General features: G+C 46.4%; 2 long non-coding RNA genes and 1 other non-coding gene across 4 annotated transcripts; 2 read left to right on the top strand and 1 right to left on the bottom strand.

Annotated features, from left to right (window-relative positions):
- Positions 1-13,043: 13,043 nt before the first annotated feature.
- On the bottom strand, positions 13,044-51,432 carry LOC104974530 (uncharacterized). Its single transcript, XR_009490926.1, has 5 exons — positions 51,372-51,432; positions 49,577-50,419; positions 25,562-25,617; positions 16,389-16,514; positions 13,044-15,394 (listed from the first exon to the last, which is right to left on the bottom strand). It is a non-coding gene; the product is annotated as an uncharacterized lncRNA (long non-coding RNA).
- A 4,541-nt stretch (positions 51,433-55,973) lies between these two features.
- On the top strand, positions 55,974-58,614 carry LOC104974529 (uncharacterized). Of its 2 annotated transcripts, none has more exons than XR_009490925.1 (3): positions 55,974-56,247; positions 56,519-56,567; positions 57,381-58,614. It is a non-coding gene; the product is annotated as an uncharacterized lncRNA (long non-coding RNA). The 2 variants fall into 2 exon arrangements; XR_003029824.2 differs by having other exon boundaries at positions 56,491-56,567.
- Positions 58,615-59,005: 391 nt separating this feature from the next.
- MIR205 (microRNA mir-205) lies at positions 59,006-59,074 on the top strand. The gene has a single exon (NR_030909.1). It is a non-coding gene; the product is annotated as a microRNA mir-205 (primary transcript).
- The last annotated feature ends 12,845 nt before the right edge of the window (positions 59,075-71,919 follow it).

Raw genomic sequence — 71,919 nt, 5'->3', positions numbered from 1 at the left:
CTGTAAAATATGACATTTGTGTAAGAAGCCAGACCATGGCTTGTGTGAAACTACAGCTGTAAGACAATGATCTGAAATCTTGAGAGAAGTGAACTCAAATCTTTGTCCTGATCCAAAGGAAAAATACTGTTCACACAAAGAAGAGATGAAAATAGATGATTTGTTCCAGTTTCCTTGGGCCTTACAAATGCATATTTTCATACCAAATCTCATTCTATGTAGTATATACAAGATCAAGCTTGGGGGAGACGAGATCAATATTGAAACCTCTGCCTGAGATCTCATTTCTTTAATACCTTTCTCATATCCTTTAGTGGTAGAAATAGAGCTAATCTCTGTCTTTCAAAAAGTTGTTTTGCATTTTTTGATCGGGGAGAATTAAATTGAATTAGATGGCTCTGGAGTGGTTATTAGAACCATTAGATTTGGCATAATGGATATACCTTAGAGAAAACATTTACATAAGGAAATCAAAGCTGGACTCATATTTTATCCAGTACTCTGACCTCTATTGAATTCTGACAAGCACAATTTAGCTGAATATTTCTTAAGATGGTGCATGTAACAAAATGCATTCCCTAAGATATTTATATAATTCAATATTTCCTTTTGCTCAATAGAAAAACTGCCAAGAGAGAGAGAAAGAGAGTGGGGTGGGGGGTGGACAGAGAGAGAGAGAGAGATCTTTTCAAATATTTATAGACATATTTTTCATCTGGATCCTTATTTGAATTTTACTCTCATTTAGAATACAGTTCTGACAACTCCATCATTAATACCAGTTCTGGCAATATTCCATGAAAAGACACCAGTGTAACACAAAAATCTAGATGTGAAGACGATTATGATGTCATATTTTAAAAAGAAAAAGAGAATTAAAAGAAGACACCTATCTGAAACCATCAGAAACAAAATTCTCTTTGGGATAAAATGGTCTCTTCCAGAAACGCAGCCATTTAAAATAAGATTAAAGTGGTATTTTATAAGAACTAAAGCAGAATATAAATGATCTCTCCCTGAATGAACTCAAATTTGCATACAATGGAAGGTAAAAGAAAAAGAGGGCATTTTTAGGCTATCAGACTGAAAAAACTTCTCCACTATGTCCAACAATTTTCAACATACATTCCTACATCAATAACATCAGGGGGTCCGTGTTAATGAAGAAAATCCTAGGGCTCCAGGACCTCAGAGTCAGAATGTGTTTGGGGGAGAGGCAGAGATTCTGCCTCCACTGATGGTGAAAACCTCTGGTTTGAAGGGTCTCTGGGGGATACAGGTAGACCCGGACAGAACTAAGAGCAGGCTGCTTGCCCCAAGAACCACCATCTGTACTCAATAGTCCTGAGTTCAAGCTCTTCCTATTTCTACCAAAGTGACCTTAAACTTAATCACCTAATTAAGTCCCGAGTCAATCGCCCAGTTTTCTCATTTATAAGATGGGATCATTTGTTTCACAGCTCTGAGAACTTCTATAAAGGTTCTTCTTTGTTACCACTAGTGTTGTCATGTGGCCAAATGTGTGATAATCAATGGTACTGTTGTTTAACTATCAACATGGCGCTGTCAAGAGAAGCAATGTAGAGATCACAAACTAAATGCTGTAGCCAGAAAATAACTAGCTAGTAAAATTCTATATGGTCATCAAATGCGTGTCAAGAGTAAATATGAATCAGTCTGTTGGCACACACTGAGATGAAAAGAATATTGACGGGAAAGACAAGGCAGAATTAATTTGGGACAAGGCCATGATGATGCATGAATAATCAGACCAGGGTGGTTGCCAGGAAGTATGTGGTTTAGTTTCTCTGGAGGCATCTGGATGATGAGGATTGGTGAGAGGGGGACGTGGACAGGTGAGATCTGAGAACTGAAATCAAAGAGGAACAGAGACATCTCCAAAGACTTGTGTCTGAGATGAAGGCCATCAGACGGAGGAAGGTGACGCAGACATGGCAACTGGAAACCACGGCAAAGGAACAATGAAGAACACTAAGCTAAAGTTTGCTTCTAACTCTGAAGCGAATCATCAGCATGCCTTGAGAGACGAAACTTTAAAATATTTCCCTGACCACAGGTGATGCAAGCTTGTTGAAAACCACAGCCTTGCTCTCCTTTCAGGTTTCCTACAACTGTGGGAGGGGGCGGGGGACGAAAAGAGGGGAGGAGGCCGTTCTGCCTCTTCTGGAATGGGAACCAGAAACATCAGGACCAAACGTCATTTCATTCCAAAAGGGTAGAGCTCTGGTTTCCTTCGTGTCAAGCTCTTGGAATTTAAATTTAAACTGAAGATTCCTGCCCTTGAATCCCAGATACTTCGGTGTTCTTCCTGGGAAGTTCTGTTCCGAGCCTAGCTTTTAGTCACTGTGCTCTCTCTCGTCTGAGAAGGCCCTTCCTTACCCCTGTCCCTGACCTTCGAAGTCCGAATTATCGCTAAGGACCAATTCTAGGTGTCATTGCATCGACTGCCCTCCTCTTCACTACATCCATCACTCCCTGCTCTCTGACCTGTGTTCATGGTAGGCATCTGTGTGAGTCTATGTAAAGAAGGTTCCTGGAAGTCAGGGACTACATCTGATCCACTGTGTGTCTCTTTAGATGCTTTCTTCCATGTAGAAGGAATGCTCAAAACACATTTATAATGATACCCCCCTCATCCTATATCTTTACTGGACCTCGGGGTGTTCTTTGACCTGAATGATAGAACATTATTCAACAGACCCAACAAAGAAATAAACAGCCATGGGGTTCTCTGAACCTTACAGCATGATCTGAAGAAGGCTGCTTCTGTGCCAGCAAGCCAGAGGATCACAGTAAAGGGCTGACTTAACCAGAGACCTTTGTTCAGTTCAGTTCAGTTCAGTCACTCAGTCATGTCTGACTCTTTGCGACCCCATGAATTGCAGCACGCCAGGCCTCACTGTCCATCACCAACTCCCGGAGTTCACCCAAACTCTTGTCCATTGAGTCAGTGATGCCATCCAGCCACCTCATCCTCTGTCGTCCCCTTCCCCTTCTGCCTCCAATCCCTCTCAGCATCAGAGTCTTTTGCAATGAGTCAACTCTTTGCAGGTGGCCAAAGTATTGGAGTTTCAGCTTTAGCATCAGTCCCTCCAAAGAACACCCAGGATTGGTCTCCTTTAGAATGGACTGGTTGGATATCCTTGTAGTCCAAGGGACTCTCAAGAGTCTTCTCCAACAGCACAGTTCAAAAGCATCAATTCTTCAGCACTCAGCCTTCTTCACAGTCCAACTCTCACATCCATACATGACCACTGGAAAAACCATAGCCTTGACTAGACAGATCTTTGTTGGCAAAGTAATGTCTCTGCTTTTGAACATGCTATCTACGTTGGTCATAACTTTCCTTCCAAGGAGTAAACGTCTTTTAATTTCATGGCTGCAGTCACCATCTGCAATGATTTTGGAGCCCCCCAAAATAAAGTCCGATGCTGTTTCCACTGTTTCCCCATCTATTTCCCATGAAGTGATGGGACCAGATGCCATGATTTTCGTTTTCTGAATGTTGAGCTTTAAGTCAACTTTTTCACTCTCCTGTTTCACTTTCATCAAGAGGCTTCTTAGTTCCTCTTCACTTTCTGCCATAAGGGTGGTGTCATCTGCATATCTGAGGTTATTGATATTTCTCCCGGCAATCTTGACTCCAACTTGTGCTTCTTCCAGCCCAGCGTTTCTCATGATGTACTCTGCATAGAAGTTAAATAAGCAGGGTGACAGTATACAGCCTTGACGAACTCCTTTTCCTATTTGGAACCAGTCTGTTGTTCCATGTCCAGTTCTAACTGTTGCTTCCTGACCTTCATATAGGTTTCTAAAGAGGCAGATCAGGTGGTCTGGTATTCCCATCTCTTTCAGAATTTTCCAGTTTATTGTGATCCACACAGTCAAAGGCTTTGGCATAGTCAATAAAGCAGAAGTAGATGTTTTTCTGGCACTCTCTTCCTTTTTCCATGATCCAGCAGATGTTGGCAATTTGATCTCTGGTTCCTCTGCCTTTTCTAAAACCAGCTTGAACATCTGGAAGTTCACAGTTCACGTATTGCTGAAGCCTGGCATGGAGAATTTTGAGCATTACTTTACTAGCGTGTGAGATGAGTGCAATTGTGCGGTAGTTTGAGCATTCTTTGGCATTGCCTTTCTTTGGGATTGGAATGAAAACTGACCTTTTTCAGTCCTGTGGCCACTGCTGAGTTTTCCAAATTTGCTGGCATATTGAGTGCAGCACTTTCACAGCATCATCTTTCAGGATTTGGAATAGCTCAACTGGAATTCCATCACCTCCCCTAGCTTTGTTTGTAGTGATGCTTTCTAAGGCCCACTTGACTTCACATTCCAGGATGTCTGGCTCTAGATAAATGATCACACCACTGTGATTATCTAGGTCGTGAAGCTCTTTTTTGTACAGTTCTTCTGTGTATTCTTGCCACCTCTTCTTAATATCTCTGCTTCTGTTAGGTCCATACCATTTCTGTCCTTTATCAAGCCCATCTTTGCATGAAATGTTCCCTTGGTATCTCTAGTTTTCTTGAAGAGATCTCTAGTCTTTCCCATTCTGTTGTTTTCCTCTATTTCTCAGCATTGATCACTGAGGAAGTGATTCTTTGGAACTCTGCATTCAGATGTTTATATCTTTACTTTTCTCTTTTGCTTTTCAGTTCTCTTTTTTTCACAGCTATTTGTAAGGCCTCCTCAGACAGCCATTTTGCTTTTTTGCATTTCTTTTCCATGGGAATGGTCTTGATCCCTGTCTCCTGTACAATGTCACAAACCTCCATCCATAGTTCATCAGGCACTCTATCTCTCAGATCTAGGCCCTTAAATCTATTTCTCACTTCCACTGTATGATCATAAGGAATTTTATTTAGGTCATACCTGAATAGTCTAGTGGTTTTCCTTACTTTCTTCAATTTAAGTCTGAATTTGGCAATAAGGAGTTCATGATCTGAGCCACAGTCAGCTCCCTGTCTTGTTTGTGCTGACTGTATAGAGCTTCTCCATTTTTGGCTGCAAAGAATATAATCAATCTGATTTCGGTGTTGACCATCTGGTGATATCCATGTGTAGAGTCTTCTCTTGTGTTGTTGGAAGAGGGTGTTTGCTATGACCAGTGTGTTCTCTTGGCAAAATTCTATTAGCCTTTGCCCTGCTTCATACCTTTGTTAGGGCGGATCATCTATTATTGAAGGGCAAGACCCTAGGACTCCTGTCTGGCCTTTCTCTGCTGTCAGACTTGCCCTTTCTAATGCAGTTGCATGTGGTCAGGGTAGATGCCTCTGCTCAGTGTACACTGGCAGGTCTGGTCTGTACTTGGAATTCTCTCTACTGGTTGCCTATTGTAGGAGCTCCCTACAGACTAAAGTCATAACACAGATCAAATCAAGGAGAGGAAAATATGTCAAGTGTCTGAATAGGAATCCTCTAGACTCTAGAAGGAACTGGTCAGGTGCAACTCCAGTTCATATGTTTGTTTCCACCCAGGGCTTGGCTATGAACATTCTAGTGAGTGTGTCCATATTAACTGGGATTCTCAAGCAGGAAAGTTTGATCTCAGTTTCTGTTCTTAGGGGGCTCAAAGACTGCCTGCGCTGGAGGGGAATTTCAGATCACTCAGTCCCGCACCTTATTTCAGTAAGAGACAGAAATCAGAGAGGGGAAGGGACTTCCTCAAAGGATAGAATCTACCAGTGGCCAAGCGGGACCACAGAGCTCAAGTCTTTCAGCTTCTCCGTGCAGTCTTCCACTTCTAAGGAAAGCAACGCTTCGTTTTCCCATGTAAAGGACCCCGGCAGACACTTTCACATCCATTCCTAGCAGAGTCCAACTTCCCACTGGGTTTACCAACCAGTCAAGAAACCACCCCCCCCCCCCCCCATTAGAATATAATGCGTGCAAGGAGAACTCACTTGAACAAGCAAACGTGTCCTGCTGGATCTCCACCGCTTCTCCAGCAGCCAACCCTCTTCCCTGTATGCCAGCCCGCCCGCCCCCCTAGGCTGTCTTCACCCATCACCTTCTCAGAGGGTGCTTCTCCAGTACCCTTAACCAGCCTGTGCCCCACATACACACACCTGCTGATTATATCCTATCTCCATGATTTTTCCGTCTCCGCGGTGAGTTTTGTGAATTGAGATTATGGGATTTATTTCGCTTTCTGTCTTCTCATATCAGAGTGCAAGCCCCACAAGGCCAAGGACCTTCTCTGTAGCGTCTCCCACACCTGGAAGACTATCGGGTGCAGAGCTGGTACTTGGTTATTGCCTGTTGTATAAAGGAGTGAAGGAATGAACTGAAAAGGAATAGAAATCTGGGCTGTCACTTATAGATAGACACAATCTGCACACAGAGGGAGGGGAGAAATCATCTTTTCTTATGGACCCTGGACTTGCCAGCAAAGTCTAGAATGTTAACACAATGGCCACATTCTCTCTGTTCACTACAAATCTAGGGGGAAAGGCAATAATGTTGGGCCAAACCTTGCAACCACCTTGTCCAATTTATTCAAAGCTCTGGTATAGAATTCTAGTCCAATAAGGATATACTACTGTTGGCACTACACACAGGCACACAGGGAGGTGCACACACATATACACTCACTCAGACCCTCCTATTTCCTCCCACCTACTGATACTCTAACAGCTCTCAAGCTAAAACTGACATGATGTTGCTAAGGATCTCAGAGGAACCACATATCCACCGGAACTCAAGAGAGCAGAGAGGCTGGGCTATTGGGAAAAAATTGTATTTGTCATTTTTCACAGGAAAAATATTTGTTTAGTCCAAGAACTAGCAAAGAAATGTTGAAAATTTCTTTTGCAGGGACTTTTTGACATCATTCTTTTTTTTTCCCCTACAATTCTATCCCCTCTGCCTTAGAGATACATTCAGCACGAATATGTAAACATTCCACATTTTTTTTAAAAAAGATTATTTTTTTAATAAAGGAAAGTCCACAATGTCACAGCACTGTACATGTCCAAATATGGTGGAAAATTCAGAGGGAAACAAATTCAAACTCCAGTTTAATTTCTGTTTTCCTGTTTAGTTCCAAGCTCAGTGTGTGCTCTTATAAGTTGACAAGGAGTAACATTGCACCTATTAGCACTCGTCAACAGAAAGTAGATTGTTCGGGTTTCAATAAATGTTTTTTGAATTGGATTCAGGTTGGTGAGAAAATAAATTAAGTCGGAAAGTCTTTGAGGCAAATTACATATTGAAATGAACAGTTTGATGCATAACCCCTCCATCACCCCCAGAGTGGGGGGGCGGTGGAAAGAAAGAAAGGGAAAAAAGCAGAAGTCTTGCTTTTCTGAGCTGTGAGAATTTCTTCTGCTCTTGCATCTGTGAACACTTTACAAGGCGATGTCTACAGTTGGATTTTTACAGCCTATGTTTGAATGGGAGCTTGCGTGACATCTGGGGCTATATTTTTGGAGAAATTTCAAAGCTAGTGATTTCCAGTTTTTAATCACCAGAGTATTTATTTTCTCCCAAAGCATAATTATCCATGGCTCCACACTTTTTTCTATGGGAGCAGAGCAAAATGAGAATCAGGCTGAATTAGTAACTTGATCTTGCATCTGTCAAGGTTCAATGGTTCTTACCTGCTCCAGAGGTTAAAAGCCAGTGTGCTGACCTCACCTCACCGTGTTGGAAAAAATGAACACATGGCCATTGTCAAGGACAAGACACTCTCAGTCATAAGAACAAAGGGAAGGGCAAAAGCTAATGAGGGAAGAGACCGCACCACCCAGACAAGTACAGAGCATCCTGCCCCCTCCGCTCAGACCCTGGTCATGTTTGTGGCTACAGGTGCCACGGAGAGAGGTAGGCTGTGCAGACGTCATTTTCAACATTCTCTCCTGAGAAAGGAAAACCTCACAATGCAGCAGGCTGCTCCCCTGTCAGGGAATGAATAAGAGCTTGCTTTTCACTGAGGTTTAATCCAACAGCCTGGTGTGCATGAAACTAAGAACAAGAACAGAGGCTGTTCACCCACCAACTCACCAGGGCTTGCCCTGCCCAGCAGTAGGGGTCTTGGGGTTCGGTGATTTGGTTGTGATCGTTGATTTCTTTTCCTATGCTTTGGAGGAAGCTCTTGAAACTCTCAAGAGATAGCAGCCACTAGGCTTGTATCTAAGAAGGTAAGTTATCTGCCCCAGTCACACCGATAGTTCGTGAAAGAGCTTTACATGACTCCTTATGTAATAAACCAAGGCAGGTAAGGCAGGGGAAACCAAAAAAAGAGAGGAAAGTGAGGACCTTAAATTTGTAAGAGCCGCATTACATGGAGGGGCTTTGAGACAAATTGATGGATGGTGTTTTCCATGCCCCCCACCACCACCCCTTTCTCTGGCTTTACTTTTCACCAAGCCCTCCTTTATTCCGAGTTCCGTCTGGGCAAGTCCTGAGCTCCTGGAATGCGTCGCTGCCTTCCTTATCTGGGAGCTAATCACTAAATAGCAGGTGGCGAAGATTCTATTTTTCATCTCTCTTGCTCTTTCCCCTCCTCTCTTTTACTCATTTCCTCAGGGCTATGAATCTCTGAATCTTAAGCAGGAAACCTCCCTGATGTGTTCACACCTGGAATACCTCCCTTTCTTTGTTTGGTGAGGAAGGAACCAGGAGAATCCAGAGAAGAAGCCCCGTTGTCTTGAGAAAGAAGAAAGACATCAGCATTTAAATATTAATACACACCCTGCATGCAGAGGGACACATTCCCATCTTTTAAATCAATCTTTCTTTCTTTTAACTCCATAGTCACCTCCACTCCCAGCCAAGGTCTTACAGGACAAAGAGCATTTACTGCGCGTCATTTCAGTGATCAGCACTCCACACAAATAGGTTGACAGAGGAAACAGGCAAGATACCTTTGCAAGCCTGTTTGGGTCTAAAATAACAACTACACAGCCTAGAGGTTCCCAGAGATCAGCTTACTTTTTCTTCCTACAAATGTTAGAAACAGGCTCTTGAAGGCAGCTGTCATCAGCCTCCTGGTTTCCGTGGGTGTTGGGAAGTCCCAGCCTTGATTAAGCTCTGTGTTCTGTCTTCTTCATGGACTTTTCGTGTGGCCTTTGGAATGTCAACTGCTCCCACTTTTAGTTATCGTGTGTCTCTAAACCCACAGACCAATCACTGTGGCCTACTGAACACTAAGCTCCCTCAGGGGAAAATGGAGAACATACTGGACCCAAGGATGGAAATTTAAATCCATGATTTCCAATCTGTGAGCCTAGGACCCCATGGGGACACTGTTTTTGTGTGAATCAGCACCTATAGTTGTACATGAATCATGCTATTTAGTCAAACGATCCTGATATTATTATTCATTTATTCATTCTACAAATATACATAACGCGCATACTTTGTGTCAGGAACCGTGCTAGGTGCTGAGTATACAGTAGATAGTGAACAAGGGGCAATTCAAGTATGGCCTTTGGCATGTTCAGGCCAGTGGTGAAGACAGAGTTACAGAAACACAGAAAGAAAGCAATAACTCAGATTTGGGATCATATATAGATGGCGCTAGTGGTAAAGAACCTGCCTACCAATGCAGGAGACTTAAGAAAAGTGGATTCAATCCCTGGGTCAAGAAGATCCCCTGGAGGAGTGCATGGCAACCCACTCCAGTCTTCTTGCCTGAAAAATCCCATGGACAGAGGAGCCTGGCAGGTTACAATTCATAGGGTCACAAAGAGTTGGACATGAGTGAAGTGACTTAGCATGCATGCACATAGATAAGGCAGTAATTAATAGCATTCAAACTCCCTTAAAGGTAATAGGTTCTGTTATTAAGTATTTGTTCTACCAACGTGTTCTTAGAGTGTATCTTTATCTGCAGTTCTTTAGAGATTAAAATATGCTCTCCATACTAAAAAAGGTTGAACCCACTGACCTAAATCAGCCCCAAGAGATGTCTTTCCTATCCCAGATGAATGAATGAAATAGCAAGAAGTGATATTTCACCAATATTCCAGCAACTCTCGGGTGGATAATTCTACCCTAAATCTAACTTTGCAATGCTTCATTGAAAGCTAATCTCAGAGCTCTCTGTACCCCATCATCTAGGAATGCTACCTCTCTGGGGAAACCTGGAGAAATCAAGACAGAACATTACCCACTTGGTCATAGATCCCTCCTCCCCAGGGGGCAGAGAGCAGCCCCACCTCCACCCTTGACTTGGGTGAGGTCGGAGGGAAAGTCTTGCGGTTGAGATTGGTATGCTAGGGAATTGCAGGCCTGGAGCCGCGGGACGTGACTTGTTGCTCTCTTAGACATGCTAGATAATCTCCTGAAACAAAGAAATAAAGCAAAGATTTGATGGGAGGATTTTCTTGTCAAGAATTACGAATGCAAAAATAACCCAGAAAATATAGCTTGATTTGAACAGGGCCCAGGCAAGATAATGGACAGGAAGACATGTTACACATGAGGTCCTATTTAAATCAAAAGGTACCATCAAATCTCAGTTCCCAGTGGGGCCTCTGTATGTGCATTCAAGTGTAGAAATGTTCTAGGGACATTATTACTGCATAAGACCATGTGGTGGGCACTGAACCTACAAATAAAATATGGCCCTTAAAGTGGCTTTTATTTTTTAGCAAAGAAAAGGTAAACAGCAGTGCTCATTTGAAAGATAATTAAACAGTATTTCAGGCTTTGTGACGATGGGCAGAAGACCAGCATGGGGGCAGCACCAAGTTTAGAGTCAAGACTCTGGACTTTTCCTGGTTCTATGTTAGATTTGAGTCTTACCTTGGGCAAGTCACTTCCTAATCTTCAATTCAGTTTCCTGACCTGCGGAAGGACAAAGGGTATTTCCAGCTCCTCCAGCTCTGATTCCAGGCCCCATATGAGAAAGCACTTCTAGTAAAAGTCCCTGAAATTATCTGTCACAGTTACCTTCCTATAGCATTCGTCACAGCAGGACAGAAAATCCACCTATTTGCAATAGACCTGGGCTGTGGATAAGGTATTTCTGAACAGAGGCAGGAGTACCTACAGATCTTCTCAAGTGGCCCCATGAGAAACCTATGAAAGGAAAGAGAGCAGAAAGCCAAATGGTGATGGCGATTTGGGGGGCTCCCTGTGTTTAGTAAGGGGAAATATAGACATGTTTATCATACAGCTCCCCAGCCCCTGCCCCAACCCCACTCCCACCAGGCCACCAACAAAAGAAGGAGCCCAGCAAAACTGCTGGTACAGTTAGACCACACCCATCTTCAGCCCCGGCCGCTCACTGAGGTAATATCTTCACTGCTGCCAACTAGACATGTTGGTGTGTGTACTTGCTGCTTCACTCTGACTCACCACAGCCTGCTTTGTGGCAGTGAACCCCGCAGCCATTGTTCCCCAGTGATCTCTGGCCTACTTCTTCCAAAATGCCGCGGGGCAGTCATGGAGCACGGTGAGGGGTGGATCGACGTTCCCTCAGTTAGTCAACTGGCCTCTTTGGCACGGCTCCCTCTCCCTCTTGATCCCCTGTAAGCCTTCCTGAGAAGTTACAAGGTAGAAATTCTAGTAAACCCTCCTATCTTCTGTTAATTCCAAAAGGGCCTTTTCAAGAGTGAAAACTGAGCGTCCCAGGCCCCAGAAAGTGGCACACATGCCACACCCTCCAAAATCAGCTCTTTGAGGAAATCAAGCACAGTGAGAAGAGTATTTGCATTTTGAAGTCAGATAAACCCTAGTCAGACCAACTCCAGGGCAACACCAAACTGCTCGTAGTTCCACATACCTTGCTGTTTCTTAATTCCATGCCTTGATTGTGCTGCCTCCTCTTTCTGAAATGCCTCACCCTTCAGCCTTTTTTCTAACTTCTGCTTTCCATAACTCTCAGCTCAAATGTCACCTCCTCCAGGAAGTCTTCCCTGATCCTCCCAAGCTGCATTAGATGCCCCCTTGGGGCTTAGCCCAATGCCCTGTTATAGCTTTAGCATTGTACCTACCGTACTGCTGTGTAATTGCTGTTTTCCTCTTCTAGACTGTAAATTTCTTATCAACTAGAACCCACTCCACTTATTCTTTTTTTTTCTCTCCATAGCTTAATGCATAATCTGGTTTGTCTGCTGAATTAATAAATTACCTGATTTATCCACTTAGTAGTAGTATGTTCCGGACAATTTAATTTACTTCTCTAGGCCTCAAATTTTTCATTTGTATATTGCAGATAACAATCCATTGCTCATTGAGATGTTGTTCAGGTTTGGAAGTAACCTATGAAAAGGCCTACCACAATGCTGCCCATAGGCACGGAGCATTAAAGCACGTAGGCCGTGGGTCTCCTTAGGGAAGGACGAAAAGGAAAGAAAAAGCAGGAATGAAGAGTTCCATGGTCAGTCCGCAGCCCCTATCTCCACGGACATATGGTCCCACCCGTTTGCTCCCTCCCTACAAGGAAGCTTTTTTTTTTTTGCTTTTTCTTAAATGAGAAATAGTTTCATTTCTAAAAGTCTCCTGGGATTCCAGCATCTCCAGTTGGATTGACTGACTGGCCTAGATACTCTTACATCTCTTCCACTGACACAGAGCCCTGTAAGCCTAGGAAACCTCCCCATCCCCTGACAAACCCTCAACTATATCATAAATAAATAGGTCCTTCCAGTGGTGAGGTCAGGCTTACCCAGAGAGTTTCTGGTGATTTATCCACATACTTTAGGGATGAAAAGAGGAAACAGCAGTGGTCTGAGCCTCCTGGAAACTTGGCAAGTAGCCTGACACTTGGAGGGCTTGTTCAAAGTGTCTGGCAAAGTTTCCGTATAAAGGAGAGAAGCAAGTAGGGACAGTTAGTGGAAGCCAGGCGATCACCACGGCGGCGAGCGCCGGTGGCCTGGCCCGAAACACTGTGCAATGAGGACCACCCCGTGCCCTTAGTTCCCCCAAAGTGCACACGGACAGGAACACACACACACACACACTACCCCCCTTTCAGAACTTGAAGCCCTCTCTATGGGTCAAATCCCCCCAAATCCTCTGGTGAGTCAGGCAGAATCAGACCCTGTGAGTCATCTAGAGCCCATGCAAGCCAGGGTTAATCTGTTCAATAGTCATTTATTGAGCAAGTGCCAGTGCCAGGCTCTGTGCTAGGCACTGGAGACCAATACCTTCTAGAACATTCTTGAGGGCCTTTCCCCCAAAACCACCCACAGGAAAGAAACCACTTCAGTCAGAAAGTTGATGAGGCCAGGACTTAGTGTGGAGGTACTGACAATGAAGAGACTTGAACTGACCAGGATGTGAATCATTTCACCCAGCTCAACCTGCAAGGACACGCAAGAGGGTGCCAAACCCCTTCCAGGGACCCACAGAATAGACCCCCAAGCTGAGCCTGTGGGCGAGGGCAAGCTAACAGAGCAGAGGAGGGCCAAGACTGGGAAAGAGCAAAAGGAAGGAGGGTTTCCCACAGAACTGCTGCCATTTTGAAATTCAGCCATGTTCAGAGAACCAAGAAGCACTTGAGTCGCTTCCCTGTGGTAACCTCCAAAGTGTCCTAGGATCCTAGAGGTGAAAAGGAGGGAGCGTCTTCTAGGGAAAATGACAGAGGGGTCCAGTTCAGTTCAGTTCAATCGCTCAGTTGTGTCCGACTCTTTGCGATCCCATGAACCACAGCACACCAGGCCTCCCTGTCCATCACCAACTCCCGGATTCTACACAAACCCATGTCCATCGAGTCGATGATGCCATCCAACCATCCCATCCTCTGTCATCCCCTTCTCCTCCTGCCCTCAATCTTTCCCAGCATCAGGGTCTTTTCAAATGCTTCAGCTCTTCACATGAGGTGGCCAAAGTATTGGAGCTTCAGTTTCAACATCAGTCCCTCCAATGAATAACCAGGACTGATCTCTTTTAGGATGGACTGGTTGGATCTCCTTGCAGTCCAAGGGACTCTCAAGAGTCTTCTCCAACACCACAGTTCAAAAGCATCAATTATTTGGTACTCAGCTTTCTTTAGAGTCCAACTCTCACAATCCATACATGACCACTGTAAAAACCATAGCCTTGACTAGACGGACCTTTGTTGGCAAAGTAATGTCTCTGCTTTTTAACATGCTGTCTAGGCTGGTCATAACTTTCCTTCCAAAGAGCAAGCGTCTTTTAATTTCACGGCTGGAATCACCATCTGCAGCAATCTTGGAGCCCAGGAAAATAAAGTCAGCCACTGTTTCCACTGTTTTCCCAAATATTTGCCATGAAGTGATGGGGCCGGATGCCATGATGGCAGGGTCTATTGAATTTCACAACATAGGCTACTGTGGAGGTTTTAAAACCTGTCTGAAAATACAGTCTTACCTGGGAGAAATAGGTTGATAGCCTCCCCACCTGAATCTGGGTGGGTTTCTGACTTGCTGGAAGTCAATTGAATGTGGCAGAAATGATGCTCCAGGACTTCTGTAGCTAGGTGGAAAAGGCCTTATAACTTCTGCCTTGTTTGCTGGAATACTTACACTCTGAGCTCTGAACCCTGAGCCACTGTGTAAGGCTGCCCTGGGGCTGCCATGTTCTGAGGAAGCTCAAGAATGTGGAACGGCCGTGTGTGTGTGTGTGTGTGTCCAGTCTGACAGCCACTCTGAGGTCCCAGCCCACCACCAGTACCCCATGCCAGCCTCATGAATGGATGAACCTCCTAACCATCACATCCCAAAGCCCTTGAATTGCCCCCAGCCTTTGAGTCTCCCCGCTGAGGCTCCAGACATTCTGGAGCAGAGATAAGTCATCCCTGCCCTGCCCTGGGTGAACCCCTGGCCCACAGAATCCATGAGCAGAATGAAATGGTGTCTTTATGCCAGTAAGTCTGGGCAATCTGTAGTGAATAGCAAGGCTTCAGTGGCTCAATGATCCCCAGTTCAGTTCAGTTCAGTCACTCAGTCGTGTCCGACTCTTTGCAACCCCATGAATCGCAGCACGCCAGGCCTCCCTGTCCATCACCATCTCCCGGAGTTCACTCAAACTCATGTCCATCGAGTCAGGGATGCCATCCAGCCATCTCATCCTCTGTCGTCCCCTTCTCCTCTTGCCCCCAATCCCTCCCAGCATCAGAGTCTTTTCCAATGAGTCAACTCTTCGCATGAGGTGGCCAAAGTACTGGAGTTTCAGCTTTAGCATCATTCCTTCCAAAGAAATCCCAGGGCTGATCTCCTTCAGAATGGACTGGTTGGATCTCCTTGCAGTCCAAGGGACTCTCAAGAGTCTTCTCCAACACCACAGTTCAAAAGCATCAATTCTTCAGCACTCAGCTCTCTTCACAGTCCAACTCTCACATGCATACATGACCACTGGAAAAACCATAGCCTTGACTAGACGGACCTTTGTTGGCAAAGTAATGTCTCTGCTTTTGAATATGCTATCAAAGTTGGTCATGACTTTTCTTCCAATGATCCTAGAGGTGAGAATGAAGAGCATTAGAAAAAAAGACAGAGGAGGGAGCAAACACAAAAATGACACTCTGCAAAAAGGACAGGGACCTGAATAGTGCTGTTTGCATTGTTTTATTTTTTAAGGTAAAAGGAAGTGAACGTAATCACACTTCACAAGTGATCCCTGGGCTCAGCTTTGGGTGGTCCAGCCTTGCAGTGGCCCTCAGGCCCTCACAGCTGGTGGTCCCCAGCCTCCCATCACATGGACCCTCTCTTATTGCCTCTTAGGTAAGAGCGGAGCTTCTAGCATTTGAGAGGCCGCCCACGGTGGGAAGACAAATGACTTCACAGTGGGACGCCAGTGCTGCAGTGAACCCAATGCGGAAGCTTCAAGTCAGAATCAGTTCTTCACTGCCAGAGAGAGATCACTTCCTGGTGATGCAGGGCTGGGAGGGGGCTTCTGCAGCTTCTTTCCCTTCCCACCTCCCAGGGGTGCTGTAGGAGGAGGTGACAAGGACTGGGTCTGCCCAAAGGCATCCCAGAAGTTGCCCAGTTATCCCTGAGACAGTTGATAGTCATCATCCTAAAAGAGACCCTAACCAGCACTGAAAGTGTCCATTTCGTCCCAGCTTCTGGGAGTTACGTGTGGCAAAGAGCTCTTCACATTTTGAGTTTCCTCTGGTTCCACTGCTTGGCCAAAGGAGCACCTCACCAGTACCCCTCTCACCAGACTGCTAGGAATATTTATCCCTGTTTAAATAGGCCCTTAGTGGAGTTCATGTGCATTTTAAGAAACCCCTGTGACACCCATGCTCTAGGAGGAAAGAGAAGTAGCCACTGAATGGACCCAGACCAGAGTCTGGGAGCTCACCGAGCGGTCAGACCTCAGGCTGGGGAGCACCCAGTGGTCAGGCCCCAGGTTGGGGAGCACCCTAGACCTCTGGGCCCTTGAGGACAGGCTGGTCAGAACGCGCTAGAGTCAGTGCAGATGAGAGTTCCCAGATCTGAAGGACTCACCTCTGCTTTGGTTTTCTGAACAGCTCCACTTTCCAGAGGTCCATGCATGTTGTCAGAAGGCCTTTCCATCTGTCTTGGTTTGCTCTGATTTCAATCTCCTCCTTCAACTTAGTGGCTCAATTAGACCTGAAGTCATAGACTCTTTGAACTAGAAGGGACCTTAGAAACCACTTAGATCAATCCCCAGGAAGGAAAAGGAACTTTCTAGGATCACACAGCAAGGGTTGTTCAGTGTCAGAGTTAGAGCTAGAACCAGGGCCCCTGGCTCCCAAGCCAGGGCTGTCTGTTTGGTGCTCTTCTTGCGGTCAGACTACCTAGATGGCCTGCTCCCTGGAGAGCATGGATTCAGAGAATCTGCTTGAGCCCCACCAACCGCAAGAATCCTGGATTCCAAAGAGCCTGTCTGCAAGAACCAGTCCTCCCCCCTCTTCTCCCTGCCCCAATCCCAGCCTTCCAAACTTCTAGAATATTTTGGAGGCAAGCAAAAGCAATCAGCCAAGGCAGAGTTCTACTCTTTAGGCATCCTTAGAATGAAAGCTCCTAGTTACTTTCAAAATTAAGACCTTCCTAGCCACCCATCTCTCCCTTTCCATTCTCCTCCCACCTTTCCTTCTGATTTGATGTCTGCTTTTCTGTTTCCTTCGCTACATGAGGCATTTCATGCAGCCAAGCTTCCATATGGGCCATTTCCTGTAAATGCAGACACTCTCTGGACATACCAATAAAACTTAATTTTGATCAATGTGCTGATTGGGGATTTTTCAACACATCATATCCCTTGAACACATTTTTGAACAAAGTGAAATACCAAGAAAAGAACAACATGGTTATTTGCAGACAATGGAGGAACCACTTAGACATAAATGTCTTACTATAACTGTTTAGGTAAGCATCTGTTTTCCCCACTGGAACTGACTCCTGAAGAGTTTATATCATTGTCTCTTTTCAATTCTACATCTCTCATAACCTCAAACTGCTTTTCACATACAAGGACCTCTATAGATGTTTTTAATTTAGTGAGAATTTACTATGCAATAGGCAGAGGGCTAGATGTTTTCACAGCTTTTGAAAAATTGATTTTCGTGACCATCCATCAGTGATTTCTTGCCACAGTCATGATGTTTTACAAACCAGTCTAACAATTCTGACTCCTGTTTCAGTGTGCAGAGGGATTTCCCAAACCAACCAAGCAATTCTGCAACACCAGCTGGCGGTCCTACAATTCAGCTCCCTCCTGTCACTCTCTACTTGGAGACAGTATCAGATCCACAGATTGAGGGCTCATCCCCACATGACTGTCCCCACGTCAATCTCAAGCCCAGGTTGTTACCTGGGCTTCTGACTCCCTGGCTATAAATTAGAGGTTCCCACAATCCCCTACTTGGGTTCAATGAATTTGCTAGAGCTGCTCAAAGAACTCAGAGAAACATTTTACCTACTAGATCACAGGTTTATTATAAAAGGATATAACTCAAGCACAGTCGGATGGAAGAGATGTCAAGGGCAAGGTGTGAGGGAAGGGCATGGAGCTTCCGTACCTTCTCTGGGTACACCACTCTCCCCACATATCTAAGCGTTCACCAGCTGGAAGTTTGCTGAACCCAGTCCTTTTGGGGTTTTATGGAGGCTTCATTACATAGGTATGATTGATTAAACAATGGCCATTGGTCATGACTGATTCAACCTCCAGCCCTTCATTCCTCCCCAGAGATCAGGGGGTGGGACTGAAAGTTCCAACCCTCTAAACACGTGCCTGGTTTTACTGTCAACCAGCTCCCATCCTTAGGTGTTTCCCAAAGGTCACTTCATTAACATAGCAGAAGACTCCCTTGGAGCTGTCCACACTTGAGAAATTTCAAGGGTTTCAGGAGCTCTGTCCCTGGTGGCTCAACGATAAAGAATCTACCTCCTAGGCAGGAGACTCAGGTTCAATCCCTGGGTCAGGAAGATTCCCTGGTGAAAGGCATGGCAACCCACCCCAGTATTCTTGCCTGGAGAATCCTATGGACAGAGGAAACTGGTGGGCTACAATCCTATGGACAGAGGAGCCTGGTGGGCTACAGTCCACAGGGTCGCAAAGAGTCGGACAGACTGAAGCACCTTAGCCCACATGCACATCACACACCCTAAAGCTCAGGAGCTTCACACAGTCCCCTTCTGCTGTATCTTGTCGGTCTCCAGGGTGGCTCATCACCCTGGATCAGTTTTGCTGATCCAGGCTGTGTTGGGTCAGACTTGGTGAAGCATGTTGATGGAAGCATGCCAGCTGGAGGGCAGCTGGGGAGGCTGATCTAAGACGGCTTCAGTTGGGGTGGCAAGGATGATTGGGACCTCTCCCCACATGACTCTTCGTTTTCCAGCAAGCCAGCCCAATCTTATCCTCAGAGTGGAGACAGCAGAGTTCCAGAAGAGCAGGCAAAAGCATGCAAGGTCCTTTGAGGTTTCAGCTTAGAACAATTTCACCTTCACAGTGACCACACTTTATTCATCAAAGTAAGTCACAAGACCAGCCCCAGATTCAAGGGCTGGGGAAATCAATCCCACCTCTCAATGGAAGGAGCAACAAAGTCATGATGCAATGGATGGAAGGATTAGGACTGTGGTCATTTTTGTAATCAATCCACCACATGAGCTCAGTTTTATTAATAAGATGAAGGGGAAAATGGAGGGAGGTTAAAAGATTTATAAAACATGTCATTAAGCTGCATTGTGGCAGTGGTTGCACAAGTCTATGCATTTAATAAAACTCACTGAACCACACACTTACAATGGCTGACTTTCATGGTAGGTAAATTATTCCTCAGTAAAACTGTTTTAAAAAACTGAAAAAAACTAAAAATGTATTGATGATCATTCATCAATAAATAATTGTCCAAATCTGCATTTAAACTCAAGTATTATCCCACAAAACTCAGCAATCTTTTCAAAACACTATATTTATCATATCTAAAGTATTAGATTCTCAGAATCAGAGCATCTCAGAGCTAGAAAGATCTCCTCCTGATTGTTTGTCTATCCCTCTTTCTTCAAGCAGCTGAACATGTAAGCCTTCTCATGCAGGTGCAAGAATCCTCTTCTTAGGATGAAAAACAGAAACAGTGCTTCAGAAAACCTGAACCAGATGAAAAACACACCTCATTTTCTCATATGCTTTTGGGATCCAGTGTGATTAGTGCTAGAAAGAACCTGACCCACTGTTCTTTCTAGAACCAGAAGCTGCAGACAATTCTTTTGATTATGGCTCCTCTCATTTTAGGCTGACTATCCTAATTAGCCAGGATACCTAATGTCCTTAGACTCTGGAAGTAATAGATGACATTTTTCTTCTATTTTAGTACTCAGTGTCCAAACCTAAGTTCTTTTCTGGGCTGAGAGTCGTATTCAAATTAAAGGTTGCCCAAGGAATCTTCTTTGTGGGTAAAAATCTCAGATACGAGGACTATGGGAGTAACAACAGTTAAAGAAAAAATTAAAAGGTGGATTATGCAATGTGCTCCATCTCTTGCGAGCATTAAGGCTTCTGTGAGGATGATGATCACGTGGGAAGTAGCATGGGTTCCTCCGATCCTTTGGCCTTGTTTCTGGAAAGCGAAAGAGTGGCATCCCGAGGAGATGCATCCGGGCTTTCCATAAGCAGAGCTTTGAAGAGCAAATTGAGCAGCTTTCATCAATCTCACACAGACCACATCAAAAGCTGCCTGAGGAGAATCACTCACCCGATGTCAGGCAGGGTCAGGCAAGCGTTATCAAACGCTCTTTCAAGATGTTATGAATCAGAATCAGAGAGAGAGAGAAAGGTAAAGAGGAGCATCAAAAATGAGAGCATGAAAGGAAAGGAGGCAAACAAGGCAGAGGATGCAGTGAAGTGGCAAAGAGGACGAGGAGGGAAGACAAAGGGAGAGGGAGCAAAGCAGGAGACTAGAAGCATGGACGGCAGGAGACAGAGCCAAGGACGGAGCCGCGAGGAGAGCGAGACAGACGGGGCCGCAGAAACGCAACGGCTAAAGAGCGGCAGAGAAAGCGAAGTTCAGGAGCCTAGTGGGGAGAAGGAGCCTAGTGGGGAGAAGGAGCCTAGTGGAGGGAAACAGCCTTTACACCCCGTGGAGGCCAGGCTGGCGGCCATCTGTCCTGAGGGCGCGTAGTCTGCGCAGACATCTGTAGAAAATTTGCCTCTTTTCCCCCACCTAGAGGAGCAGAATCCAGTCCCACTGAAAGCGGGTGGAATGGAAAACAAAGGGAAAAAGAAACCCTCCAACCTTCTTCCTCTCCGGCTCCTCAAATTATCTTTTATCTACTATGAAGGGCTCTTTGATCATCCAGGCCGGCTTCACTCGGGCACTGAAAATCAGAGGGAACCATCATTAGAAACCCAGCCTGATGTCCACCCAAGCCCCCACTGGAGCGATTTCATCTTTCATTACAACAAAGCAAGGGCAGTCATGTATCAGCTCACGTTGTAAACCTGTCTTCTTCAGAGATCAAGTTCGATTTTCCAAGTAATTGGAGAGAAACAAATCCATTCCTGGGTCAAACCAAGCAAATTTCCCCTGCTCTGTAAAAGATCTGATTCTGTCTTAATCAAGAGGACCCTGGAGCCTGGGTGTTCCCGTTAGGAACTTTGGGGAGCCCAGGGTCAGTGAGAGGGGACTAGGTGTGCAAAAAGGCAGCCTTTGCAACAAGGGGGCAGAGATGATAAATGGGAGATGGAAGGGCTCTTTCCAAAGCAAACTCTGCTCATTGTTCATTTTCACCCCATAGAGTGAAACTGCAATAAGAAGCAGTGTCCTAGTAGGGTGGGGAGCAGGGATAGTTAGGGAGTCTGGGATTAACATGTACACACTGCTATATTTAAAATAGATAACCAACAGGGATCTACTATATAGCACAGGGAACTCTGCTCAGTACTCCGTAACAACATAATTGGGAAAAGAATTTGAAAAAAGAATAGATACATGCATATGTATAACCGAGTCACTTTGTTGTACACTTGAAATTAACACAACATTGTTAATCAAAAGTACTCCAATAAAAAATTAAAAGTTAAAAAAGAAACAGGGCCCTAGAGACAGCTTTGCTCCTGGTACTCTGTGCACATTTGTTGAAATAAGGCAGGATACCAAAAGGCGGTTTGCTAGTGGCTCCCAGTCCTTAACTGCAGCCTTTAGATAGGAGCTGAGAGAATAACGTGCCCAAATTTATGGAGCCAATCATTTTATAGGCATCATTTCATTTAATCCTCACAACAAATCTATAAGGTAGACACTCTTATTATGATCCCCACTTTACTGACGAGGAAAGAGAGGCTCAGAGAGGTTAAATGACTGATCCAAATGGTTCCAGAGTAAGAATGAAGAGGGGCAGAAATCTGAGCTGCAGCTAAAGCCAGAGCTGGTCTTACATGGCCAAGATCGCTCAAGAGCAGATGGAGACGATGAAGACTGCTATGTCCTTGCCCCCTTGGAGCAGCACACAGCATGGGGAAGCAGGGGACCCCCAACAGCCTCTGCCTGGTTGGGCAGGATCAGGCTTTTGAATAAGATGGTATCTAATAGCCCATGTTGCAAGATAGAAGCCAATCTATGACATGCACATATTTTGAGCTTGAGGGTAAATGGTGCCGCCACACGCCAAGCAGAAGGCAGTGTTACTGTGGGCTGTAACAAGTTTGGGGAGCTCTCAAAATTCTTCTAGTTCCCTTTATAAAAGCAAAAGGCCAGAAAATTATCCATAATTGCAGAGTCACTGGCACTGAGCTGCAACATGTCTTACATGGGCCAACATGACTAATGACTTCACAGCATCAGGGGTCCTAAGCTCCTTCTCCTCGGCCAGCTCCACACTGGCGTAAGCAGCCCAGCCCACACGGCAGCAGAGTGCAGACCGCCGGCTGTGTGGTCAGACAGACATGCATTCAGGTCTTGTCTCTACCACTTACTACCTGAGTGACTTTAAACACTTTGTTCAATGTCTCTGAGCCACAGTTTCCTCATCTGTAAAATGGGGCCTATAAATGCCTTAGACCCAAGTAATGTTAGGATAAAATTAAAAAAAAAAAAAAAAAAACAAATCCATAACATCTAGAACAATACCTACCATATAATATGCACTTTTTTTTTTTAAGAAAAGCTATGATTATTATATTTTCCACCCCTTCATCTTCCTTACTTGAAGCTAAGAGAAGAAGAGGCAGACCAAGTGAAACTGCTTATATAAAAGTCAGATCGAGTCTGGCTATTCCACCAGAGGCAATAATTATAAAGCTGCTTCAGAGCACAGAGAGTTCCAAGAACGAAATACACATTTGGAACGAGTTCATTAAAAAAAAAAAAACGCTTACTCATAAAAGCCGCTACGGTTATAGCCTGACAAATGGAAAACACAGCACCGATAAATAAGATGCCAGCGGTAAACAAGCCAGCCACACCAAGAAGTCGCTTGATTTCTCTCTTCCCACCCTCCAACAGTTTCTTAACCTTTTATGGGATTATAATGACAAGATCAGGTAGGTTTTATAGGGCTGTTTACCAAGGTCCCCCCACACTCCAAACAGAGGGAAGAGGCCTTGGACTTCTCTGCCAAATTTCCAGCACTGGAAGGAGGCTGCCATGGAGCTCAGGCAGCCTGCTCTCACTTCTTTGCCCAGGAGAGTCAGCTCCAAGGTTTTCCACCTCTTCAGCCTGTCTAGAGACACCCAAACCCTCAGCGTCTCAGCTCCAGTGCTGCCCCATCACCCCCCATCGGTCCATTTCAAGAAGAGCTATCTCCTGGCCAGTCTGCGCCCTGCTGCCCTGCCCCAGCCCAAGTAGGTCACCTGGCTGGTAGTGGAATGCACACTAGACGGGAAGTCAGGAGATTGGGATGATAAGGCAGTGCAAGCCACTCGGTAGCTGATCCCTGTCACCAAACTTCTCTGAGCCTCAGTGTTGCTGTCTATAAAATAGGGCTAATATCACCTCCCTCATAGTGTTTCTGTGAACCCTCAACACGTTTGTGGTCATGAACTTCCCCTGTAGAGGGTCTGGTACCTGTGGGAACTGTTACAGCCAGTCGGTGACAATGACTAAGCTCTCTGATATCAGAAATCTGTGCTATGAACTTGGGGTGGGGTGGCAGGTGAGATGACGGTGGAAAATGCGGGGAGAGCGCCCACCTACCTGCCCTTGGAACACAAGAGAAATCACTGAGACTTCAAATTGCTTTCAAAGAGTTTCTAGGTGCAGATAAGACCTGAGGAAACAGATCAAAGAGAGCTAGGTGCTGTCAACCCCCCCCCCACCCCCCACCCCGCCTCCACCCACCCTATTCTTGCCCTACTCCAGCCCCTACAGACTCAGCTAGACCTTATTCCCTTGCCAAAGAAAAGTCAGTAACATCAAACAGGAAGCAGGTCGGTGCTTTTACAGGGCCTAGGGCAAAACAAACTTTTGCCAGCATTTACCAGAAACCATGACAAACCTTCTAAATCCTTAGGTAATGAAAGCCAGCAATCTCCATCTACTCCTTTCTCACCCAAATCTCACTTAGTTGACTACTGTTTTTCTGGAGATTTAAACAAAACCTGTGCATCACTAAGTTACACAAATAGCAGTTGATTTAGGCTTTGAAAACTTCATTCTTTTTGTTAAAAAGGGACTGAACACTAAATAATAGTCTTGAGAACCAAATCCTTCAGAAGCAAAATTTCTGGGAGAATTGGCTTTCTGTGTGAACATGCTTGGAGACAGCATATGGCTGGCTTAAATTTGAATATGCAAACAGTAGGCTTTTAGGCTTCCACTCAATTATTCTAAAAATCTAGAAATCATTCTAGAAGCTGAATGCTCCCTATGCAAGCATTGTTCTCAGTGCTGAGACCAAAACAGCTGACTCACGATTACTTCCTTTTCATCAGGAACACCTGGGTGTGCGTGCTATGTCCTTTCAGTGGTGTCTGACTTTTTGTGACCCTATGGACTGTAGCCCACCAGGCTCCTCTGTCCATGGGATTCTCCAGGCAAGAATACTGAAGTGGGTTGCCATTTCCTCCTACAGGGCAGCTTCCCGACCCAAGGATCGAACCTGCGTCTCTTAAGTCTCTTGCATTGGCAGGAAGGTTCTTTATCACTAGCACCACCTGGGGAGCCCCAGAAATACGTGGGGAGTTTTTAAATAATGTTGATATCTGGTTCTCACCACTAGATAGTGTAATTCAATTGAAATAGACTGCCTTTTTATTTCCTACCCACAAGTGAATTTCATGTGCAGTCAAGGTGAATAAACAGAAGCTAATAGGAAACATGCATGGAGAAGAGAGACAGGAATCCATGCTGAAAAGGACCAAGGACCGATCGTGGCAAGCGGAACTCACTCACTCTACAAATAGCTACATGCTAAGGACTGTGTTTAGTGCTGAGGATACGAGGGAGCCAAAGAGCTGGCTGCTACCATCAGGGACTGGATAGAAGAATGTGACGGGTGCAGTTCTGTGTGTGGTTTCTGTGATGAACTTGAGCACAGAGGTAGCTCCTGAACCACTCTGGTGAGTTACAAATGCCTTCTCAGAGGAGATGACACCTGAACCGTGCCCTGACAGGTGCGAAAGAGCTAAGCAAACACAGGGACAGATGTAGAGAACATGGCTAGCTGAGGAAACCACCCCTGCAGAAGCCCCGAGGCGAGAGAGAGCTCATTGAAATGTGGGGATTGCAAGAGTGGTGCAGAACAGGGCTGGAGGCAGAGAAGGGGCTGGGTGGGCAGTGAGGAGGACGAAATGCTCACGTTTCAGACCCTCTGGTCACTGCTCCTAGCCCAGGACGTGACACCTGATAAGCTATAACAACTACTGGTTGGATAAGTGAGAACAAGCAGAAGGCTGAGGACAAAGCCGTGGAGAAACACAGTCACTTAAAGGCCAACAAAGAGGACATAGTTGAAGAGAGAGAGACAGGAGAAAACAAGATGAGTGGTCCAGAAACCAAGGGGGAACAACTGTCCATCCAGCCGGTCTCTGACAAGGCTGGATCGGGAAGGGGCAGGCAGGGAATGGTATCCAGGGCTAAGAGAAGGTTCACTTTTTTTCTATTTTCACATGAGTTAGACTTGAAGACTTTTTTTTTAACATGTTCAACTGAAAGATCCTCTAGAAAACGTTAGCCATGTGGGACAGTGTGCTGGGATGCAAACAGCAGACTCACCACGTGCTTTGTGACTCTGGCAACATGAGGTAACCTCTCCGAGCCTCTGTTCTCATCTGTAAAATAAGGACAACCATGCTTTACTTGAACAGTTATTGTAATAAGTGAATAAAAAGTGTCTAGCGATTGGCTTCTGTAAGCTTTCGAATTCTTTTTTTTTTATCTTTAATTGAAAGAGGAGGTTCACTTAAAAGTTGTTGGGATAGAATGATCTGTGTCCTCCTTCTATCTCTCAGGAGTTTCATGGCCTCTAGTTAGTCCCTAAACACCACAACATCACTTAGGTTTCCTCAATCAGATGGAGACTTGGGTTCCCTGCCTTATGAAGCTGGTACTTTTTGATTACTGAGAACAGAACAGCAGAAGACACTTGCAAAAGCTCAAAGTGCCATTGACATAATCTGATCACTATCCAGGCAGTAAAAAAGGGGAACCTTGAGACAGGCGACAGATATTTCTTAGGGTCAGACTGACTCATGGATTTACTTTTAAAAGCCATAAGACTTTAGGGAAGCTGAACACAGAGATTCTATATCTTGATCTTCAAAAGAATTAAAATGTTTTTCTAAGCATATGAAGTTCTCTGAGTGTAGTAAATGTCAATAAATGTTACTTTCTTGTCTCTTGATCTGGAATTTCTAAAAACATCATCGTCTTCCATCTCCATGGGGTAGTCTGGGTGGAATTTAACTTGGTTACAAAGGAAAGACAAGAAAATTCAAATTCAAGTTTATGCAATGATCACTAGAAGGCTCAAAAAAGAGAGGCAAGCTTCCTCTAAATTACACTGCTACTAGAGACCCTCCATGGTGATCTTTTTAACCTTAACAACTAAAACCTTCATTCTACCAACCCTATCCCCAAACCAGCACCTTGATCAGAACATAACAGTCTCTCTGATCTGACTGCAGTTTCCTTCACTCTTTAATCAGTTTTAGTCATCCTTTTTCTCTCCAGCTTCAGGCTCAGGATGTGCTCCACATTTCAGAGTCACTCTGGAGCCATGTTGTGTAGACCTGGGCTCCAGTCCCCATGGTATCTCAAGCAGTTGCTGTCGACAGAGTGATTCAGTCTCAACAGTAAGCTGTGTTTTCTTCATCTATAAAATGGAGACACTCGTGACTTGCAAAGGTAGGAGGGAGGGACAGAGTGAGGGTCTCTAAGGAGCTGACCCTGTGACTAGTCACATCATAGGAGATCAACCCAGCACGGGAGCTCATATTATTATAAGAATAGAAGCCCCCATATATACGACCACATGTCAAATAGATAGCCAGTGGGAAGCTGCTGTTTATGGCCCAGGGAGCTTAGCTCAGGGCTCTGTGATGACTTACAGGGGTGGGATGGGGGAAGTGGGAGGGAGAGTCAAGAGGGAGGGGGTGTATGTATACATACAGCCGGTTCACTTTGTCCTATAGCAGAAACTAACGCAACATTGTAAAGCAATTATATTCCAAGAAAAAAAGAATAGAAGCCCCCAGGCAAGGGAGCCGGGTAGATCAGAGTGCACACCAGGGTGATCGACTATGAATGGTCAGATTTTACAGCCAAAAAGGGGAAAAAAGGCTCAAGTGAATTTTCTCCCCATTTTTTCAGTACAATAATGTGCTCCAAGCCTGAGACCTTTTTCCTCCTGTCTACTGCCCAAAACTCATTTCTCCAACAGAGATCTGAGCCACCATAAATCCCATCAGGGGTCAAGATGGCTGACACAATTTTAACTATAAGAGAGCACAGCATAAATGCATCATTATTATCCCCAAGGGCTGCTCTCTGCCTTTTCCAGGGGACAAAAGAAAAAGTCATATTTTTTAACCTGGAAATATATAGTATTCGCAAATTTTTGAGGGACAGATCCAAGAACTCAGAAGCACAAAAGCTGTTAAAGCAAAGTATGACCAGACTTAAAGGGAACAATCTTTCTGTCTTTTAAAAAAATCTCTTTATTGCTATCCTACCAAAAAATCTAGAGACACTGTTTCTAAATAAAGCCAGTTCTGTCTCCAATTGCCTCTGACTATATAGTCCTTTCTCTGCCTCTATGTTCTATAACTACATCTCTTTTAGACATAGGGCACTCAGCCCCTCACTGAGTCTGTTGCAGGAAAGGGGACCTCTTTCAGAGCCTGAAACTGGGCTTTTGTCTAACACTTAGAATGAATTGTCTGAGGAGACACATGTGCTGCTGCCAAAGCAAGAGATTTTATTGGAAAGGGCGCCCAGGAGGAGAGCAGGAGGGTCAGGGAACCCAGGAGAACTGCTCCGCCACGTGGCTCGCAGTCTCTGGTTTTACGTGATGGGATTAGTTTCCGGGTTGTCTTTAGCCCATCATTCTGACTCAGAGTGCTTCCTGGTGGTGCCCGCCTTTTTCAGCCAAGATGGATGCCAGCAAGGAGGATTCTGGGAGGAGGTCAGACATGTGGTGTCTCCTTTTGACCTTTCCCAAACTCTTCCGGTGGGGGGTGACTTCTCAGTTCCGTGTTCCTCACCAGAACCTCCTGTCATAAAACAACTCATGCCAGTGGTGACTGTGCAGGCCAGGGTGGGCAGTTTCAGTCAGTGTGCTTCCCCAGCAAGTCTACATGCTTTCTCCCAGGGCGGTGCGATATCGCAGTGCAATTCTGATACTCACTACCTGGAGTTAGTTCAGACTTCATGAGCGAAGGGCACAGTCTCCAACAAGGCTGCCCTCAATTCAGACAACAGCCATAAGTTCAGTGGTCCCCAGGCTGCCTGCATTTCTGACCAACTGGGTTCCCATTGCCAAGAGTTCCCACAGCTCCCTCAGGTTCAATTATTCAGAATAACCCATAGAATGCAGGAAAGTGCTTTACTAATGATTTAAGTTTTATCACAAAGAATACAACTCCCCAGGCCAGACAAATATAAAGACGCCTAGGCCTCGGAAGGTTCTCAGAGTGAAGTTTTTGCATCCTCCTTGATGGAAGTAGGATGTACCACCCTGGTGGACAGGGTGAAGCCCCTAACCTGGGCCCTCAAGTCACCCTGGCAGAGATCTCACCAGGACCGATCAGGAACACACAAGAGTAAAGACTAACCCTGGTACCCAATCACCAAGAGATGAATCAAAGTGAATTTCTAATCCCCGTGTTCCTCCAGTTTATCCAGGGATCACAGAATCTAAGTAGGCAGAGCCTCAGTTGGCTTACACACCCACTATTCAAAGCAAGAATCCTCTTCATATGGTCCCTGCTGCCGCTGCTGCTAAGTCACTTCAGCTGTGTCTGACCCTGTGCGACCCCATAGACGGCAGCCCACCAGGCTCCCCCATCCCTGGGATTCTCCAGGCAAGAACACTGGAGTGGGTTGCCATTTCCTTCTCCAATGCATGAAAGTGAAAAGTGAAAGTGAAGTCGCTCAGTCATGTCCGACCCTCAGTGACCCCACGGACTGCAGCCTTCCAGGCTCCTCCGTCCATGGGATTCTCCAGGCAAGAGTACTGGAGTGGGGTGCCATTGCCTTCTCCCTATGGTCCCTGACAACACTGCATATTGCTACCATGCAGGCAACACAAGGCCCTGACAAACAGGGGATGGAGAAACACACAGGGAAGATGCCCAAACGTGCCAGCTCTAACTCAAAATTTCTCCAGAGCATGGGTCAAAAACCAGGACAAAGTAACGAACACTCTACATCTTCTTCCCTCCACACATGGACTCCTGTCCCCTTCCCAATGAAACTCTTAGCAACACATTTCTTCAGCCAAGCAGAAGAAACTTGACCACTCCATGATTAAAGGACCATTTTCAAGTAGATTGTGTTCTGGGTTCTAAAGACCTCCACTTGTAAATTTCAGGCACGCAGCTTATTGGTATGAAGACTGACTATTAAATCAGGTTTGAGAAAATGTATAAGTTTCAGCTTGTTTTGTTCAAGGATCCTATCAATCGAGGTAGTATGGCTTACACCTTCTGCCAATAAAGACGATTCACAAAACCTCCCTTCTCTTTATAAGCTGTAAAACCTCTTTCCCTGATGGTTGCTCATCTTACAAAGAGCTGCATGCCCATCCCTTTCTGGATTCCACCCAGCGCCCTCCTGAAATAGCTTGGGAGATGTCAGGAGCCCATGACCACAACATCCCATGAGCTTCACTTCAGACTTTGGCCCCTAACTTCAGGGTTATTAGAGTATTCCCTGGTGGCTCAGACAGTAAAGAATCTGTCTGCAATGCAGGAAACCCAGGCTCAGTCCCTGGGTAGGGAAAGATCCCCTGGAGAAGAGAATGGCTACCCACTCTGGTATTCTTGCCTGGAGAATTCCATGGACAGAGGAGCCTGGCAGGCTACAGTCCATAAGGTTGCAAAGAGTCAGACATAACTGGGTGATGAACACTTCACTTCTCAAGAATCAGCATGGAGAGAATGGCCATACCACCCTGAACACGTGCCATCTCATCTGATCTCAGAAGCTATGCAGGGTCAGGCCTGGTTAATACTTGGATGGGAGAATGCCTTGCCCTGCAACATTGTATGCATCCTTAAACTCTCTCTATGCCTTACCTTCCTCTCCCCAGGCCTTGCTATAGAATCTTAAACAAACTCAGATTGATCTGTGATCTCGGTACAGCTTTCCATTCAGATTTCCGGTGGTAGATTTTCATCCTCTTTGCCTTTTTGCTCTTCTCTCCTTATCAAAAAAGGGCAATAAAAAGAATCAGAGAAGAACTCAGAGTTTCTCACCTTGTCTTGCCTCAGTCTAAACAAGAAACTGTCTTATTAAAAAAAGGGGGAGGAGTGGGCTGGGGGGGGAGAGAGAGGTGATATTTAATTTTATTGGGGAGAATGGATCATTGCTGGAGAATGCCTGCGGCTAAATGAGACCATCAAACCAAGAGCAGAGCGGCGAGCCGTGCGCACAAATATGAAGTAATATCTTTCTACTCCGGGGGAAACTGACACTCAATTTCAGAAGCTTCAGGCAGGCAGCTCAGAGTTGGGTGAAATCACAGACGCCTTCTTGGAACCATTTACAAAGTTTCTACTCTCTGCAGTGAAAGCTTAAAAATGCAAATGAAATGGGGCCATTTAAAGAAAAATATCCCTGCTAACTGTGCTCTGGGAAAGGGAGAAAAAAAAGCCTATAGCTCAGAGGGCAATCTTAAAGTCAGTGAAACTCAGCAGTGCTGGGCGATGCTTCATTCTGATGGATAATGTGTGCTGTGCTTCTCCCTCATGAGTTTAGAAGTATTTAAAGAAAAGGGGGGAAATCACCCTGTTTAGGAGATTAATTTCTTTTCTGAAAGAAATGTCTGTTTTTGCTGTCACTTTGGGTTTGATGAAGAGTAAAACCAGAGCTTATTTTGAATGTTTGCTGCTGAAAATTACCAAGGTTGGAGGCTGGGAGTGGGGGGGACCCTGAAGAGGTTAAGTCCTGCCCCATCTCCCCAGGCAAATTCATGTTTAAATTATCCAAGAAACCATTATAAAAGTATTTCATCAGGAATACAGATTCTAATATGTGCAACACTGCTGAGCACTGAGTGCCAGGGATTGAGCTTAGCACTTTGACATGAATTATCTCATCTTCTCAACCCCCTCCCCACATACACACATGCAGGAGGTCGTTTTACTCTAGCCATTGTACAGGCAAGGCAACTGAGGTTAGGGAGATCAGACAACTTGCTTGGAGTTTCATAGCTGCAAAGTGCTTGGGCAGGATGGAATTGAAGCTCAGACCGGAGCCCAAGCCTACACAATGCTTTGCAGCCCACAGTACTCTCTCAAGGCCAGTTCATTTCAAAACAATTAGTAAGTCTCATCAAACAGTGACATTGCTACAATTTAGTAAATTATGTCTTGCTTTGAAATTTCTTTCTTTGAGGACTGCATTTTGAATATAAGGTCATCAGTACTGGATGAGCAGGCACTGTGAAGCCAGGGCTGAGGGACCAAGCAGCAATGGCCGGCTGATTCTGGCCTTTCCCGCCCTTTGTGTGCTGTGGATGTAGTTGGAAGCCCATCTCTCTTCAACCGTTGAACTCAAAAGAAGAACTCCCACTGATTCGGAACCGAAATTCTCCTTGGTGCAACTCAAGTACATTTTCCCATGTGATGAGGAGATATTAGAGCCAAGTTGTCAATCTTATCACCTCTGTTATCCTTAGGTAAAGGCAGTGGTCTGTGAAAAGATGCTCAGCATCACTAATTATTAGAGAAATGCCAATCAAAACCACTTCACACCAATCAGAATGGCCATGATCGAAAAGTCTACAAACAACAAACGCTGGAGAGGATGTGGAAAAAAGGATACCCTCCTACACTGTTGGCGGGAATGTGAATTGGTGCAGCCGCTATGGAAAACAGCGTGGAGGTTCCTTTAAAAACGAAAAACAGAGTTGCCCTGTGATCCAGCAGTCCCAATCCTGGGCGTATATCCAGACAAAACTATAATTAAAAAAGATACATGCATCCCCATGTTTCTCGCAGCACTATTCACAGTAGTCAAGACACGGAAACACCCTAAATGTTCATCTACAGATGAATGGATAAAGAAGAGGAGGTACCATGGAATCTTTCTCAGCCATAAACAGGATGAAACAATGCCATTTGCAGCAACGTGATGGACAGAGATGATCCCATTAAGTGAGTGAAGTCAGAGAAAGACAAACAGCATATGATATCACTCATGCTGCTGCTGCTGCTAAGTGGCTTCAGTCGTGTCCGACTCTGTGCGACCCCACAGACGGCAGCCCACCAGGCTCCCCCGTCCCTGGGATTCTCCAGGCAAGAACACTGGAGTGGGTTGCCATTTCCTTCTCCATCACTCATACATGGAACCAAAGAAAATGATACAAATGAGCTTATTTACAAAGCAGAAATAGACTCACTGACACGGAAAACAAACTTAAGGTTACCAAAAGGCAAAGGGAGAAGGATATATTTGGAATTCTGGATTAATAGATACAAACTACCATATATAAAATAAACAAAAGCAAGGACCCACTGTATAGTCCAGGGGATGATATTCATTAATTCATTGTCTTGTAATAATCTATAATGGGAAAGAATCTAGAAAAGAATCTATATCACTATATCACTTTGCTATATACTTGAAACACTGTAAATCAACTATACTTCAATGAAATAAAAATGAAAAAAAAGACTGAAGTCTGAATCAGACATGAACATGAAAACATGAGAGCCGGTACACTGCTGGTTGTCACGTAGATTAATACAATCATCAGGAAGGTGTTATCTTGAACATTTGGGGATGTATGTAGCCTACAACCCAGAATTTTTATTCCCAAGTACTTTCCCCAGACAGCTTCTAGTACACAAGTATGGAAAGTCACACATGAACGTTCCTAGCAGCAATGTCTATAAAAACTAAAAGCTAGAAACAGCCCAAATGTCCATTAACAGCAGAAACGATAAATAAATGGTGGCATATACACACAAGGGAACAGTCTGACCTATTGAAAATGAATTAATTATAGCTGCATGCACGTATCAACATGTGAATCTTATTAGCATAATAAGCTAAAGAAGAAAGTAATAAATAAAAACATGACATGCATACCATTCAAAATTAAACTATGTTACTTAGGAAAACATAACAGGTAATAATAGGGCTTCCCTGGTGGCTCAGACAGTAATGAATCGGCCTGCAGAGCAGGAGACCCAGGTTCAATCCCTGGGTCAGGAAGATCCCCTGGAGAAGGAAATGGCAACCCACTCCAGTATTCTTGCCTGGAGAATCCCATGGACAGAGGAGCCTGGTGGGCTATAGTCCATGGGGTCAGAGAGTTGGACATGACTAAGCAACTAACACTTTCACTTTTCACTTTTACTTCACTTTTCAATAGGTAATAAAGCTATTTTTTAAAACGGTAAGGAACAAGTCATCACAAAAATCTGGAGAGAAGTCATCTTAGGGAGGACAGAAGGGATGTGATTGGGAAAGGGTTCCTGGCACATAAGATACTGGCAATGTTCCAGTGTTGAAACTGGATGGGGGCTAAACAGATATTCATTTTTAAAATGTTCACTCAACAGTAAATATTGAAAATGATACTTGTTATAAAACATGGGCTTATGTTTGTATGATATATTACATGTGAGTACTCATGCATGTCATTCAGTATTAAGTAGGTATGCAATCTGACTCAATCTGTGTCAAGGAGAGCTACAGAAGTTCTGAACTCATTGGCATTGATCCCTTAGAATCATGAAATTCCCTCTAGGACATGTGACATGAAATTGTCTAGCTCCCTGCTTGGCTACCTAGGGTTATGGGAAGCTCTGTATCTCTCGTAGCAGCCCTTTCATTCTTTGTTCTTTTACGGTTGCTTCTGTAGGTGATGGAGCTCTTAATTTGTTTTTTTTCTTTTTTTTTTTAAACCATGGCTCAAACTACCGCACAATTGCACTCATCTCACATGCTAGTAAAGTAATGCTCAAAATTCTCCAAGCCAGGCTTCAGCAATATGTGAACCATGAACTTCCAGATGTTCAAGCTGGTGTTAGAAAAAGCAGAGGAACCAGAGATCAAATTGCCAACATCCGCTGGACCATCAGAAAAGCAAGAGAGTTCCAGAAAAACATCTATTTCTGCTTTATTGACTATGCTAAAGCCTTTGACTGTGTGGATCACAATAAACTGTGGAAAATTCTGAAAGAGATGGGAATACCAGACCACCTGATCTGCCTCTTGAGAAATTTGTATGCAGGTCAGGAAGCAACAGTTAGAACTGGACATGGAACAACAGACTGGTTCCAAATAGGAAAAGGAGTACGTCAAGGCTGTATATTGTCACCCTGCTTATTTAACGTCTATGCAGAGTACATCATGAGAAACGCTGGGCTGGAAGAAGCACAAGCTGGAATCAAGATTGCCGGGAGAAATATCAGTAACCTCAGATATGCAGATGACACCACCCTTATGGCAGAAAGTGAAGAGGAACTAAAAAGCCTCTTGATGAAAGTGAAACAGGAGAGTGAAAAAGTTGGCTTAAAGCTCAACATTCAGAAAACGAAGATCATGGCTTGAGGTCCCATCACTTCATGGGAAATAGATGGGGAAACAGTGGAAACAGTGTCAGACTTTATTTTGGGGGGCTCCAAAATCACTGCAGATGGTGACTGCAGCCATGAAATTAAAAGACGCTTACTCCTTGGAAGAAAAGTTATGACCAATCTAGATAGCATATTCCAAAGCAGAGACATTACTTTGCCAACAAAGGTCCGTCTAGTCAAGGCTATGGTTTTCCCAGTGGTCATGTATGGATGTGACAGTTGAACTGTGACAAGAGGTGAGCGCCAAAGAATTGATGCTTTTGAACTGTGGTGTTGGAGAAGACTCTTGAGAGTCCCTTGGAATTCAAGGAGATCCAACCAGTCCATTCTGAAGGAGATCAGCCCTGGGATTTCTTTGGAAGGAATGATGCTAAAGCTGAAACTCCAGTACTTTGGCCACCTCATGAGAAGAGTTGACTCATTGGAAAAGACTCTGATGCTGGGAGGGATTGGGGACAGGAGGAGAAGGGGACGACAGAGGATGAGATGCCTGGATGGCATCACTGACTCGATGGACATGAGTCTGAGTGAACTCCAGGAGTTGGTGATGGACAGGGAGGCCTGGCGTGCTGCGATTCATGGGGTTGCAAAGAGTCGGACAGGACTGAGTGACTGAACTGAACTGAACTGAAGATATACAAAACATAAACATTCACACTTAATTATTTTTAAGTGTACAGTCCTCTGGCACTAAATACATTCACATTGTTCTGCACCCGTCACCACTACCCATCTCTAGAAGTTTTTCACCTTCCCAAACTGAAATTCTATTAATATTATACCCACTAAACAACTCCCAGTCCTCCCTTCTCTCAACTCCTGGCAACCATCATTCTACTTTCTGTTTCTATGAATTACTACTCTATATACCTCATAAAAGCAAAATCATACACTATTTGCCTGTTTGTGTCTGGCTTATTTCACTTTACATGATGTCTTCAAGGTTTATCCATGTTTTAGTGTGCATCAGGACTTCCCTCTTTTTAAAGACTGAATAATATTTCATCGTGTGTATATACTCCATTTGTTTATCTATTCAACCATTGATGGACAATTCAGTTGCTTCTACTCTGAATTTGTAACTAATGCTGCTATGAACATGGGTTGGAAGCTCATTTCTTCTCAACTACCAGTAAGGGTTTCCTTATACTCAAGTTAAACAGTTTTCTTGTAACTATTGTCCATCAGTTTATATTCTAGTTAAGTTCTTATAAGGTGAACCCTCTCCACTTTTCCCACAAGGAAACCTTAAATATTGGAAGACAACCTTGACATTTTGGTCACCTCTTCTTTAACCCAGTTATTACCCCCCTAAGAAAAAGTGTTAGTCGTTATTCAGTCACGTCTGACTCTTTGTGATCTCATGGACTGTACCCTCCAGTTTCCTCTGTCCATGAAATTCTCTAGGGAAGAAAACTGGAGCTGGTAGCCATTCTTCTCCAGGGGGATCTTCCTGACGCAGGGATTGAACTCAGGTCTCCTGCATTGCAGACAGAATCTTTGCCATCTGAGTCACCAGGGAAGTCCAATTATTATAAGGGCTTTTGTTATTTCAATCATCCTTTCACAAGATACCTTCTCCAAGGCTCTCATCAAATTAATGTGCTTGTCTGGAGCATCTCAGATAACAATAATTTTTATGGAAACCACATCCCACTGATGTTTTATCTCCTGTTTCTTGTCCAATAAAAAGCCCTTCACCTAGAAAGCCCTCTTCCTTTTGATGTTAAAATCTACAAAAACAATCTCTTAATTCTGTGGCTATGCAATTGATTTTTTGTTTCAGTACAACAGATCAACATTTGTATTTGGTAAATCTCATCTTCTCAAATTTGGTTCGGACTCCCAGGCTACTGGGGTCACTTTAATGTTATCCCATATGACTCTATCTCATACAGAGAAATTGGAAATCATACTTGTTATTGTTCCTTCAAAGTATTGATATGTGTGTGGAACATGACATGGTTAAGGCAAAGGTAAATCACTGACTTTCCTTCCATATTATTATTTGTTAACGTTCTTTAAATATGAATATACAGCTTGAACCAACTAGAAATTCACTTAACTGCAATACTTCTTAATAAACCTACGGTAGTCTTATCCACCAGGATATCATGGAAGACTCTGTCGATTGTTGTAGAAATCAAGTCCTGTGTTTATGGAGCTCCAGGGGTCTGTCAAAGCAGTTGGCCCAAACTGGGTCAGTTTACGGTGCCGTGCTCAGTGGCTCAGTCACGTCTGGCTCTTTGTGGACAGGCTCCTCTGTCCATGGGTTTCTTCAGGCAAAAATACTGGAGTGGGTTGCCATGCCCTCCTCCAGGGGATCTTCCCAACCCAGGAATGGAACACAGGTCTCCTGCATTGCAGGCTGATTCTTTACCATCTGAGCCACAGGGAAGCCCTGTGGCTTTTTTTTTTTTTTTTTTTTTATGGTAGTAGTATCCATATCGGCTGCCAGAAATCACCTCATTTTCTTCTAAGTATGCATAAAGTATGAGTTTAATGTACTGTTGAAGAGTTTTATTTGATGTAATGTCAAGTTTCCTTGGAGTTAGGTTCTAAAACTACTTTTCCTCTCTTTTTGAAGATTAGAAGAATATTTTTCTATTTCTAGTATCCGGGGATTCTCCCATTCTTTATGATTGCTAAAAATCAGTTTTGAGATTTCATCTGCAAATGCCTTTAATACATGAGGGTGAAACCACCTAGACTCGGAACCTGTGATATGACTCGAAATGACTGCATGTTAATATTTCCCCACCCACTCTTAACTCATATTTTAATATCTCTCCTTTGACTTTCATATTCTTGATGAAGACTGTACTTAAACTCCCACTGGGCTTCCATCGCATCTCATTCATCTACTAACATTACAGTTTTCTCAAGCTCATCCATTTCTCAATAGCTCATCCATCCTTGGAAACTGTAATTTTCATTGTTTTTGCACTTTTAAGCCCATTCGTTGGTTAGGAAAATAAGGTTTGTGGGCCCCAGTGGATAGGAGAGAAAAAATTAGATATCCAAATACTAAAACTTATATCAGGCTTTGATTGATTCTCTTATTATATAATGGAGAAGATCTCTTCACATTAGTGGTACAACTACTGTTAAAGTTGACAGCAGGGAATAAAAGGAACTGGATCAAATCCAAGCTAGATCTGTAAATCAGCCCCATTCATTGTCATTTTATTGACTTGGAGGATATCAGACCTTAGTGACATTATGACTTAAGTGATGAGCTGGGCTCTGTTTTAAGCAGAAGCATTCCTGCCATTTTCAACAAGGAAATTCTCAACTCCGTGGAACAACGTCACACCATATAGCAGGTAAGCACATGGAATGCTTAGCATCCTTAATTTCAGAACACTAAATTTAATTATGTGCCACGGCCATTGTGGTTGTGACATTCCAAAGCAACCAAATACATTTCCAAGTGCCCTGGTTGAGACTCACTGAAAGATATCTTTAAAGCCTCTTTCAGCTGTGAACTTCTGAGTCTATAATTCTTTGCAGACAGAGACACTGGACTTTCAAATCATTAGTAACTTTATGTTAAGTTTTAGTTAATAACACATTACACCATTGGAAGTTGTTTTCAAGATGAAATAGAAACAGTCTGTTCAATGTCAGCAGACACGTAATATTTATCCAATTTTTTTTAATTACCAAGAGTAACTAATTACAAATCTGGACATTCATAAAAACTAGTACACAATAAATCATTTTAAGTCAATTGGAGGAACAGCCTAGATGAACAGAAATGATGACAAATTCTTACCAGAGTATCACAATAGAGCTAAGAAAGCTGCTAAATCTATATGTCATTTTCCTTTGTTTTAAGGGAGTGAAAGCCTAAAAAGCTTCTTACTCTCTACTGTACCTGAAAATTCTCCTGCAGATCAAAAGAATTTCTCCCAATCCCACAGAATTACCTTCCTGCTCAGAACTTGTCTCTGAGCAAATAATTTTGCCTATCAACACCGTGACTTCCAAGAAGGCTTACTTTTTATCCTTCCCCTTTACAATACCTTCCTGTACCCACCCTCACCCCCAATACACACCAGCCCCATCCTGCACCCCCGTCATCACCACCACTGGCATAGCCACCCTCACCACCCAAGGAGGCCCAGAGCCTTGGCCAGCTGGCTTCCCTTCAGCAGAATTGACACAACTTCCCCAGTGCAATGAGGGGTCTCTGCGGCCAACATGTGCAGAGTTTTCCTCTCCAAACAGAAGGCCACATTCCTACAAAAATATCTGGCACCTTCCAAGGCTTCTAAGCTAGTCCAGACAGAGAGAGATGATTATGAAACTGAAGACACCTCTTTTTCTTTTTCCCTTGGTAGTGGGTAAAAAAACCAGGAAGGTCAAACAATGCATTCTGTCAAGGCTTCCTTTCCCTTCCCCACAGTTCTAGGATCTAGCATCAGCAAAACATGTCAGATCACGTTCTGGTGTGGAAACAAAGAGAGAAGAGTATTCACTTCACAAGGGTGGGGCTTTGAGACTCTCGGCATCTCTTACTGTATTTCTATCTCCTTTCTTCCCAGATTTGGGGAAAAGGAAAAGACTGCAAAGGATTGGGGAACCTGCCCAGAAAAGAATGGAGGGGCAGAGTATGTGAACAGCTGACATACACGGCTACCGTAAAGACATCGGAAGCTGAGCCCAAACCTCAAATTCAGTTTTGTTTTTCTGCTAATTATCTGGCATAGAAAGCCAGCCCTGGAGCAGCTCTCCTCGCAGCAAATGGATTCAGGTCTCCAACCTGGATTGGAACCAGGCTTTGGACAAAGGCTGTATAATCCCCATAGCTGCTTCGGCCTCATACAGAAGAAATGGGATGAGTTATTCTTCCTTAAGGACAGAGCCAGCGAAAACAGGTTCATACTGTGGCAGTTGGGATCCAGCTTAGATAATGAAGTTACTGGCGATGAGTCTTGCAGCAGAGGGATGTTATGAAACGTCTCATCCGAGGTCTTAATATTTGAAGAGTCCCTCATCTCCCTCTTGCGTCTAGCCTGGCTTTTCCAGGAGACAGTAGTTGGTAACAGTTCATGTGTCTTTCCTTCCTTTCTCTGATTCATGATTTAGCCAACATTTCCTCCACATCTATCATGTCAGTCTCTGTGCTTGGAACTGGGTGGGGGTAGGGGGTGGGGGAAACGTCTCCTTTTGATTCCAGTCCAGGTGATTCACACCTGTGGTCTGCACCAGTGTGGTAACAATGAGAATGGGCAAGGATGGTTGGATTTAAGGCCTATTAAGGTGATGAAATTGACAGGTTTTGATGACCTAAAGAGTAAGGGGGAGAGAAGAATCCGCGGTGACTCCTCGATTTCTTACATGAGCAACTGGGTGAAGGTGATGCTGTTTAGAGAGAAAAGGAACACAGGAGTGTTTGAGGGAACAAGTTTGGTGGGGGGGGGATATGATGAATTCAATTTTGACATATTGACTTTAAATTGCAGAGGCTCAAGAGAAAGTTGGCGAGAAGGCAATGGCACCCCACTCCCGTACTCTTGCCTGGAAAATCCCATGGACGGAGGAGCCTGGTAGGCTGCAGTCCATGGGGTCGCACAGAGTCAGACATGACTGAAGCGACTTAGCAGCAGCAGCAGCAGCAGCAGCAAGAGAAAGTTGGGCAAACAGGTCTTATGTTTAGGACAAAGATTTGGGCTAAAGACACAAAATAAGGGAGGCATGCCTTAAAGCAATTTGTGAAGTGGGGAAAAAGGAAGGGATGGAGAAGATATGTGTATCTTCCCAGCCCCTAAAAAGAAGATTCAAATAGAAATCTCATGAGGCTTTGGGAATTGATCAGTAGCTTAGATTTCAAAGAAAGATGCTGATCTAGTGAAAAATCCCATAAGTCACTGAAGGCAGCCTTGGTTGGCCAAGAGACTCAAGCATCTTTCCACAACAGGCAAACTGATCCTTGATCCTTGGGCAGATACAGCTGGACAAAACCTCCCTTTCCACTCTGCCAGGCCCAGCCAATGATGGCATGACCTTTCAAATGACATAAGATCCTGGTAAAGAAGACTGGACAAGCAAAGCCCCCTGGGCTCAGCTGAATAGCACCACCAAACCCAGCTTCCAAGAATGGATTCACAAGGTGGGAATTTACCAGCCCATTCAATGGTTTTTAAAAATATTTTTCAGGAGAAGTTAACTTGGTTTTATCTCAAGAGCTTTGAGATCTTCCCAATCTGTCCTGGATTCGTCTCCATCCTTGTGACGGCACCACAATAAGCGGAGTTTCTCCCCAGTTCTAGCCCCGAGGTCCCCAAGGGAGCATTTTAAAGGCATAGAACCTCTGTAGGTGCCCTTGGAAAGAAGGCCGTTAGTAGGTGGGGGGTGGGGTGGGGTGGGTGGGATGACGTGGCAGGGGCCAAGCTGAGCACAGAGAAGGGAGAGGGCGGGGTACCTCAGTGCCCGAGCGGAGCCAGGGTGGGGCACAGGCTGCCTGCCAAGTCAGGAGCCTCCCTCCATTCCATGCTTAAATGTCAAACCAAGCCCACCCCTTCGGGGCTAAAATCTGTTTATTCTTGGCTGAGGAAGATTTTAGGTTTTTCAAAAAAGAGTGAGGAAATGAGAAATCATAAGAAAATCCTAAAGGTCTTATTAAATGACATTCAAATTCTTCTGTCAACATGGAAAGCACCAGAAACACACAGATTTTTTGAAATATCCCCCCAACAGCACAAACACGTTTTTAAATTACCAGAAAGAGTTTGTGTTTGTTTGTTTACAGAAGTGGCCTTTAAAACATTAACTGATAAAAGAAAAAAAAATAGCAAGTTCATTTTCAAGGTTGACTCAAGACACATCTCATCCCAACTTTCTCACCAAATCAAGAAAACACACCAGGAAGGGGCTCCAGGCCTTTTCTAAGGACAAGAGAGTTTTTAAGAGAGTAAGACCTATTTTTCTTCTCTTTATTTTTTCTTTTATTTTTGGATTTTTAATAAACTTTTTAATTTTTCATTTTAGAATAGTTTCAGATTTATTTTCCTCCTTCTAATATCCCGCATTACTATTTCAAAGAAAATCAAGTATTGATTTATCAACTCTGATGAAGGGTATCTAAGAACCACCAACAGGGCTAACTATGAGGAAACCTGGATTTCAAGGAAAAGCTTAGTCTGACACAAGATACCAGCTGCAAGATTCATATGGATGTTTGTGGCTTCTGAGTCAGTTGAAGCTAAACTCTGGGTGTTTTTATAGCTCAGAGTTGATACAAAAATATTCCTGAGCTTTCAGCACTTTATGATTGACCAGAAGAACCTCTCCAGTTTCAGTTCACAGCTCTGCTGGGTTACCGTGCTGTTACGGATAGGCCCAGAGAGGCAGAGAAGCTAAAGCAACACTGGAAAAGGGCAGAGCTCGGACTAAAATACGGGTTTTCTAGGTCCAAGCCCAGCTGTCACACCCCCAGGTGCTGAAGGGGTCAGGAGACAAGAAAAGAAACCAAATGGAAAGAAAAGCACATGGTCTAGTAGAGACATTCTCCTAAGCCATCAGCAGTGAGCACTTCCGCACTAGAAACACAAATCCCTCTTTGAGATGCTGTGTCTCCAGCATTTCCGAACATGGATCCTGCAGAACCAACTGGTTTCCCTTCTAGGTCCTCCTCAGCTAAGCCAAGGACAAGCCTCACTGTTTCCCAGAGCTGGTTCCCCACCCAGGGGACCATGAATGCACTGAAACATACGAGTCTCAAGACAGAGATGTGAGCCACGCTTTCAACCCACTGACCAGGCCCACGTAAGACGATGAAAGACACGATACCCGCTTGGTGCTTGTGACCCCCAGCTGTGTGTACAGACCAGCGCTTCTCAAATCCGGGGGTCTTGAGAATCTGAGGACGTGAGTTCTGATTCGGTAGGTCTTGAAGAAGACTTGAAACACTGCCTTCCTAACAAGCTCCCAGGTGCTATTGCCAGCCCAAGAACTGCACAGTGAGGGGAAGATGGTCAGACCTAGAAGGACCATTGAGAGCATCCTTCTCAGTGCTCTTCAAACTGGGCTCCTGGGAACTTCTAACGATGTATTTTGAGGGGATGATTTGAAAGACCAGAAGGAAACCAAGAACCCCTCTGTATCCCAGGATTAATCAGAATGACTCTGCTTCTCTGTTATAGAAAGTGCAATTCTTTACAAGATTTCATGTGATATAAGTGCTTCTGCTTTATAAATTCGAGATCTACTGCTTTACTCTGACTGCCTCACTTACCAGAAGAGGAGTTTGAGAATAAGAGAGGATAAGTGACTCATACAAGATGACACAGCAAATCGCTGGCCCAAGCCAAATCGGAGCCCTGGTCTCTTCTTCCCCACCCTACTCTGGCTCTCTTTGAAGGAAGACTTTTTTTTTTTTAAAGCCATAACTCAGTGGTTTCTCCTCTTTCTCCTGGGTTTACCAAAGTAAACCCAGCAGAATCCCACAGTGTTCTGGCTCTCAAAGCAAAGAGTCCCATCTCTCCCCACCAAAGCCTGGCTCTTTGGAGTTGCCCTGCCATCTATACCTGACAAGTCAGGGCAGCCAGTGGAGGAGGGAAGCAGCTTACTGGAGCAAGGTAAAAGTAAGGAGCGTTCCCAGAGGCAAGATGGGGGCTGGCTGTGGAATCATTCCACAGATGGGCAGGCAAGTGCCTGCAAGACCTCAGAATTCCTGGTCTCCAAGGAGGGGCCCGGTTGACTCACCAGGGCACTTACAGACAGCTTACTTCAAGCTGATTTGCAGCAGGCATGCTAGGGCAGCAGCCGGCCACAGCTGAAAAGGAAAGTCTGTCATGGGCAGGAGCAAAGCGGGAGCTGGAGGAAGTGCATGGAGGCAGGAGGGATAGTCCCCTACAAAAATCTGTGACACTCAGGCCAGCAAGCTTGGGTCAGGGGGTGATTCAAGAAGACATGGTCCCTGGCTCCAAGAATGTGCAATCTGGCGAGGTTGTGAAGAGGTGAAAGAACAGCGTGAAACACCTGGACAACAATACAAGGCAACATGGAATTAAAAGCCAGACGGAAGGGTTCAGAATGTTATGGCCACAGCAGGTTGGTGCCAAAGAGATCACCATGGGTGGGAGCAGCTGAGGAAAAAAAAAAATCCATTATGAAGGCCATTCAGCAGCATAGATGAAGGGTAGAATAAAACAGGAGGAGAGAAATAAGTCAGGGATGCTGGTTCATGGGGTCAGAAGAACCGTGGGTGCTGTACGCAGCATCTATAGGGGCACAGCATGAATACCTCTTTAAGAAAGCAAGGGAGGGCATGGTTGGCTTGGAATCAGAGTCCCAGCGAAACCAAGACCGATACAGTCTAGTCTAGACCAATTCAAGTCTGCCTCTCCATTTCCACAGGGTTTTCCTAATTTCTAAATTGTTGGGTAAGTCCAAGAGCTCTGTAGGATACAGGCAACAGAAGAAATGCCAAGCTCCAGTTCTAGTGGTCCTGAGCCAAGTTCAAAGTCACGTGTCAAAAGAAAGGTCAATATCCATGCACTGTCTCTGGCTCTGGCTAAAGCCGCCCTCCTCGAAGACTTGGATATGCTCAAGGAACAGAATCGGATTAGCCCTAAGAAGGACATCAACCCCAGAGATTCAGAGTGACTAAATGGTATGCTGGAAACCACTCGGTTATGAAAGAGAAATCCATCACCTCCTTCCTCCTTACTCCTATCTTTGGTCTGACCCCAACTAAAGAGCGAGTCTCGTTAAAATCTCATCCCTGACTCACACAGTCTTCCCACATCTAACATTTCTGAGGTAGGTAAGTGTGAGTGAAACCCAAAGACGCATTGCTCAGTCTCTAAACCTAAGGATGGAATTGCAAAGCCTTCTATTTGCTACCTCAGCACCTCATCACCCACCTCCAGGGCACCATCTTCAGACCCCGACACTGTGTTCCACCAAAACGACTCAGCAGCCCAGCATTCTTCAAGCTCATTGGGAGTCCCAAGGATTGTAAATAAAAATCATGGAATCTGATCCCTTGACCTTTGTCTCTCTCTGGTGCGTTCTAGGGTCATAACCTTCCTCCTGTCCCTCAGAAACCTGATTTGGATTCTTTCTGAAGTCTATCTTCAACCTTTTGAGGAGTTAAGTTATACATTAATAGTCATCTAAGACTGTTGCTGCTGAAGGGAACCTTAAGAGTTTGTCTTTCTACCTCCATCACTTGACATATGAGAAAACTAAGATCCACAGATGTGGAGAGATTTGTCCAGGGTCACACAGATCCTTGAGAGCAAGTGTGGGGCTGGAATCCTGGTCTTGTAACTCCCAGACCTCAGGGAGTTTGAATCACTTTATAGGAAGGTGGCGTTATTGCCCAAGACCCTACCTGGCCTCCACTTAACCATATCTTTGGGGCCATTTGCAAGTGAAGACACATGTCTGATGGCCACATGTCCCAGGGATCTCGGTGGTGAGAGGGAGAAGAGCCTGGGTCAGCTATTTGATATCATTTTTACTTCACTTTAAGACACAGCCAGAGAGGCTGAGTTAAGGTGCTGACCTAGATGACACACCTTTATTGCATAGTCACCTCAAAAAGGAAGGTAAGGCAATCTGCATCATTAAAGAGTGAACTGGCAGAGCTTTAATCGTGTGATTAATTCAGATCCACTCCCTGATGCTTCTTTTCAGACACTCAAACCACTCATTGTCTGCAACCGTTTTCTCAAGCCCCGAGCAACAGAAATCCCACGCTCACTCCATCCTCGATTCTGCTGGAAAGAATCTGTGTGGGTCTGGCAGGCTGTCTCCAGTGAAATGAGCCCTCGGCTAAGAGCCCAGGACACCTGAGTTTACTTGTTATTCGCTGAGTAACCTTGAGCAAGTGGGTTTGCCTCTCTCTGCCTTTCACCTGCGTGGGAGAGTTAAGGCAGAGGCAGAGAAGTAAACAAGACAAACTTCCCAGATGCCTTTCAGCGCAAGGAAGTCTGTGACATTGGCTGATAGCAATAGCCTTCTCTGTTTCCATTTAGGGCAGAATGAGAGCATGGGAAACTAATATTTACTGACCATTCACCATGTGCCAAGGATTACGCTGGAGCTCACACCTGTGACATGGCATCAGGTAAGTCCCAGATGTGGAAACAGTGATCAGAAATGTAAAGTTGTTCACCCAAAGTAGCATAGTTAATGAACAAGGAAGGGGGAGGGGGGTTTAACAAGTTTCTCCAACCCGAAAGACCTTATTTTTGGCATTACATCACACTGCCTTCAATAAAAGATGATTTCATGTTACTGAGAGATGGAGGGGTGGGGTGGATGCAAATTGAGAGAGGGACCTCAGAGACCCAAGGATACAAATCATTCAAAAGCCATCAGTCAAGAAGGTTAAATGAGTGATGAGGACTGGAGGGTGAGTGGTAATCTCATTGCCTTCCTGAAAGGACCTGAGATTCAGTTCCGTTCAGTCGCTCAGTCGTGTCCGACTCTTTGCGACCCCATGAACTGCAGCACACCAGGCCTCCCTGTCCATCACCAACTCCTGGAATCCACCCAAACCCATGTCCACTGAGTCGGTGATGCCATCCAACCCTCTCATCCTCTGTCGTCCCCTTCTCCTCCTGCCCTCAAAGTATAGTAAACAAGGGCTTCCAGCCCAAAATGGACAGATTTTTTCTTTTTTCAGGAGAAGCTGAAATGTGGAATTTTATGTGAAACCACCTTATTTATATCTGTAGCCCTAACCCATTCCCAGGTTCAACCCACAGACTCCAGTTTATAAATTCTGGACGTTGAGAATAAACTTCACCACAGGAGTGAGAAAGACTGAATCATTTCACTTTGGGACCTTATAAAGCCTCATGTCTGATTTCCTTTTCAGAGAAAGTGAATCTTCTGGAATGTTCAGAGCTAGGATACAAGGGCGCTGTGATTCAACCAACCCCACTAAATCCCTTGGGCTCATACCAGCGATTGCTTTCTCCCTTGGGGAGTCGAGGGGAGCCATATACGCCACTAAAACCAATACGAGTACCCTTTTTTTCTAATAAGCAACAAATTATTTGAGGAGGACTTGGTTGAAAACTAGTTCTACCCCTATGGTTAAATCCAATTATACCATAATTACAGGGAGTCTGCACACATCAGAGCTTAGCTGGAAAAGAATAGGAACACCGCAGGTCTTCAAAACACTGGCCGGAGGTAAGCCTGTAATTTCACCTACCGTCGACCTGGCAGAACCTTCATGGGAAAGAAGACACACTTAGCTCTTGACTCTCCGTCAGAGGAAACCCAGCGGGTGCCCCTTGGCCCCTGTGTGGCATTGGCTCTCACAGCTCAGAAAAGACAGGAGCAGGGAAGCGTCTCTATTTCCTTTTAAACTGGCTGAGGAATAAGAATAAGACACGTATCTTCAGGCCCAAACAGAAAGAAGCGCTAGGCCTACGCAGAAATAGGAAAAATCTCATTGTTAAATCATTACCATTCCCTACTTTTATTATGTTTTTTTCTTGTGATGGAGATGAAGCGGACCCTTAAAGACACAAAGAAATAAAGGATAAATAAATAAATACATCTACAAGGAAAACCTTTGGAAGGGCCTCTTCTTCACTGCAAAAAGTCCATTTACATGTTCACTTTCATTCTCACATGGACCCCCCGCCAGCCGTCCTCACATTTAAGGGAAATGTTAAACTGCTGTCCTGGCTACAACATGATCAAGAGGAAGAAGAGCTTTACGGTAGCTTAGAGGGTCTGACACGGGCACTATAACAGCAGCACATTTTGTTCATAATATTCTTCTGCTGCACGTGCGCGGACGTGTGTCGCTGTTGAAACCTTTTCTGCAGCCTTCACACACACCCCAGGCTTCACTCTGAAGGGAACTTCTAGCTGAGTACCCACGGGGTGGGGGCTGGGGTGGATATGCTCAGGACTTTGCTGAGGACAAGGTTGACTCTGTAGAAGTAATACCATGCTATAATTCCTCCCTAATCCCCACCTCATTTTTATCACAAAAGACGTGACTGAGAGGAAGGGACGTTTTAGTCAATTCATCACGCAGACGGTAAACCCTGACACCGTGCAGGGCACTGAGCTGGGTTCTGTGGGGAAGAGGAAAATGACATCGAAAATGTTCCCTACGAAAATGTGCTGGGAAGAGTAACGGCAAAAGCCCTGGCCCCAGGTCAGGAAAAATCCCTTCTCAAATCTCAATCCTCACACTTCCCAGTTAGGTTACCTCATACGGCCTGCTAAACCTCAGTTTCCATATCTGCACGATGTCTGTGCCGTGTGGACTATACAGGCCTGGCATAGTTATCATAAGAGAGCTATTCGTGGAGGGAAGAGTGTGATCAAAAGCACAGAGCTAAACAAACAGACGTATGGACGGCCTCCTCTGGAAACAGGAAGCAGCCCAGGGGAACCAGAGCTTGGCCCTGAAGGGGGCCCTCCCATCCCTGCCCCAACGTGCTGAGCGTTACTGAGGAGAAACCAGGCTGGGAAGCCGGCCTTGGGGAAGTAACACGGAGAACCAGTGAAGGGGGAAAGATGGGGTCAGGGATGGGCTGGGAAACCTTGACACCAGCGCCCAGGAGGACCCTGATTTGCAGCGAGGTGTCGGTCCTCCCACTGCAGCTGATTTCAAGCAACCAACACAGGTAACAGCCAGATGGGAAACTACTTCCTGAAATGCTAACAACTGGCTCTTACAGCTGCGGTGTATCTCTAGGTTGAGTTGAAAACTGGGGAAGTCCCCCAGGTCCTCCTCATCCAACACGGAACCAGAAACAGGGCCCACCTAGCAATTTCCTGAGTCCATACCACTCTGCCTTTTAATGCTTGGGGACCTCAGGTGTGATAAACACTCTTAATGATTCTGAAGTCCTTCATGGTTTCAGGGAAATATTCCCAGGCCTTTCCAGGCGTCACTCTTACGTCCTCGTTACAGGGCAGGAAACAAGAGTGACCTGTGACTTGGGTAAATTGCACAATTAGCAATGAATGGAGTCTGACCCCTCTGCCCACCTCAGAGCACCTGAGACCTGGTTCAGCCCACTTCAGTAAGAATGGATCCTTCTACAGCTCCTCCCCGTCCTGCGCTTCAAATGAAGCTGAATAGACTTAGGTCATCCATTCTCCTAGCCTTTGAAAAGTGAATCCCCTGGTTCCCAGTGCAGTTTGGGCCCTCTTCTTCTTCATCGCCCCCTCATCCGCCACCCCCCCAACCCAGTGTCATAAACCCTGAACTGCTCACATGCTTCTCTCCACCGGGAAGGCACTGCAATCTCATCACCTCCACCCAATTTGCTTCAGTCCTGCCGCGTGTTCCTGCTTATTAAATTGTAGGATTATCCCCCTCCACTGCAGCGACAGGGCTCCCAGACTGGTTTATTGCTCTATTGCTCAGAACTGCTGAACTCAGCACCGGCGTGGGCTTCTCCAGCACTCGGCACGATAGATGAGCTGGCACTCGCCAGCGTCGGGTGAGAGCTGAGACCTGTGCTCTGAGCCCCCAAACGACTCCCCAGCCTGAAGGGTTGGTCTCTTAATTGTCTCATCTAAGAGCTGAGACCCAGACTTGGCTCACCACGCCCTCGAACAACCCAGCGAGGGTTGGAACCTTTCACAGAAAAGTTTTGCCGCTGTCCAATCCTCCCCTCTTTTTCTACCTCCTTCATTTTGCCCACCTAATTGCCTTTCTGTGACTAGTACGTAAACCAGGCTAAAATGCCATGATGTTATTAATTAGCTGCAGGTACCTGTGTGCACACACACACTTATGCACGCACACACTTATGCACGCACCAACCCTTCCCAGTGCTGAGCTAAGCATTCTAGAGGCCTCAGGTCTGCCTATCTCCATTTACCAGCTCACCAGTCAGTTTCTCCCCATTAAAATTTGCCCCTCTTCTGCCAATCTTCCCTCTTTATTTAGCAGATTCTAACTGGCATCTCATGAAACGTACAAAAACACGCACTGAGGCAGCCAGCGGAGATTGCCAAATTTGATTACCTGTGTCGATCCATCTCGCTGAGGTGCTGATGAAGTTTAACTTAGATCTTTTTTCCTCCTCTACAGGGTGGGCTCTTTCAATCCCCTCCCACCCTTCACTCCAGACCCCCCGGGTAGTAAACCTGCTGTCTGGGCAGTGACCCAGGGTACAGCTTGCATTTTTTCATCTTTTACTTTAGGAGGAAGGCAACCTGCCCACGCCTGCTCAGCTCTGCCACCCCGAGGAGTCCCCACACCAAATCCTCTCTTTTCTCCGGTTGGCACATGTCCTCTTGCATTTCTGAGCTCATCGGGGTGGCATCTCTCGGTGACGTCCTCCTGATCTGCTAGGCAGGGACAGAGGCTCCTCTCTCTTGGCCGCTACTGGCTAATGCAGGGGCTCCGTCCGTGCCCCTCCCTCCTGTAGCTCAGATCACCATGCTGGCTCCCTCACTGCACTGGAAAGCCTCTGTGTCCCAGGGCTGAATCTGAGTCATCCATCTATCTCCAGCATCTGATGGAGTATCTGGCACATAGTAGGTGCACAATAAAGGTTGGGTGAAGATCTCAGTTAACAAATGGCACCTGTCTCTCCTCTGGTCTTCAAACCCTCTAATTCTCCAAATGGTGAGGGTCAGGAGTCAAGGACAGAGGAAGATGCAAGCTCTCTCTAGCTCAGTGTTTTTGAATTCCCCTCTTGGTGTCCAGGGGCTTCTCAGGTCGTGCAGTGGTAAAGAATCCACTTGCCAACACAGGAGATGCAAGAGACTCAGGTTCGATCCCTGGGTGGAGAAGATCCCCTGGAGAAGGAAATGACAACCCACTCCAGTACTCTTGCCTGCAGAATTCCATGGATGGAAGAGCCTAGAGGGCGACAGTTCACAGGGTCGCACAGATCAGACGTGACTGAGCATGCACCGCGCTGGGTATTGAATAACCTGAACCGCTTTAGCTTATCCAAGCCTATTCTATTAAGAACGCTCCCCCACCCCTCTGCTGTCCTCAAGTAGTATTCAGATGTTGACAGAGTAAAATAAAATCTCCAACAAGCATTCTCCAGGGAAATGGAATTTCCCCCAACCCACAAAACCTCCAGGCAAGTTGCAGAGATGTTTAGGGGAGCAGATAACTGCAGGAAGTGCCCAGAGTGGTTGCTGTGCTATGCTGTGCTTAGTCACTCAGTCGTATCCGACTCTTTGTGACCCCAAGGACTGTAGCCCGCCAGGCTTCTCTATCCATGGGATTCTCCAGGCAAGAATCCTGGAGTGGGTTGCCATGCCCTCCTCCAAGGGATCTTCCTAACCCAGGGATTGAACCCAGGTCTCCTGCGTTGCAGGCAGATTCTTTACTGCCTGAGCCACCAGGGAGACAAGGACTTGGCTCTCACCTGCTCTAATGTCCCCTGGGCCCCCTCTTCTGCCCAGTATGGGCACAGGGGCAGGCATCAAAGTCAAGCCTCTCACCTGAAGGACTAGATTAGGCCCTGGGAGGGAGGGGTCTGGGAGAGGAGACCCACAAAAGACAGGCTTCACCCACTGTCCAATCTCTGGAGAACACACCCACCTCCAGAATGAGGGCCCTCCAGCCCAGAAATGGAAGAGTAGACAGCAAGCTGTCAGAGCCCCCAGAGCAGGAAAAGAGCTGGTCCGGAAACTCTGGGACCATACTGGAGTGAAATCCAATACGGTTCTGATCCATACTGGAGTGAAATGGGGGCAGGTGGGTGGGGGAGGGGTGTTAGCTCCGGACCCCAAGTCTCCCATTCAGAGCTCTCCACTACCTTCACCCAGTCAACAAATGTTCACTGAGGACTTACCCCAAGCCAGGAACTTCTACGCGCTGGCTTCCCTTTCTTTTAAGAGGTTCATGATCTCAAGAGAGAGAAAGGCAAGAAATCAATACCCATAAAGTGACGTGTTACAGAGGCGTGCACCAGGTCACAAGATCGTGTGTGCAGAGTGGGGATGTGGCCTTAGGAAACAGCCAGCATACTAAGGGCTGGCTAGTGAACAGCAACCCCAGACTACACTCCTAGGGACACACCACTGGCACGAGGCAAGTCAACTACGGGGATACAACGAAGTGGGAGGGAAAGGCATTCACCATGGCAGAAAGAGGCCTCGACATGATTTACGGACTTGGGTTTAGCCCTTTGGCTCCGCCTGTTCAGACAGGTGTTCTGTACCTCCCAGTGGTGTATGCAGAAAGCGTGCCTCATCCTCCACTTTGGGGTGAGACTTCACCCTCTTCCGGGGGCTACACTGACTCCAGATCCATCTGGTTTCCTTTGCTGCCTGCCTGTGCCCTCTGCGGTCTGTTTCTGAGAAGGTACTTCTATGAGGAACTGCTGATAGGAAAAAAACGCAACCCCTCATCCTATCCCGTGAGACCGCTAAGAACAAACATAAACCCCTTTTACATGGCGTTATCTTCAGGTGTTTGAAAACAGCAATCATATCCCTCCCTCCACTCCCCAGCCATCAATTCCCCGGACTAAATAGCCCCTTCTCTTAATCCTTTCTCAGAGTGAAGTGACCTATTTTCAAGTCCACTCACCATTCTGATCACTTTTTTCTCACTTTCAGACTTGTGTGGACCCTTCTTAATATGTGAAACCACAATCAAACCTAATAAACCAAGTATAATCTGAGCACTACTGAGCAGAGTAGAAATATCACCTCCCTCATTTTCCAGCTCGTATTTCTAATAATACAACCAAAGATAGAGCTTGCTCTTTGGGCAGCCACAACATTAGGACAACGTTGAGTCCCACAAAGTGAAAGTGTTAGTTGCTCAGTTGTGTCTGACTCTTTGCAATCCCATGGACTGCAGTCCACTAGGCTCCTCTGTCCATGGGATTTTTCAGACAAGAATACTGGAGTGGGTTGCCATTCCCTTCTCCAGGGGATCTTCCGGACCCAGGGATCAAACCCAGTCTCCTGTGTTGCAGGCAGATTCTTTACCGTCTGAGCCACTAGGGAAGCCCCAGCTTATCATAAACTCAAATCCTAAGTTTTGTTTTCTATGTTGCTGCTAAGTCATACTTCTCTACCCTACATTTGTGCAGTTACTTTCTGGGCCAAAGTATAGAACCAGGCAGAAGCAGGTGAGTTAGCCTGTTTTCCTCTGGACTTTGGGCCCTGAGAAACCTCTCAGGGAGCCTTCCTCCTGGTTCCTCATGACGTGGGGCAGAGCTGGAGCCCCAGAATAAGTGGAAAGCTGGTAACAAAGACTCCAGTCTGCAGGAAGTCCAAGGGGCACTTAGACACAGGGCTGGAGGTCAGAGCAGAGGCAAAGGTGCTGAGTTTCCAGGACCCAGAGAGGCATGTGGGGACCAAGGTCCTCCGCAGCAGACCAGGCTTGGCTCAGCGTGGGGACGGGAGAAGGAGTCGGGATCGGTCCAACCAAACTGTGCGGCTCAGCTGGAGAAAGTGAGCAAACACCGTTAGAACAGCCAGCCCCTGAGTTCAGAGGAGAGCCCCATGCTCTGAGCTCAGCAACTCTGCCATCCCATTCCCTTCTCAATCTGCCCACCAAGACTCTTGGGCAGGCAGGCAGGGCAGCCCTTGAAAGGGTCTGAGGAAAGCCTCTTACAGACGCGGAACTAGACACGTGGGGGAGGGAGATAGCGCGGGGCTTTTGCCTCTCAAGGTGACTCTGGAGGAAAAAGCCAGACCCAGGAGCGGGGGACAGGAGGCTTCCCACAAAGCCACCCTGAGGTGCTTCTCACCACCTTGTTGCCCATCACACAAACCAGTGTCCAGCCAGTCCACAGAGCATCCTCTACACCCTCATGAATCAAGCTGAGGCGAAGGCAGATACTACTACTGCTGCTGCGGGTCCGACTCTTTGCGACCCCATGGACTGTATGCTGCTGCTGCTAAGTCGCTTCAGCAGTGTCCAACCCTGTGCGACGCCATAGACAGCAGCCCACCAGGCTCCTCCATCCCTGGGATTCTCCAGGCAAGAACACTGGAGTGGGTTGCCATTTCCTTCTCCAGTGCATGAAAGTGAAAAGTCAAAGTGAAGTCGCTCGGTCGTGTCCAACTCTTACTGACCCCATGGACTGCAGCCTACCAGGCTCCTCCATCCATAGGATTTTCCAGGCAAGAGTACTAGAGTGGGGTGCCACTGCCTTCCCCAGTGGACTGTATAGTCCATGGAATTCTCCAGGCCAGAATACTGGAGTGGGTAGCCTTTCCCTTCTCCAGGGGATTTTCCCAACCCAGGGATCGAACCCAGGTCTCCTGCATTGCAGGCGGATTCTTTACCAACTGAGCTGTGAGGGAAGCCCCACTAATAAAGGGCAGGTGAGACTTTTCTGGCCATGTCAGCTAGGTTATCATTTGTTTCCATTTTTCTGAACAAATTTAGAGATCAAAAATGTCACTGTGGGGGAAAGAATCTGATGGGCAGAATTTGTGCATATTTTATGCCCTCCGTACCCATCCTTCCTTTCCCAATACCCCACATTTGGGGGCCAGCAGCCAGCCACCTGCCTCTAGTTCTTCCCACAACCAGGGCAAGCTTCTTAACCAGAGGGGGAGGGCTCCTTCTTCATTGCTCTCATTCAAGCCAGCTCATCTTTTCAGAGTCAGCTCAGATGGCACCTTCTCTCTGGGACTTTTCCTGAATCTCACAGACAAAAGTTGGCAGTCTCCTTCTGGGGGTACTCACAGTGTTTTTCTCAGCCTGTTTTTTCTGTCCATGTGTGTGTTTTGCTAAGTTGGGAGTTCCTCAAGGGTAAGCACAGTCCCTCACTCAGCTGGTACAGAATCATGCTGTTGTGGACGGAGGCAGGGAGAGAGAGAGTGAATGAATGAAACACAGGGCGGGAGGGGTGGACAGGGCACAGGGGTGTGTCATCTTGGTCATCTCTGCCTCTCTCTCTACATCACTAGTTGGGGAAAGGGAGAGCTGAGACTGTGATAAGGCGAACAGGGTTCAGCTGGCAGGGAGTTCAGGGGCCCTGATCGTCAAGGGGCGGAGCCCATAGACTTAAGATAATCCTCACCTGGAAAATCTGTTCCCCCCATCCCAGCGGAGCCTTCTCTTCTTCCAGAAAGAGTGTGGAATGCTCCAGAAATATGCAAGACCCTCCAGAGATGAGGAAGACAATCACAGAGTGTCTGTTCTAAACAGTCCTTTAATGGAGGCTGGGGGATCCAAGTAGATTTGAATCTTAACCCTAGGCGTGAGACAGAAATTCTCCCCTCAGAGCCTGTTTCCCCATCTGTTTGGTAAGAGGCTTGAAGTGACTGATTGTCTAAAGAGGTTCTGAGCTGAGAGTATTCGGGTTCTAAGAAGGGCTGTGAGACAGTGCGGCCCTGCAGTATCCTATCAATCCGGCTCTTTAATTCCCCTCCTTTCCCTCTGCACTGGGAGACCTGCCTTGTAAACAAACGGAAGTCAGGCCAGGAGGCTCCGCAAAATACACCACCTCTGCTGCTGCTGCTGCTAAGTCGCTTCAGTCGTGTCCGACTCTGTGCGACCCCATAGACGGCAGCCCACCAGGCTCCTCCATCCATGGGATTCTCCAGGCAAGAATACTAGAGTGGGTTTCCATTGCCTTCTCCGACACCACCTCTGAGGAGACTTCAACTCTCCTAACCTTCTCGGTGTGGCAAGGGGGAGAAGAGGGGAGAGGGGAGCAGGGACCAGGGAGGGGAGGAGGGGATCTTAAAACAATCAGGAGTTGATAGGCCAGCCGCCTTCATGTTTCCTGACGAGCTGGCTGGCTCTCCCTGCAGTTCCTCTTCCCAACTTCGCCTGACAAGGCTGTCTCTTCCCCACCCTCTGAAGTGAAAGAGAAACAGGTTGCAAAGCCTCTTGGATTATAAAGCCACTTACTCCTCTCAAGGAGCAGAGCAAACTCACTCTGTACTAAATGCCAGGAGAACACACTGGGTGGGATTCTCCTCAGACTCAAGGGTCCCTGGATGGGCTGACGGACCTCTGCTGGATTCCTGAAGTGCCCTGCATGGAGCTAGGACTCAGGGCACAGCAAAAGCTCTAAAAGTTCCAGAGATCAACCGGTCCCACAACTGTGTTTGTCCTGGAGTGCGCATGAGTGCACGCGCGCACACACACACACACACACACACACACAGTCTCTCCTAGCCAAAATAAGATCTGTGCTTCCCTTTCTTCCTTCCTTGCCCAGGTCTCTGGGAGCCCAGGACCTTCACAAACAGCGCTCCGATCACCATTCTCTGCAACCCAGAGACCTGCCCTCCCTTTTCTGGTGTTTACAGAACAATAAGAAAGCGAGGGTAGGTGCAGAAAGGCCGTGTCAGTCCAGGCCTCTGAGGGTGTGGGTGCCGAGAGGAGGAGCCGGCAGCCCAGACCTCTCCCCATTGGGCAGACTCCACAGGTAACACGAAGCTCGGCCAAGCGGTGCATAAATAAAGTGGGGGACTAGCACCACCTCCTTGAAAGGGGCTGAGTCCTACCTCTTCACCCTCACCTTAGGAAACCGGCTCCTGTCTTTTGTATTGTCTGTGCTGAAAATTCAACTGAACCCCACCGTAACTCCAAAATTTTTCTTTCTGGTTAATTTTGCTCCCTGGTATGCCATCTCCCCTTTCCTCCGCTATCCTATGCTTAGAGTGACTCCTTGGGACTGAGCCCCACCTGCCCTCAGGACCCATTTCTGTTCTGCACGGGGCCTGCTCAGCTGGACACTTTATACAGTAAGTGCTTCTCATTTCTTATTCCCTGTCCTCAAATCTTAGGAGTCAACGAGCATTGCAAGACTCGGATTCCTCTTCTTCCTTTCATGCGTGTGAGTCTTTGGGCCTGTTCGTTAGTCGCTCAGTCATGTCCGACTCTTTGCAACCCCATAAACTAACCATCCAGGCTACTCTGTCCACGTATTCTCCAGGCAAGAATCCTGGAGTCTCTAGCCATTTTTTTGTTTGGAATTATCTTACCAGAAAAATCTATGCATTATTTTGAATCAAGCTCAAAAGGAGGCCTTGCTACCTGAAGGTACAGACACTCAGACGTTCAGGTGAGTCTGAATTCTCCGCATCTAGGGGGGGACTTTGGAAAACTAAAACCCAGAGGCTCCATCAGGAGAATCGTTGGGCAAAAGAGAATAAAGTGAGCTGTGGAAAATGCCACAGTCACTAGAAGTTGAGCATCAACTTTCTCCAGGGCTAAAGGGACTGAGCCTGCTGCGTTTCTACCAAATCCCCAGTCAGTTCAGGGTTTTCTTGATCCCTGATATCCAGGGATCTCAGTAAGTCTCCCTGATAATGGGAATAGGTGTGCTGAGCTGGGTGCTAATCAGTTAAGTTCCATGATTGCAGTTCTGTCTGGTTTCATGGAAATTTACCCAATTAAAGGAACAGGGGGCTGGCTGGCTTTGCAGCCTGGGCTGGAGGGTACAGCACTAACAGGAGATTCTTCAGTTCTTGGGTCCAAGTTGGTTTCATTAGGAAGTTACTTAAGGCACAGTCCTGAAGGCAGTTCGACAGTGCAGGAGGGGAGTCAGTGGATGAATGTACTCTATAACCAAATACATGTGTGGTTTGCTCCTCTGAGCAATCCCCACACTGCAAATGACCAAGGCAGAGGTCACTGGGGCATCAAGTTGGTGAAGCCGTACTGGGCAGAAGAATCTTGGCTGAGGGATGGGATCCAGAATGGGTCAAGGCTCTGGATACAGATTCTAGTTCATCTTTTCCCATCTCTGTCTCGTAGCTACAGGTCTGTAGAGCAAGAAGAGGGTGATAAGGGAAGGGCCTGCCTTTTCTGGGCTCTCTGATATCAGTGCTACCTCCTATTTGCACAGCCTTTCACAGTTGAAGTGCTTTTACAGACTGTCGTCGATGGAGTAGCCACCATGGAGGTTAAGGAGCCCGTATGAGGGTGATGCTCTCTGCACACTCCGATTGAAGATTTGAAGACCTGATGGACCGTGCGTGTTAGGAGGGGTAAGAGTGGGGTAAGGAGGATCTGGAGGGAGTGGAATCATCCCTTGTGCTCTCTGAGTTGGGCTGAAATCCAGACAGAAAGCAAAGAATCCTTCCATCCCAGAACTATTTCCTCCCATCATCTGCCATCATTTAACAGGGCCAAACAGGTCGGTCCCCTTTCTCCTTTGACTAGGAAATGTTTCAAAGGCAGTGCAGAGGGACTATATCAACTAGATCACTCACAAGCAGGGCACTCTTCTCTCTCATCATTGAGAACCCTGAGTGTTAAAAAAGAAGGTGGCTGGGGGAGGATGGGTCAGCCTCCCTCCTCCCAGTACTCAGATCTGCGCTCCCAGCCCACCCCAGGGTCCCCCTGACCAAGGAAAGCGTGGCCCTGCCTCAGTGGTAGCTGGAACCCCGGGCCCTGGTTGAAGAGCCTCTTTGAGATGCCCGGTGCCCAGGGGCTTGAAAGGAGGGGGAGGGGAGCCACATTCTAAGCCGCTACCTCCCTGCTTCGGGTCAGAACAAGCCCCAGGAAGAAAGTATTCCAAACAACAGGGTGGATCTGCCCTAACTCACCCAGTCTGCAAGTCGGTGCTGAGAACAGCCTTTTACGGGCTTACACGGAGCCCGGGGCATGTCTGGACGCAGCAAGGGAAGGGGTGGAGCAGGAACTACAGGGCAATGGGCGGATGGCATTTCTTTAGGAGGATGGAGAGCTCCCAGGGTTGCCATTCCCTTGGTGCAGTTCAGTCCCTGAGAGCAGGTGATGGCCTTCGTTCCCACATTCCCGCATCCTCGAGCCCCGAGAAGAAGATGTTAGAGGTGCCATTTCCAGGCAGGTTTGAGAAAGGATGTGAGGTCACCCAAAAGTGGCCAACCTAGCTGAGTTTATAGGAGCGAGACCAAGGACACTCGCCCTCCTGTGACCATCCCAGCCCCTGTGAATGTGCCTAGCCGCAGCTGGCTGCTCTTCTCCCTTTTTCACACCCACAAATGGGCCTGCAATGGGCTGTTCGTGCTCTTTGGACAGTGCATTCTGGAGAGGAACACCTCCACCCCTGCCTCTACCACCTGGGTAAGCAAGAGCACAGTAGGTTCAGAACAACCACCTTCTGCAGCCAGGACCAAGCTCGGCTATGGCACATGCAGGGGAACACAGACATGGGGAGGCCGGCCAGCATCCCAGCCAGGTAGACGCAGAGACATGTCCACAGGAACTTGAGTGGAATAGCTGCTTCGAGGGAGACCAACAGCAAGGGCCCCAGCTCCTGCAGCACCATCCCCATCCCTCAGCACCCTCGGTGCCGCAGGCCTGGTGGGGGGCGGTTCTGGGTGAGCTGGTTCTCTCAGCTCCTGGAGGAAGTGATCCTGCGGAGGGTGTGAGTACTCGGGTCTCCCCCACCTCCCAAGTCTGTGATTCAAAGATCCTGCAGGCTTCCGGCCAAGCAACAGCCCTGTGGGCAGAGGCTGGGGTTGCCACGTGGCCCACCCTCTGAGATCAAGACCTCAGATAGTCCATGTGCTTCTCTTGTCCTTCATTCCACCGGAGTCTGTCTCGTACCCAACCAGATTTCAGTGGAGTGAAGTTCAGGAGGCGTGGAACTGACACCGGAGCTGCCGGCAAAAGTAGGCCTGACTTGGAAAAGGAAAGGCTCAGTGAGAGGCGTGCGAGCTGCAGACACCTTGTGCGTGTGCCCGTCTGCAGACGGGATCTGCCTGTTACTTCTAAATGGACATGGGTGTTTTCTGTAACTCACAAAAAGTAAACGTTGCCTGTCTCTGTGGCTCATGCTATTGCATGCGGATCCCCTGGCCTTCTAAGTCACTTCCCTTTTGGGCTAAAACAGAGTTGTGGGCTTGAACAACTAACACAACTCCCCCCTCCAACCTCCTTGGGTTCTCCAGACAGGTGGCTGGAACTCTATTTGCAGTCAGCAAGGAACCCTACTGCCTTCAGCCTCCCCGCAGTGCCAGCAGGGCCTGCAGAATGGGGTAAAAAAACTCTTAAGATTTTTAAAACCCATTTATATTGTAATAAAATAAATGTAAATAAGATTTAAGTGAAGGCAGATTGAAGATATCTGAGACACTATACAAGATATATCTCATAGAGTACAGATGTAAATTCTGTAAAGGTTAATGCACTTAAACACATTTGACACATAAAAATGTCAGGACCAACATTAATCATTTACCAATTGTAATTGCCTTTATATGGGTCTCTTCTCCCCAAGACACATGATTAAAACACCAGGCTTGGTGGAAATCTGGGAGGGAGGAAAAACAAATAATACTTCTCAGCTGCCAGGGTCTATGATTTGCTTTGATAGATTTAGCATTGATTTCATCGGGTTTACCATCCTGTGTAAATTTATTTTCTCTATCCACATCTCTCCTTTAAGGAGAAAAAAGGTTTGTGGGGAGGAGGGTGGGTCCCTTAATCCAAAGGAAGCCCCACCCAGTTACTGAGGAGATGCCCACGGCTTTCTGTGACTCACCCCTTCCTCAGGTAAATGGGGGCTTCCCAGGCGGCATTAGTGGTAAACAACTCACCTGCCCACGCAGGAGGCGTAAGAGACGCAGGTTCGATCCCTGGGTCAGGAAGATCCCCTGCAGGAGGGCATGGCAACCCACTCCAGTATTTTGCCTGGAGAATCCCATGGACTGAGGAGCCTGGCAGGCTACAGTCCATGGGGTCACAAAGAGTTGGACATGACCGAAGTGACTTAGTATTCATACACAAGTAAATGGGGGCTTCTCCAGGCAACCAATCTGCTAAAGCAGCAAAGTCTGAACAAAGCCTGGTTCTGACAAGACTTCAGAAAACCCGGTTTTCACTCCAGAATGTGCTCCAGATGGTAAAAGTCAATAGATGTCCCCTGGCCTGGCTGAGTGGTGTTTTCTCAGGAGGCTGCTATCAAGGAGACTCCGAGTTTGCAGATGGGTGCTTGTCACTTGGGTATCCAAGCCCCTCCCCCAGTCAGTGACCTCTGAGGGGAGGAGACTCTTCCCCTACCCCACCGATCGCTGGGACTCTGCTCCTCAGGAATAAAGAGCTCCCAGACTGGGGGCAGGAGCCAAGAGGAATAAGCATTTCTTCAAAACATTTTCCTGCTTCAAATTCAAACAGATTCAAAACCTCTTCCCTGTCACCCTCACCCCTTCATTCTGAGGTCCACAGACAACCAAAGGGCCAGGAGGCCAAGCCACAGGCAGTTTTTGAAAACGTGTTTACCCGTAAAATTATGCAGTGACCGGGGGTGGGGACGGGGTCAGAGGACTCAGGGCTAATGAACCAGCAAATATCTTCCATTCAAGGCTCTGAAAGAAAAAGAGCACAAAGCCCGAGTGATGGGGCATTTTCATTTGCAGCTTGGTTTGAGCCCTACCACCTGGAATGCTTTTTAAAGGAAGCAAGATGGGGGGTGTGTGGGTGTGTGCACACGCGCTCATAGGGTCAACTGTAGATAGTGTGTGTGTGTGCGCGCGCGCACATGCACGCCCAGAGGGTCAACTGTCAAACACCACCCAGGACTCAGTGCTGTAGCTCTGTGTGATGCACTGTTGGGTTCCCGCAACCCAAGCCCCACTCAACGCCATCTTCGCTGCAGCCATGCAGGGTCTGAACTGCCCCCCCTCCCCCAATCCGTGCAGCACCGGCTAGATGGCGGATTCCCGTTCAGGAGGCTGAGCCAGCCCGGAGCAGCCTGCCAGGGAAGCCAGTGTGTGCTGTGAGCCGGCATGAACCACCCCATCCATCTTCCTCTTCCACCCCCCACTACTTTATGTCCCGTATCTTCACTGCAAAGCATGGCTCGCCACAATACAGCACAGAGAAAATGATTCAATCAAAATTCCCTTGCAACAACAACAAATAATATTGCCCTGCTTGCTTTATTCATGATCTTTTATTGAGGCGAAAGGCAAGTATCATTGAGCCAAACCTGAACAGACAAATATAGACAACATGGGTAATTTCCTATTTCGTGCTAATGGTATACACTGTAGATACAACCTGAGAGGAGTAAATTACAAACCTATCAATAATACATCGCACCCGGGCTCCGGTTTCCCAGTTCACGAGAAAATGTGTATTGGCAGAGGGTTCTCCAAATAGTAAAAGCCATGCATATAATGAGATGGAAGCTACACGCTCCCCTAGGATGGTAGTCTGGTCTTTATCAAGGTCCTTTATGGAAGAAATTCCCCACGTTGAAATATCCTAAAGCCAGGGCCAGATGAGTTGTCCAGGTGAAGCTTCAATCTCAGAAAAAGCCACAATCTGGGCCTCTGTTTGCCAGACGGCTCAGAGACCTGCATCTCTTTGGACGCCTCGGGTCTATGGTAAATTTCCAGGGTCTGCGGGGTGACCTACGACAGTGGCTGGAGGTCTCCAGATGACCCCTCTGCAGGCGGCAGTGTCAGAGGGAGAAGTCACCTGGCTTCAGAGCTCTCACGCTGACCCTAACCCTGACCCTGTGTGTGGTCCCCCAAAAGAAAGGAAGAAGGAAGGGAGGAGGATAGCGAGCAAGGAGCCAACCACCCGCAAAAGATACGATATTTATTCTGAAATTTTAAATGTCCCCAGTTCCTAAAAGTCAGTGAATCCAAATTCCCTTCTTCCTCCCCGTTTCCTACCACCCGTAGAGGCGAATGACAATTTTATTTGAAAGTAAGGAGGACTTTCTGTCAAAGTAATACTGCTACCATGGACAAATTAAATTACTGTTTACAAGAGGGCTAGTCCCTGCTGCAGTCACACACTAATTCCCATCTTTGACCTCCCCTGATTAAGGAAATAGTGAGGGATCAGACCAGAGGGGCCAATCAGGTCCCTACCTCCCTTATCTCTCTCTTTTTTTTAAAATCAGACCCTGAAGGAAAGAGCCCACAAAAGGATGAGAGCCTGTCAGTGACTTGCAGGCAAAACGAAAACAGGGCAGCCAGCAGCCTCAAACTCAAGCTCAGAAATGGGAAGGGCTGGCCAGACATCAGTTCATTAGTGGAACTAAAAGCTACCTAGACTGCAGGGAACTGACAAGGCTTTCTGGAGAGACACACTTAGGCATCAAAGAAAAATAATGCAAAAGATTCCCTTTGTCTGGAGGCAAGAAGCAGTTTCTAGAAGACCTGTCACAGTCTCCCCCCTCCTCCCCGCAACGCCTCTGTGGTCAGTCACTCAGTCGTGTCCGACTCCTTGAGACCCCATGGACTGTAGCCCTCCAGGCTCCTCTCTCTGTCCACGGAATTTTCCAGGCAAGAATACTGGAGTGGACTGACACATCCTCCTCCAGGGGATTTTCCCGATCCAGGGATCGAACCCGTGATTCCTGAAGCTTTTGCACTGGAAGGTGGACCCTCCTCTGCTGCATCGCCTGGGAAGCCCTCCATCCCTCTTCAGTTCCTTTTTCCCATCTGGAGGGGTGAAGCAGGCCATTTCTCCTTCATGCATTTCAGATAGCAGGGCTGGGTGGGACACCCGGTGGGAAACAGGGGAATTACACTCATACTGGCTCTCAAGCATCACAAGTCTAGGGAGACTTGTGCACCCTCTGGGATCACGGGAAATAACAAGGCAAGCAGCTCCCCAGGGTATGTGGCACTGAAGTGGACTTTAAATACAGTAGCAGTTGGGTAGACACCCACCTACACTTCTGCTATGTTCAACTGTATCAGGAAAGAATTTGGCTAGGAATAAATATAAGTAACTGGAATCTATAAATGAACATACACTATGATGTGCAATACAACTCCCTCATTATTTAAACTTCATTATTTTAAAAGTCATGTTTAAAGGAGATATCATCCCAGAGGGCTCATCATGCTGAACAGCTGGGAGAAGTTCCCCAAAAGATAATCAATGGATGAGAAACTCTCACCAAAGATAATCGAACATTGATTGCTCAAGCTAATACGATTTCTTATTTGCACACAAGTGCATTGCCTGGCAGGAGAAGGCAATGGCACCCCACTCCAGTTCTTTTGCCTGGAAAATCCCACGGATGGAGGAGCCTGGTAGGCTGCAGTCCATGGGGTCGCTAAGAGTCAGACACAACTGAGTGACTTCACTTTCACTTTTCACTTTCACGCATTGGAGAAGGAAACAGCAACCCACTCCAGTGTTCTTGCCTGGAGAATCCCAGGGACGGGGGAGCCTGGTGGGCTGCCGTCTAGGGGTCGCATAGCGTCGGACACGACTGAAGCGATTTAGCAGCAGCAGCAGCAGCATTGCCTGACAGCAGGCAGCAGTTTGCTAGTATGTGAAGTAGTTAAGAGGGGTCAGATTAGATCCAGTGCCAATTTGAGCTGGCCAGGGAACTTTGGGCCAGTTACTTAACCTCTCTAAGACCCAGTTTCCCTATCTGTCAAGTGGAAATAATAGTAATAATGTCAAGTACTTACTAAGGGCCGGGCGTTGCATGCTTGGTGTGTATTAAATCATTTAACGTTTCCAAGCATCTTATAAGTTATGATTGATATTTCAGTTTTTATCATCATAAAAGTGAAGCAGAGAGAGGGTAAGGGACTTGCCCAAGGCTACCAGTTGGTGAGCAGCAGAGATGAGCTCCAAGCCAGACTCCCTGGCCCTAAAGTCCACATACAGGATTCTTTTACTCTCTCCCATATCTTAGAGCTGGAGTGAAGATGAGATAGGATAACACATGCAAAGCCTTCAGCAAGTACCCAGTAGAATCTAAAGAATCAAAAACAGTGTTTATTATTGTCATAACAAGACAATAATGATATCAAGACAAGTACCTTTGAGACGCTTACCCAGTGTTCACCAACCAGGAATAAGTAACTGGCGCATCTTTAGCTGCCAGCAACCCAGTGTTGAGTTTTCTGTGCAATTTAGTCTCAACTACGATCCACCTCAGCTTCTAGAACATTTCTCTCTTCCTCCAGCACCTTCATTTTCAGGGAGTTTTCCATTTTTAGCTTCATATTCAGTGTATGACACATGCACATGACCATAGGGACCTTGAGCATTTTTCTCTTTTGCAAAATAGGCGTGGCATAAATCAGAAGTAGCCGTTTTTCCACGTTAAGTGGCCTTTCAAATTTTCACTCTTTTCCCAAGGGCAGGTGCAAGGTACAAGCGAAGAAGAAGCTGGTGAAGAGCTAATAAAGAAAAGAGCGGTTTTAACTCCCAAGAAAGTGGAGCATTCAAGAGATGAATCAAGAACGAAATCAGGAAATAGCAAACAGATCATCAGCGAGGGGACTGCAATGGCTCTGAACTCAGTACCCTGAAGCTGAGGTTTAAGGAGAGGCTTCGAGCAGAAGCCAGGCTGTGAAGATTGCAGTAGAGAGAATACAGCTCTAACAGAAAGTGTGCCATGTCCCACCCCCACCCCGCCAGGCAGCTGGGCTCCTTCCCCAAGGGTTTTCAGAGACAGAAGTGGGGCTGTTACACCATTCAGACCGGACCTGCCAGGCGCCTGGCTCTCAGGTCACCGTACCCTTCTAGATCGCCATGTCTTTCTCCAGGGGATCTTCCCCACCCAGAGACTGAACCTGCATCTCCTGGGTCTCCTGCATTGTAGGCAGATTCTTTACCCACTGAACCACCTGAGAGCCCCCCAGAGGGCCCAGCTGACCTCAGAGGATGAGGGTCCTGGCTGGAGACTGCCTACCTGGTAGGTGCCAGCACTGGGAAGGGTCTCACCTGCAGCTGGACAAAGGACAGGCTAAAAGAGAAATGGAAATGTTTACAAAAGGAGTTCCTTTTGTCTCCTTACCTTACCCCAGATCATTTGCTTTCTAAGAAAGAGAGCCTGGAACAAAGAAAATGTCCCTTTTTATAACATAACCATATCAATTACATTTCATTGCTACACCATTATGGCACATTGTGTTATAATCCAAATGTTAATGGCCTCACCTCAAAAGCCTCCTGCACTCCCCTTTGCCCTCCTGACAACCTGGCTTTCAGCTAAGTCAGTTTATCTACTGCTATTTGGTCCACAGTCCTTCCTTCTTCAGTCAAGCCCATGACAATAATGGCAGCAACTTTCCTGGGCCCCTCCAAGAGGGCTCTATTAAACAAGTCCTGCGTCTTGGGGGTTAATTTCCAATGTTTCTATGGATTAATAAACCAGCAGTGCTTCTTTAACTTGAGTGTGTACACAAGTCACTGGGAATCTTGTCAAAATGATTCAGCAGATGCGGGGTAGGGCCTGAGAGTCTGCATTTTTAACAAGCTCCCGGGATGCTGCTGTGGCACCAGGACTACACTTTGAGTAGCAAAGAACCGGAGGGCTTGAGAGCCAAAGCCAGTTCCCCCCACACCGTGCCTGCCCTCCGTGCAGCATAGGGCTAGGACCTCTGGTCTTTCCTCTGCTCCTTTTCCTCTGGTCTTTCCTCTGCTCCTTTTCCTCTGGTCTTTCTTTGAAGTCACTGGCACCTCAGCCACTCTGGGGAGATGTGAGAGGCACAGAGGGCAAGAGGGTGGTTCGGGCTTGTCATGGCACTCCAGGCTCTGACATGTGATCAGGAAGTTGGTGTCTTTTCTGGGCCCAAGAATGGCCCATGTGATCCCAATTTGAAGAACTCACAGCAGTTCAGAATAGCAATCGTACCTCCAGTGTCTAATATATGGGCTTCTCAGGTGGCGCTAGTGGTAAAGAACCTGCCTGCCATCGAAGGAGGACATGGGTGAGTAAGATCCCTTGGAGGAGGGCATGGCAACCCACTCCAGTATCGTTGCCTGGAGAATCCCATGGACAGAGGAGCCTGGTGGGCTACAGTCCATAGGGTTGCAAAGAGTCAGACACGACTGGAACGACTTAGCATACAATGCCTAATATATAAGGTACATTGTTATAAATAAAATCTTTGAGACTCAGGAACCACAAGGAAACGATTTCAAGGATCTTGGCCTGTGACCAGTGACCTGGAACTAGGAGCCATGAGTATACTTTGGCTGCCAGAAAACTCAGAGCTAAACTTAGTGAGCAGTTTTGAAGATGGAGGAAGAGAGAATTCGGGTAATTTACCGAAGATCAAGACTCTTGGCCAGGGCTTGAACTGACCTAGTCATCCTGCCTTGTAGACAAGTGTTACTTTCAACAAGCTACTCTACTGCTGTGTTAAGAACCGTTGCTGACTTACCATGTAGACTTATCAACACCGTGAACCTCAATGTCTCAATACAGTTTTTTTGTAATATGGAGACCATAGAGCTGATAAAATTCAAAAATGAAATATTTAATATCACATGTATTTATAAATGTATACCTATAATATTGAGCTATGTTCTCACTGTTTACTGGAGAAAATAATACCACAGATAAATGACCATTCTGAGCAGTACTATGTTGGCTCATGAAGTCAATGACCGGGTGGAAAGAACTCAAGCTGAAGCAGGACAGATATGGGTTCAAATCCAGAGTCTGGGCTTCCCTGGTGGCTCAGATGGTAAAGAACCCACCTGCAATGCAGGAGACCCGGGTTCAATCCCTGGGTCAGGAAGATCCCCTGGACAAGGGAATGGCTACCGTACTCCAGTATTCTTGCCTGGAGTATCCCATGGACAGAGGAACCTGGTGGGCTACAGTCCATGGGGTTGCACAGAGTTGGACACGACTGAGCAACAAACACTTTCACACCAGCGTCTGTGACCTTAATAAAATAGTAGACCTATTTGTGCTTCAACTGACAAAAAAAAATTACAAAGTAAATCATGTTCTTTATCCCTCAAGGTCATTGTAGGTACAAAAAACACTCAGTGAATGATAAATAAGAATAGGAATATTTTTTTTTTTAATCCCACTGGTTGTAAGTCACAGAGAGAGTAAATGAAAGACAGCAGGACCAGGAGAGCTGAAGAGAAGCAGCGAGGTCATAGCCAGAGGAAATTAAAGACAGAAAAAGTAGGAGCCTGAAACCCAACGGGCAAGTTGGATCCAGATGGATGGTGGAGGGGTATCTCGGCAGAGGGAAGACACACCAATCATCAGACCAATCAGGGACCAATCATCAGAACAAAGTCGTGGTTCAGCAGACCAAGCACACACAATGCAGGAGTTCAGGAGCCAAAGTGAGACTATGAGTTGGAAAGCCAGACAAGTTGGTGGGAAAGAGACACTCACCCCTAGAAACGTGCACAGGAGGCTAGGGGTTGACCTTGCTGGAGGCAAGTGTCTGGTCCAGTCAGGAGCCCCTCAGTGCTTTCCATGAGGGTGTAGACAGCTCCAAGCTGGCAGATAAGGGCAGCGAGGTAGCAGAAGTCACCACATCCGGCTGGGCTGCAAGGAGAATATTGGGGCGGCCACCAACAGCGGATTCTGACACAGCACCACTAACATACTCCTGACCCACTTTCATTTTGTCCAAAGATGCCCTTCCAAATTGAGTCTTTCATTGAGAAGACGTGCTCCCAGATCTGATTTGAGTAGGGAACATAGCTGCATGCAAACTAAGAGGTTAGAGAGGACCTGTTTTACACCCTCACTCTACACTGAGAAGCAAAGCCTCCTACTTTGTATTCACATTCTGCATTCTGGATAAACTGTCAGGTACCTCTGCCATATTTTTATGGATAATTAGAAGGTTGCAAGAAGCAGATGTTATGAAACTATCTATGACTAGTTCTTAATGGTGGATGACAAGAACTCAGCACCCTTTCTTAATTACATAAGACATAGTGAGTAGCATAGAAAAAAACAGAGGGAGAAGTTGTCAAAGCCTGACAAGGTATCAAATGGTTAATCACCCACATTGAACCTGAACACTTCTTTACTACGTAATTCGGAACACAGATCCCCCAGCTGAATAATTCTATAAGGTGTGCATTCTCCTATGTTTTAATAACTAAAAATACCATTTCAGGTTTTAGTAACTAAAATATGAACTCCTGCATAAAATAGGTGAATTTTCTGGTTAAAACTTCCCTGACAAGAAAATTTGCATTTTATTAAATATAGATACAGTTTTGCTGCATCAGATCACATTCAGTGGGATAAAAAGACACAGTGCCTAGAAAAGTGGGCTCTTGTCCCATGAGGATGACGGCTACAGTGAAAATGCTTTTGAGACCTTGCTCTGTAGTAGGCATGGTGTAAGCTTATGGCCAGGCAGCCTCTCGGCCCTCAGTCGTTCTTGTTCATTGTTCAGTCGCTCAGTCATGTCTCACTCTTTGCAACCCCATGGACTGCAGCACGCTAGGCTTCTCTGTCCATCACCAACTCCCGGAGTTTGCTCAAACTCATGTCCATTCTGTTGAAGATGCCAGCCATCCATCTCAACCCTCAGTAGGTGGGCATTATGCTATCCCCGTTTTTTAGAAAAGGAAACTAGTAACAATAATAACAATGACAACCACAGAAGCCACACCAGCTACAACTCTTGGCGGTTACCAAGTATTTATAATGTCTTCATGTTACATACATCATTTATTTAATAGGGCTAGCACCATAGTGATTTTTACTTATGGTTTTTCCAGTGGTCGTGTATGGATGCAAGAGTTGGACTATGAAGAAAGCTGAGCACCGAAGAATTGATGCTTTTGAACTGTGGTGTTGGAGAAGACTCTTGAGAGTCCCTTGGACTGCAAGGAGATCCAACCAGTCCATTCTGAAGGAGATCAGACCTGGGATTTCTTTGGAAGGAATGATGCTAAAGCTGAAACTCCAGTACTTTGGCCACCTCATGCGAAGAGTTGACTCATTGGAAAAGACTCTGATGGTGGGAGGGATTGGGGGCAGGAGGAGAAGGGGACAACAGAGGATGAGTTGGTGGGAAGTTTTGGATTCAGTTCAGTTCAGTTCAGTTCAGTCTCTCAGGGTCTTTTCCAATGAGTCAGCTCTTCACAATAGGTGGCCAAAGTATTCGAGTTTTAGCTTAAGCATCAGTCCTTCCAATGAATATTCAGGACTGATCTCCTTTAGGATGGACTATTTGGACCTCCTTGTAGTCTAAGAGACTCTCAAGAGTCTTCTCCAACACCACAGTTCAAAAGCATCAATTCTTCAGTGCTCAGCTTTCTTTACAGTCCAACTCTCACGTCTATACATGATGACTGGAAAAACCATAGCCTTGACTAGATGGACCTTTGTTGGCAAAGTAATGTCTCTGCTTTTTAATATGCTGTCTAGGTTGGTCATAACTTTTCTTCCAAGGAGTAAGCATCTTTTAATTTCATGGCTTCAGTCACCATCTGCAGTAATTTTGGAGCCCCAAATAAAGTCTGTTACTGTTTCCACTGTTTCTCCATCTGTTTGCCATGAAGTGATGGGACCAGATGCCATGATCTTAGTGTTTTGAATGCTGGGTTTTAAGCCAATTTTTTCACTCTCCTCTTTCACTTTCACCAAGAGTCTCTTTAGTACTTCTTCGCTTTCTGCCATAAGGGTGGTGTCAGAGGGGGCAAGAGTGGTAGGACTCTTCTAATTTGCAGTCAGCTGGGCACACATGTGGTTCACCTGGGCACCCCATCTATGGCTCATCTGGAGTGGGGGCAGTCTTTGGGGACTGAGCCCTTGACCGGTGGGGTCTGCACTAACATGCAGTGAAGATACTGTCTTCCCGTGGCCGTATCCCTGCCCAGAAAGGGCCTACCCGCTGGGAAGACAATGTCTCCTGCTGCCTCCCAGCCCCCTCAGGGCTTGGCACCAGGATGGAGGGTAACAGAGGGGCCTGAGCCCTCTGTCTCCCCCCAGAGCCCCTCCCACTGTCACCAGGAGCACCCGCCCAGGCCGAGTCTTGGGCCTCTCACTCCTCTGTCAGGAACAGATCTCAGCCCACAGGTCAGCTCTCCCTTCTTTACAAGTGATATCGATTTTCTGCCTCCAGCTCTGACCTCATCTTGGAACTGGATCTCTTAAGTGTCTGACTAGCCTTCAAAATCCTCCCTGAGCACAAATTCCCAACCAGATACACCCTCTCCCTCCAGAGAAATTCCCTCTCCCAACTTGCTGAATTCTTTACGTGTGTTCATTAAATGCATATTGAGTTCTCAATATATGCGAAGCATAGCCCTAGATGTTGGAGGTACAGTAAAAGAATAGGACCCAGTCCCTGTCACCAGAGAGCTTATAATCTAGTTGAAAATGTGTGTGGCTGAGCTCGACAAAGGAGCTGACAACGAAAGCGGTGGTCTTGGTGTCCTGAGCTATCCATCTATAAGCTCCACCACACATAGAACAAGGGAAACGCTCCAGGAAGGGAGCAAAATGCAAAATCAAATGAAGGATTGCAAAACGTACTGAGGCGAAGGGGGCAGGGCACAACGTTTAAAAGAATGACAGCCACCGAAGACACGACATAAACTGGTCAGAACCAACTAGGTCCAAGACGGCAGACAGCGGACTCCCAGTAGACCTTGCCTCTCGTATGTGCTCCTTGCACTACATTAGCATGCGAAGTGACACGCCCGCAGGTACCGAGACAGTCCTGAGGCCAACCGTAAAAGGTCAAAAAGTGGGTGGCGGCCTGATTCCTGGAAATCCCCCGCCCTTCCCCAAAATAGCTGGAATAATCCTCCCACTCATTAGTCTATGAAATTATTACCCACTCTATAAAATCTAGTAGTGAAAGTAAAGTCCAATGTGGTAAAAAAAAAAAAAAAAAGCAATATTACATAGGAATCTGGAATGTCAGATTCATGCTGCTGCTGCTGCTGCTAACTCGCATCAGTCGTGTCCGACTCTGTGCGACCCCATAGACGGCAGCCCACCAGGCTCCCCCGTCCCTGGGATTCTCCAGGCAAGAACACTGGAGGGGGTTGCCATTTCCTTCTCCAATGCATGAAAGTGAAGAGTGAAAGTGAAGTCGCTCAGCCGTGCCCGACTCTTGGCGACCCCATGGACTGCAGCCCACCAGGCTCCTCCGTCCATGGGACTCTCCAGGCACGAGCACTGGAGTGGGTGCCATCGCCTTCTCCGAGTTAGACTCACGAGTCAAGGTAAACTGGAAATTGTCAAGCAGGAGGCTTCCCAGGTGGTGCGAGCAGTAAAGAACCCACCTGCCATTGCAGGAGACGTAAGAGACCAGGGCTCAATCCCTGGGTCAGGAAGATCCCCTGAGGAAGGACATGGCAACCCACTCTAGTATTCTTGCCTGGAGAATCCCACAGACAGAGGAGCTTGGTGGGCTACAGTCCAGGTGGTCACAAAGAGCTGGACATGACTGAAGCAACTTAGCACAAGCAGGAGATGGCCAGAGTGAGCATCTATGTCTTAGGAATCAGTGAGCTGAAATGGATGGGAATGGGCAATTTTGATTCAGATGACCATTATACCTACTACTGTGGGCAAGAATCCCTTAGAAGAATTGCAAGAGCCCTCATAGCCAATAAAAGAGTCTGAAAGGCAGTACTTAGAAGCAATCTCAAAAATGACAGAAGAAGCTGCAGCTGACTGGTTCTATGAAGACCTGCAACACATACTAAAACAAACACACACACAAAATGCCCTTTTCATCATGGGGGGAGGGCAC

The sequence above is a fragment of the Bos taurus genome, chromosome 16, assembly GCF_002263795.3.
Source record: "Bos taurus isolate L1 Dominette 01449 registration number 42190680 breed Hereford chromosome 16, ARS-UCD2.0, whole genome shotgun sequence".
NCBI classification, from domain to species: domain Eukaryota; kingdom Metazoa; phylum Chordata; class Mammalia; order Artiodactyla; family Bovidae; genus Bos; species Bos taurus.
This window is presented reverse-complemented; position numbering and strand designations above follow the sequence as displayed.